The sequence below is a fragment of the Xenopus laevis genome, chromosome 1S (genome assembly GCF_017654675.1).
Source record: "Xenopus laevis strain J_2021 chromosome 1S, Xenopus_laevis_v10.1, whole genome shotgun sequence".
Lineage (NCBI taxonomy): Eukaryota > Metazoa > Chordata > Amphibia > Anura > Pipidae > Xenopus > Xenopus laevis.
The window spans coordinates 155,434,431-155,506,519 of record NC_054372.1 but is presented as its reverse complement, the minus strand read 5'-3'; the positions used below and the strand labels follow the sequence as shown (position 1 = coordinate 155,506,519).

General features: G+C 42.1%; 1 protein-coding gene across 1 annotated transcript; it reads left to right on the top strand.

Annotated features, from left to right (window-relative positions):
* The first annotated feature begins 46,930 nt into the window (after positions 1 to 46,930).
* isoc1.S (isochorismatase domain containing 1 S homeolog) lies at positions 46,931 to 59,999 on the top strand. Its single transcript, XM_041580410.1, has 5 exons — positions 46,931 to 47,561; positions 53,337 to 53,456; positions 53,545 to 53,748; positions 56,138 to 56,254; positions 59,213 to 59,999. The coding sequence occupies exons 1-5, from the start codon at positions 47,211 to 47,213 to the stop codon at positions 59,357 to 59,359; spliced, it is 939 nt and encodes a 312-aa protein (XP_041436344.1). The 5' UTR covers positions 46,931 to 47,210; the 3' UTR covers positions 59,360 to 59,999.
* Positions 60,000 to 72,089: the final 12,090 nt, after the last annotated feature.

Sequence of the window (72,089 nt, the reverse complement as noted above, 5' to 3'; positions counted from 1 at the left end):
GTAATTGTCTGTCACCCGAGTGGTGCCCACTGCTGAAATTCGCATTTAGGTGTTATCTGCCTTCTACACCAATATCCGGCGTAGGCCCGCTAAAGGCAACTAAGCGTGTTTTGACTCCTGCATTCTTACCTGACGTCACCAGACAGTGAAAATGCCTGCCGAGTCTGAACCAACGCTGCTTCCGCCTGACGCTCTACCTCATCTATAGCTTCCCACTCTGCACCGATCCACATAAACATTCACCTTTAGCCTGACTGCTACATGCGCCTTTCCTGCCAACAGGTAAGTGAGCTGTAGTTTGGAATGGCTTTTCGGTAGCCCCAGGAGCCCATTTACAGGCCCAGGTACCCATTTACAATTCAAAAATCGCGGCCCATGGGATTTGCCTGAACTCACAGATTGCCAGTCCAGGTCTGGGTAGGAGGCCAGATGGGGAACCCACCCAAAGCAGATACCTGGGTAGGTTAAAGGACAAGGAAAGTGAAACGAAAGAAGTAAGCTAGAAATGTTGTACGTTACGTTTTGGGCTTCTGTACCAGCGCAAGGCAACCAAAGCCCTTTAGCAGTAAAGATCTGTGTCTCCAAAGATACCTCAGTAGCTCCCCATCTTCTTTTAAGCTGATTCACTGCACATGCTCTGTGCTGCTTTCAGCTACACAGAAACCAGCGCAATTAGCATCAGAATTGATTAATCAGCCCTGCACCATCTCCTTGTATAACAGGCCAACCATACAGTTTCATTCAGCAAGACCAGCAGCCACCCACCATTTTTTTCAGCAAGACCCCCTGCATTCCTTCACAGGCGCTCGTGGGGTCCCCCCCCTGGGTCATGGCGGCAGCTCCCAACTGTGCCATTGTGACAGCTCATCCCATTTACCCATTACCTTTGATCCATGCGGCACTATCTTCCCAGGCGGCGGCTTGCACTGACCCATCCGGAGTGGTTTCTTTCCCCCCCCGGGCCATGGCGGCTGCTCCCATCTGGGCCTTTGCGACAGCTAATCCCTTTACCTATTACCTTTGATCCATGCGGCACTATCTTCCCAGGCGGTGGTTTGCACTGACCCATCCGGAGTGGTTTCTTTCACGAAGCAACTTCCACTGATCAACACGCCATCTGACTTATCGAACGAGCCATTCCAGTGATGACGGGTTTCTGTCGCAGGCGGGATTCGAACTCACGACCATCGGCACCCCAGACATGCGCCTTAACCACTTGGCCATACGGAAGGCCTCCTTTCCTAAGGTTTCTAGGGGAGTATTGATTCGGTCAGACAGAAGATTGCCTACCGGTGCCTCTTGTCAATTGCACAAAGGGACATTTGTTTAAAATAGCCATCTGGAGCAATACAAACCTGCACAGGTTCTGTGGCGCGACAGGTAAGGTGCCTGCACCATGGTCGCAGAGTCCAGAGTTCAAATCCCGGGTGGGACCTTAGAGTATATGCACAATCTGCCTTTTTCTTTAAGCTCCATTAATCAAAGGGACATTTGCTTGTAATAGTCATCCGGAGCCAAGTAGTCCTGCACAGACTCTGTGGCACGATAGTTAAGGTGCCTGCACCATGGACGCAGAGTCCAGAGTTCAAATCCCGGGTGGGACCTTAGAAGATATGCACACCCTGCCTTTTTCTTTAAGCTCCATTAATCAAAGGGACATTTGCTTGTAATAGTCATCCAGAGCTTGGCAGCCCTGCACAGACTCTTTGGCGCAATAGGTAAGGTGCCTGCCCCAAGGCCGCAGAGTCCAGAGTTCAAATCCTGGGTCGCACCTTAGAAGATATGCACACGCTGCCATTTTCCTTAAGCTTCATTAACCAAAGGGACATTTGGTTGTAATAGTCATCCAGAACCGAAATGCCCTGCACATTCTCTGTGGCGCGATAGGTTAGGTGCCTGCACCATAACTGTAGAGCCCAGAGTTCAAACCCCGGATGGGACCTTAGAGGATGTGCACAAGCTGCACTTTTCCTTGCAGGGCCATCTCCGCCCTTTTTTTTCAAGCTCCTTTAACCAGTCGCGGCTACTTTGAATTCAGGCAAAACTGGCAAGGGCGAAAAAGCTCTTGTCTGTCTTCTCTGTGGAGCACGTGTCCAATCGCACGTCTCCCGCCAAAAGAGCCCGAGATTGAGTCCCGGCTTGGGGTCGGTCTGTTGGCAGCCAGGGCATTTGCCACCGGATGCTTATTTTTTTTTGGCTACGTTAATGAGTAACCAATACTTTTGATTCGGTAAAGCGCCACAGCTGCCTTTGCTAATCGGCTTTCCAAATATTTTTTCACGTTTTGTACAGAACACTTTCTCAATGAACAATTACCAAGGTTAACCGCAGGCTAATGCTAGGCAAAAGTCAAAAAAGACCAGGTCAGGTGTGTTTGGGGGTGGTGGAGCTGAAACAATTTATGCCGTGAAATAAGGTAAAACCTGGAGCAGAAGAGAGAACACCCTCATATAACACAAAGCTTTTTGAAACACTCTTAATTTCCTACTCTCCATGCTTGCTGGCTTGGGTTCATGGCAAATGTAGTATTTTAACATCCATAGTGCTCTCAGGGAAAACCACTGCAATCAAAACCCCTGTAATTGTCTGTCACCCGAGTGGTGCCCACTGCTGAAATTCGCATTTAGGTGTTATCTGCCTTCTACACCAATATCCGGCGTAGGCCCGCTAAAGGCAACTAAGCGTGTTTTGACTCCTGCATTCTTACCTGACGTCACCAGACAGTGAAAATGCCTGCCGAGTCTGAACCAACGCTGCTTCCGCCTGACGCTCTACCTCATCTATAGCTTCCCACTCTGCACCGATCCACATAAACATTCACCTTTAGCCTGACTGCTACATGCGCCTTTCCTGCCAACAGGTAAGTGAGCTGTAGTTTGGAATGGCTTTTCGGTAGCCCCAGGAGCCCATTTACAGGCCCAGGTACCCATTTACAATTCAAAAATCGCGGCCCATGGGGATTTGCCTGAACTCACAGATTGCCAGTCCAGGTCTGGGTAGGAGGCCAGATGGGGAACCCACCCAAAGCAGATACCTGGGTAGGTTAAAGGACAAGGAAAGTGAAACGAAAGAAGTAAGCTAGAAATGTTGTACGTTACGTTTTGGGCTTCTGTACCAGCGCAAGGCAACCAAAGCCCTTTAGCAGTAAAGATCTGTGTCTCCAAAGATACCTCAGTAGCTCCCCATCTTCTTTTAAGCTGATTCACTGCACATGCTCTGTGCTGCTTTCAGCTACACAGAAACCAGCGCAATTAGCATCAGAATTGATTAATCAGCCCTGCACCATCTCCTTGTATAACAGGCCAACCATACAGTTTCATTCAGCAAGACCAGCAGCCACCCACCATTTTTTTCAGCAAGACCCCCTGCATTCCTTCACAGGCGCTCGTGGGGTCCCCCCCCCGGGTCATGGCGGCAGCTCCCAACTGTGCCATTGTGACAGCTCATCCCATTTACCCATTACCTTTGATCCATGCGGCACTATCTTCCCAGGCGGCGGCTTGCACTGACCCATCCGGAGTGGTTTCTTTCCCCCCCCGGGCCATGGCGGCTGCTCCCATCTGGGCCTTTGCGACAGCTAATCCCTTTACCTATTACCTTTGATCCATGCGGCACTATCTTCCCAGGCGGTGGTTTGCACTGACCCATCCGGAGTGGTTTCTTTCACGAAGCAACTTCCACTGATCAACACGCCATCTGACTTATCGAACGAGCCATTCCAGTGATGACGGGTTTCTGTCGCAGGCGGGATTCGAACTCACGACCATCGGCACCCCAGACATGCGCCTTAACCACTTGGCCATACGGAAGGCCTCCTTTCCTAAGGTTTCTAGGGGAGTATTGATTCGGTCAGACAGAAGATTGCCTACCGGTGCCTCTTGTCAATTGCACAAAGGGACATTTGTTTAAAATAGCCATCTGGAGCAATACAAACCTGCACAGGTTCTGTGGCGCGACAGGTAAGGTGCCTGCACCATGGTCGCAGAGTCCAGAGTTCAAATCCCGGGTGGGACCTTAGAGTATATGCACAATCTGCCTTTTTCTTTAAGCTCCATTAATCAAAGGGACATTTGCTTGTAATAGTCATCCGGAGCCAAGTAGTCCTGCACAGACTCTGTGGCACGATAGTTAAGGTGCCTGCACCATGGACGCAGAGTCCAGAGTTCAAATCCCGGGTGGGACCTTAGAAGATATGCACACCCTGCCTTTTTCTTTAAGCTCCATTAATCAAAGGGACATTTGCTTGTAATAGTCATCCAGAGCTTGGCAGCCCTGCACAGACTCTTTGGCGCAATAGGTAAGGTGCCTGCCCCAAGGCCGCAGAGTCCAGAGTTCAAATCCTGGGTCGCACCTTAGAAGATATGCACACGCTGCCATTTTCCTTAAGCTTCATTAACCAAAGGGACATTTGGTTGTAATAGTCATCCAGAACCGAAATGCCCTGCACATTCTCTGTGGCGCGATAGGTTAGGTGCCTGCACCATAACTGTAGAGCCCAGAGTTCAAACCCCGGATGGGACCTTAGAGGATGTGCACAAGCTGCACTTTTCCTTGCAGGGCCATCTCCGCCCTTTTTTTTCAAGCTCCTTTAACCAGTCGCGGCTACTTTGAATTCAGGCAAAACTGGCAAGGGCGAAAAAGCTCTTGTCTGTCTTCTCTGTGGAGCACGTGTCCAATCGCACGTCTCCCGCCAAAAGAGCCCGAGATTGAGTCCCGGCTTGGGGTCGGTCTGTTGGCAGCCAGGGCATTTGCCACCGGATGCTTATTTTTTTTGGCTACGTTAATGAGTAACCAATACTTTTGATTCGGTAAAGCGCCACAGCTGCCTTTGCTAATCGGCTTTCCAAATATTTTTTCACGTTTTGTACAGAACACTTTCTCAATGAACAATTACCAAGGTTAACCGCAGGCTAATGCTAGGCAAAAGTCAAAAAAGACCAGGTCAGGGGTGTTTGGGGGTGGTGGAGCTGAAACAATTTATGCCGTGAAATAAGGTAAAACCTGGAGCAGAAGAGAGAACACCCTCATATAACACAAAGCTTTTTGAAACACTCTTAATTTCCTACTCTCCATGCTTGCTGGCTTGGGTTCATGGCAAATGTAGTATTTTAACATCCACAGTGCTCTCAGGGAAAACCACTGCAATCAAAACCCCTGTAATTGTCTGTCACCCGAGTGGTGCCCACTGCTGAAATTCGCATTTAGGTGTTATCTGCCTTCTACACCAATATCCGGCGTAGGCCCGCTAAAGGCAACTAAGCGTGTTTTGACTCCTGCATTCTTACCTGACGTCACCAGACAGTGAAAATGCCTGCCGATTCTGAACCAACGCTGCTTCCGCCTGACGCTCTACCTCATCTATAGCTTCCCACTCTGCACCGATCCACATAAACATTCACCTTTAGCCTGACTGCTACATGCGCCTTTCCTGCCAACAGGTAAGTGAGCTGTAGTTTGGAATGGCTTTTCGGTAGCCCCAGGAGCCCATTTACAGGCCCAGGTACCCATTTACAATTCAAAAATTGCGGCCCATGGGGATTTGCCTGAACTCACAGATTGCCAGTCCAGGTCTGGGTAGGAGGCCAGATGGGGAACCCACCCAAAGCAGATACCTGGGTAGGTTAAAGGACAAGGAAAGTGAAACGAAAGAAGTAAGCTAGAAATGTTGTACGTTACGTTTTGGGCTTCTGTACCAGCGCAAGGCAACCAAAGCCCTTTAGCAGTAAAGATCTGTGTCTCCAAAGATACCTCAGTAGCTCCCCATCTTCTTTTAAGCTGATTCACTGCACATGCTCTGTGCTGCTTTCAGCTACACAGAAACCAGCGCAATTAGCATCAGAATTGATTAATCAGCCCTGCACCATCTCCTTGTATAACAGGCCAACCATACAGTTTCATTCAGCAAGACCAGCAGCCACCCACCATTTTTTTCAGCAAGACCCCCTGCATTCCTTCACAGGCGCTCGTGGGGTCCCCCCCCGGGTCATGGCGGCAGCTCCCAACTGTGCCATTGTGACAGCTCATCCCATTTACCCATTACCTTTGATCCATGCGGCACTATCTTCCCAGGCGGCGGCTTGCACTGACCCATCCGGAGTGGTTTCTTTCCCCCCCCGGGCCATGGCGGCTGCTCCCATCTGGGCCTTTGCGACAGCTAATCCCTTTACCTATTACCTTTGATCCATGCGGCACTATCTTCCCAGGCGGTGGTTTGCACTGACCCATCCGGAGTGGTTTCTTTCACGAAGCAACTTCCACTGATCAACACGCCATCTGACTTATCGAACGAGCCATTCCAGTGATGACGGGTTTCTGTCGCAGGCGGGATTCGAACTCACGACCATCGGCACCCCAGACATGCGCCTTAACCACTTGGCCATACGGAAGGCCTCCTTTCCTAAGGTTTCTAGGGGAGTATTGATTCGGTCAGACAGAAGATTGCCTACCGGTGCCTCTTGTCAATTGCACAAAGGGACATTTGTTTAAAATAGCCATCTGGAGCAATACAAACCTGCACAGGTTCTGTGGCGCGACAGGTAAGGTGCCTGCACCATGGTCGCAGAGTCCAGAGTTCAAATCCCGGGTGGGACCTTAGAGTATATGCACAAGCTGCCTTTTTCTTTAAGCTCCATTAATCAAAGGGACATTTGCTTGTAATAGTCATCCGGAGCCAAGTAGTCCTGCACAGACTCTGTGGCACGATAGTTAAGGTGCCTGCACCATGGACGCAGAGTCCAGAGTTCAAATCCCGGGTGGGACCTTAGAAGATATGCACACCCTGCCTTTTCTTTAAGCTCCATTAATCAAAGGGACATTTGCTTGTAATAGTCATCCAGAGCTTGGCAGCCCTGCACAGACTCTGTGGCGCAATAGGTAAGGTGCCTGCCCCATGGCCGCAGAGTCCAGAGTTCAAATCCTGGGTCGGACCTTAGAAGATATGCACACGCTGCCATTTTCCTTAAGCTTCATTAACCAAAGGGACATTTGGTTGTAATAGTCATCCAGAACCGAAATGCCCTGCACATTCTCTGTGGCGCGATAGGTTAGGTGCCTGCACCATAACTGTAGAGCCCAGAGTTCAAACCCCGGATGGGACCTTAGAGGATGTGCACAAGCTGCACTTTTCCTTGCAGGGCCATCTCCGCCCTTTTTTTTCAAGCTCCTTTAACCAGTCGCGGCTACTTTGAATTCAGGCAAAACTGGCAAGGGCGAAAAAAGCTCTTGTCTGTCTTCTCTGTGGAGCACGTGTCCAATCGCACGTCTCCCGCCAAAAGAGCCCGAGATTGAGTCCCGGCTTGGGGTCGGTCTGTTGGCAGCTAGGGCATTTGCCACCGGATGCTTTTTTTTTTTTGGCTACGTTAATGAGTAACCAATACTTTTGATTCGGTAAAGCGCCACAGCTGCCTTTGCTAATCGGCTTTCCAAATATTTTTTCACGTTTTGTACAGAACACTTTCTCAATGAACAATTACCAAGGTTAACCGCAGGCTAATGCTAGGCAAAAGTCAAAAAAGACCAGGTCAGGGGTGTTTGGGGGTGGTGGAGCTGAAACAATTTATGCCGTGAAATAAGGTAAAACCTGGAGCAGAAGAGAGAACACCCTCATATAACACAAAGCTTTTTGAAACACTCTTAATTTCCTACTCTCCATGCTTGCTGGCTTGGGTTCATGGCAAATGTAGTATTTTAACATCCACAGTGCTCTCAGGGAAAACCACTGCAATCAAAACCCCTGTAATTGTCTGTCACCCGAGTGGTGCCCACTGCTGAAATTCGCATTTGGGTGTTATCTGCCTTCTACACCAATATCCGGCATAGGCCCGCTAAAGGCAACTAAGCGTGTTTTGACTCCTGCATTCTTACCTGACGTCACCAGACAGTGAAAATGCCTGCCGAGTCTGAACCAACGCTGCTTCCGCCTGACGCTCTACCTCATCTATAGCTTCCCACTCTGCACCGATCCACATAAACATTCACCTTTAGCCTGACTGCTACATGCGCCTTTCCTGCCAACAGGTAAGTGAGCTGTAGTTTGGAATGGCTTTTCGGTAGCCCCAGGAGCCCATTTACAGGCCCAGGTACCCATTTACAATTCAAAAATTGCGGCCCATGGGGATTTGCCTGAACTCACAGATTGCCAGTCCAGGTCTGGGTAGGAGGCCAGATGGGGAACCCACCCAAAGCAGATACCTGGGTAGGTTAAAGGACAAGGAAAGTGAAACGAAAGAAGTAAGCTAGAAATGTTGTACGTTACGTTTTGGGCTTCTGTACCAGCGCAAGGCAACCAAAGCCCTTTAGCAGTAAAGATCTGTGTCTCCAAAGATACCTCAGTAGCTCCCCATCTTCTTTTAAGCTGATTCACTGCACATGCTCTGTGCTGCTTTCAGCTACACAGAAACCAGCGCAATTAGCATCAGAATTGATTAATCAGCCCTGCACCATCTCCTTGTATAACAGGCCAACCATACAGTTTCATTCAGCAAGACCAGCAGCCACCCACCATTTTTTTCAGCAAGACCCCTGCATTCCTTCACAGGCGCTCGTGGGGTCCCCCCCTGGGTCATGGCGGCAGCTCCCAACTGTGCCATTGTGACAGCTCATCCCATTTACCCATTACCTTTGATCCATGCGGCACTATCTTCCCAGGCGGCGGCTTGCACTGACCCATCCGGAGTGGTTTCTTTCCCCCCCCGGGCCATGGCGGCTGCTCCCATCTGGGCCTTTGCGACAGCTAATCCCTTTACCTATTACCTTTGATCCATGCGGCACTATCTTCCCAGGCGGTGGTTTGCACTGACCCATCCGGAGTGGTTTCTTTCACGAAGCAACTTCCACTGATCAACACGCCATCTGACTTATCGAACGAGCCATTCCAGTGATGACGGGTTTCTGTCGCAGGCGGGATTCGAACTCACGACCATCGGCACCCCAGACATGCGCCTTAACCACTTGGCCATACGGAAGGCCTCCTTTCCTAAGGTTTCTAGGGGAGTATTGATTCGGTCAGACAGAAGATTGCCTACCGGTGCCTCTTGTCAATTGCACAAAGGGACATTTGTTTAAAATAGCCATCTGGAGCAATACAAACCTGCACAGGTTCTGTGGCGCGACAGGTAAGGTGCCTGCACCATGGTCGCAGAGTCCAGAGTTCAAATCCCGGGTGGGACCTTAGAGTATATGCACAATCTGCCTTTTTCTTTAAGCTCCATTAATCAAAGGGACATTTGATTGTAATAGTCATCCGGAGCCAAGTAGTCCTGCACAGACTCTGTGGCACGATAGTTAAGGTGCCTGCACCATGGACGCAGAGTCCAGAGTTCAAATCCCGGGTGGGACCTTAGAAGATATGCACACCCTGCCTTTTTCTTTAAGCTCCATTAATCAAAGGGACATTTGCTTGTAATAGTCATCCAGAGCTTGGCAGCCCTGCACAGACTCTTTGGCGCAATAGGTAAGGTGCCTGCCCCAAGGCCGCAGAGTCCAGAGTTCAAATCCTGGGTCGCACCTTAGAAGATATGCACACGCTGCCATTTTCCTTAAGCTTCATTAACCAAAGGGACATTTGGTTGTAATAGTCATCCAGAACCGAAATGCCCTGCACATTCTCTGTGGCGCGATAGGTTAGGTGCCTGCACCATAACTGTAGAGCCCAGAGTTCAAACCCCGGATGGGACCTTAGAGGATGTGCACAAGCTGCACTTTTCCTTGCAGGGCCATCTCCGCCCTTTTTTTTCAAGCTCCTTTAACCAGTCGCGGCTACTTTGAATTCAGGCAAAACTGGCAAGGGCGAAAAAGCTCTTGTCTGTCTTCTCTGTGGAGCACGTGTCCAATCGCACGTCTCCCGCCAAAAGAGCCCGAGATTGAGTCCCGGCTTGGGGTCGGTCTGTTGGCAGCCAGGGCATTTGCCACCGGATGCTTATTTTTTTTTGGCTACGTTAATGAGTAACCAATACTTTTGATTCGGTAAAGCGCCACAGCTGCCTTTGCTAATCGGCTTTCCAAATATTTTTTCACGTTTTGTACAGAACACTTTCTCAATGAACAATTACCAAGGTTAACCGCAGGCTAATGCTAGGCAAAAGTCAAAAAAGACCAGGTCAGGGGTGTTTGGGGGTGGTGGAGCTGAAACAATTTATGCCGTGAAATAAGGTAAAACCTGGAGCAGAAGAGAGAACACCCTCATATAACACAAAGCTTTTTGAAACACTCTTAATTTCCTACTCTCCATGCTTGCTGGCTTGGGTTCATGGCAAATGTAGTATTTTAACATCCACAGTGCTCTCAGGGAAAACCACTGCAATCAAAACCCCTGTAATTGTCTGTCACCCGAGTGGTGCCCACTGCTGAAATTCGCATTTGGGTGTTATCTGCCTTCTACACCAATATCCGGCATAGGCCCGCTAAAGGCAACTAAGCGTGTTTTGACTCCTGCATTCTTACCTGACGTCACCAGACAGTGAAAATGCCTGCCGAGTCTGAACCAACGCTGCTTCCGCCTGACGCTCTACCTCATCTATAGCTTCCCACTCTGCACCGATCCACATAAACATTCACCTTTAGCCTGACTGCTACATGCGCCTTTCCTGCCAACAGGTAAGTGAGCTGTAGTTTGGAATGGCTTTTCGGTAGCCCCAGGAGCCCATTTACAGGCCCAGGTACCCATTTACAATTCAAAAATCGCGGCCCATGGGGATTTGCCTGAACTCACAGATTGCCAGTCCAGGTCTGGGTAGGAGGCCAGATGGGGAACCCACCCAAAGCAGATACATGGGTAGGTTAAAGGACAAGGAAAGTGAAACGAAAGAAGTAAGCTAGAAATGTTGTACGTTACGTTTTGGGCTTCTGTACCAGCGCAAGGCAACCAAAGCCCTTTAGCAGTAAAGATCTGTGTCTCCAAAGATACCTCAGTAGCTCCCCATCTTCTTTTAAGCTGATTCACTGCACATGCTCTGTGCTGCTTTCAGCTACACAGAAACCAGCGCAATTAGCATCAGAATTGATTAATCAGCCCTGCACCATCTCCTTGTATAACAGGCCAACATACCGTTTCATTCAGCAAGACCAGCAGCCACCCACCATTTTTTTCAGCAAGACCCCTTGCATTCCTTCACAGGCGCTCGTGGGGTCCCCCCCTGGGTCATGGCGGCAGCTCCCAACTGTGCCATTTGTGACAGCTCATCCCATTTACCCATTACCTTTGATCCATGCGGCACTATCTTCCCAGGCGGCGGCTTGCACTGACCCATCCGGAGTGGTTTCTTTCCCCCCCCGGGCCATGGAGGCTGCTCCCATCCGGGCCTTTGCGACAGCTAATCCCTTTACCTATTACCTTTGATCCATGCGGCACTATCTTCCCAGGCGGTGGTTTGCACTGACCTATCCGGAGTGGTTTCTTTCACGAAGCAACTTCCACTGATCAACACGCCATCTGACTTATCGAACGAGCCATTCCAGTGATGACGGGTTTCTGTCGCAGGCGGGATTCGAACTCACGACCATCGGCACCCCAGACATGCGCCTTAACCACTTGGCCATACGGAAGGCCTCCTTTCCTAAGGTTTCTAGGGGAGTATTGATTCGGTCAGACAGAAGATTGCCTACCGGTGCCTCTTGTCAATTGCACAAAGGGACATTTGTTTAAAATAGCCATCTGGAGCAATACAAACCTGCACAGGTTCTGTGGCGCGACAGGTAAGGTGCCTGCACCATGGTCGCAGAGTCCAGAGTTCAAATCCCGGGTGGGACCTTAGAGTATATGCACAATCTGCCTTTTTCTTTAAGCTCCATTAATCAAAGGGACATTTGATTGTAATAGTCATCCGGAGCCAAGTAGTCCTGCACAGACTCTGTGGCACGATAGTTAAGGTGCCTGGACGCAGAGTCCAGAGTTCAAATCCCTGGTGGGACCTTAGAAGATATGCACACCCTGCCTTTTTCTTTAAGCTCCATTAATCAAAGGGACATTTGCTTGTAATAGTCATCCATAGCTTGGCAGCCCTGCACAAAATCTGTGGCGCAATAGTTAAGGTGCCTGCCCCATGGCCGCAAAGTCCAGAGTTCAAATCCTGGGTCGGACCTTAGAAGATATGCACATGCTGCCATTTTCCTTAAGCTTCATTAACCAAAGGGACATTTCGTTGTAATAGTCATCCAAAACCGAAATGCCCTGCACATTCTCTGTGGCGCGATAGGTTAGGTGCCTGCACCATAGCTGTAGAGTCCAGAGTTCAAACCCCGGATGGGATCTTAGAGGATGTGCACAAGCTGCACTTTTCCTTGCAGGGCCATCTCCGCCCTTTTTTTCCAAGCTCCTTTAATTAGTCGCGGCTACTTTGAATTCAGGCAAAACTGGCAAGGGCGAAAAAGCTCTTGTCTGTCTTCTCTGTGGAGCACGTGTCCAATCGCACGTCTCCCGCCAAAAGAGCCCGAGATTGAGTCCCGGCTTGGGGTCAGTCTGTTGGCAGCCAGGGCATTTGCCACCGGATGCTTATTTTTTTTTGGCTACGTTAATGAGTAACCAATACTTTTGATTCGGTAAAGCGCCACAGCTGCCTTTGCTAATCGGCTTTCCAAATATTTTTTCACGTTTTGTACAGAACACTTTCTCAATGAACAATTACCAAGGTTAACCGCAGGCTCATGCTAGGCAAAAGTCAAAAAAAGTCCAGGTCCGGGGAGTTTGGGGTTGGTGGAGCTGAAACAATTTATGCTGTGAAATAAGGTAAAACCTGGAGCAGAAGAGAGAACACCCTCATATAACACAAAGCTTTTTGAAACACTCTTAATTTCCTACTCTCCATGCTTGCTGGCTTGGGTTCATGGCAAATGTAGTATTTTAACATCCACAGTGCTCTCAGGGAAAACCACTGCAATCAAAACCCCTGTAATTGTCTGTCACCCGAGTGGTGCCCACTGCTGAAATTCGCATTTGGGTGTTATCTGCCTTCTACACCAATATCCGGCATAGGCCCGCTAAAGGCAACTAAGCGTGTTTTGACTCCTGCATTCTTACCTGACGTCACCAGACAGTGAAAATGCCTGCCGATTCTGAACCAACGCTGCTTCCACCTGACGCTCTAGCTCATCTATAGCTTCCCACTCTGCACCGATCCACATAAACATTCACCTTTAGCCTGACTGCTACATGCGCCTTTCCTGCCAACAGGTAAGTGAGCTGTAGCTTGGAATGGCTTTTCGGTAGCCCCAGGAGCCCATTTACAGGCCCAGGTACCCATTTACAATTCAAAAATTGCGGCCCATGGGGATTTGCCTGAACTCACAGATTGCCAGTCCAGGTCTGGGTAGGAGGCCAGATGGGGAACCCACCCAAAGCAGATACCTGGGTAGGTTAAAGGACAAGGAAAGTGAAACAAAAGAAGTAAGCTAGAAATGTTGTACGTTACGTTTTGGGCTTCTGTACCAGCGCAAGGCAACCAAAGCCCTTTAGCAGTAAAGATCTGTGTCTCCAAAGATACCTCAGTAGCTCCCCATCTTCTTTTAAGCTGATTCACTGCACATGCTCTGTGCTGCTTTCAGCTACACAGAAACCAGCGCAATTAGCATCAGAATTGATTAATCAGCCCTGCACCATCTCCTTCAGCAAGACCAGCAGCCACCCACCATTTTTTTCAGCAAGACCCCCTGCATTCCTTTACAGGCGCTCGTGGAGTCCCGCTCCCCGGGTCATGGCGGCAGCTCCCAACTGTGCCATTGTGACAGCTCATCCCATTTACCCATTACCTTTGATCCATGCGGCACTATCTTCCCAGGCGGCGGCTTGCACTGACCCATCCGGAATGATTTCTTCCCCCCCCCCAGGGCCATGGCGGCTGCTCCCATCTGGGCCTTTGCGACAGCTAATCCCTTTAGCTATTACCTTTTATCCATGAGGAACTATCTTCCCAGGCGGCGGTTTGCACTGACCCATCCGGAGTGGTTTCTTTCACGAAGCAACTTCCATTGATCAACACGCCATCTGACTTATCGAACGAGCCATTCCAGTGATGACGGGTTTCTGTCGCAGGCGGGATTCGAACTCATGACCATCGGCACCCCAGACATGCGCCTTAACTACTTGGCCATACAGAAGGCCTCCTTTCCTAAGGTTTCTAGGGGAGTATTGATTCGGTCAGACAGAAGATTGCCTACCGGTGCCTCTTGTCAATTGCACAAAGGGACATTTGTTTAAAATAGCCATCTGGAGCAATACAAGCCTGCACAGGTTCTGTGGCGCGACAGGTAAGGTGCCTGCACCATGGTTGCAGAGTCCAGAGTTCAAATCCCGGGTGGGACCTTAGAGTATATGCACAAGCTGCCTTTTTCTTTAAGCTCCATTAATCAAAGGGACATTTGCTTGTAATAGTCATCCGGAGCCAAGTAGTCCTGCACAGACTCTGTGGCACGATAGTTAAGGTGCCTGCACCATGGACGCAGAGTCCAGAGTTCAAATCCCGGGTGGGACCTTAGAAGATATGCACACACTGCCTTTTTCTTTAAGCTCCATTAATCAAAGGGACATTTGCTTGTAATAGTCATCCAGAGCATGGCAGACCTGCACAGACTCTGTGGTGCAATAGGTAAGGTGCCTGCCCCATGGCCGCAGAGTCCAGAGTTCAAATCCTGGGTCGGACCTTAGAAGATATGCACACGCTGCCATTTTCCTTAAGCTTCATTAACCAAAGGGACATTTGGTTGTAATAGTCATCCAGAACCGAAATGCCCTGCACATTCTCTGTGGCGCGATAGGTTAGGTGCCTGCACCATAACTGTAGAGCCCAGAGTTCAAACCCCGGATGGGACCTTAGAGGATGTGCACAAGCTGCACTTTTCCTTGCAGGGCCATCTCCGCCCTTTTTTTTCAAGCTCCTTTAACCAGTCGCGGCTACTTTGAATTCAGGCAAAACTGGCAAGGAGCGAAAAAGCTCTTGTCTGTCTTCTCTGTGGAGCACGTGTCCAATCGCACGTCTCCCGCCAAAAGAGCCCGAGATTGAGTCCCGGCTTGGGGTCGGTCTGTTGGCAGCCAGGGCATTTGCCACCGGATGCTTTTTGTTTTTTTTTGGCTACGTTAATGAGTAACCAATACTTTTGATTCGGTAAAGCGCCACAGCTGCCTTTGCTAATCGGCTTTCCAAATATTTTTTCACGTTTTGTACAGAACACTTTCTCAATGAACAATTACCAAGGTTAACCGCAGGCTAATGCTAGGCAAAAGTCAAAAAAGACCAGGTCAGGGGTGTTTGGGGGTGGTGGAGCTGAAACAATTTATGCCGTGAAATAAGGTAAAACCTGGAGCAGAAGAGAGAACACCCTCATATAACACAAAGCTTTTTGAAACACTCTTAATTTCCTACTCTCCATGCTTGCTGGCTTTTGTTCATGGCAAATGTAGTATTTTAACATCCACAGTGCTCTCAGGGAAAACCACTGCAATCAAAACCCCTGTAATTGTCTGTCACCCGAGTGGTGCCCACTGCTGAAATTCGCATTTGGGTGTTATCTGCCTTCTACACCAATATCCGGCATAGGCCCGCTAAAGGCAACTAAGCGTGTTTTGACTCCTGCATTCTTACCTGACGTCACCAGACAGTGAAAATGCCTGCCGAGTCTGAACCAACGCTGCTTCCGCCTGACGCTCTACCTCATCTATAGCTTCCCACTCTGCACCGATCCACATAAACATTCACCTTTAGCCTGACTGCTACATGCGCCTTTCCTGCCAACAGGTAAGTGAGCTGTAGTTTGGAATGGCTTTTCGGTAGCCCCAGGAGCCCATTTACAGGCCCAGGTACCCATTTACAATTCAAAAATTGCGGCCCATGGGGATTTGCCTGAACTCACAGATTGCCAGTCCAGGTCTGGGTAGGAGGCCAGATGGGGAACCCACCCAAAGCAGATACCTGGGTAGGTTAAAGGACAAGGAAAGTGAAACGAAAGAAGTAAGCTAGAAATGTTGTACGTTACGTTTTGGGCTTCTGTACCAGCGCAAGGCAACCAAAGCCCTTTAGCAGTAAAGATCTGTGTCTCCAAAGATACCTCAGTAGCTCCCCATCTTCTTTTAAGCTGATTCACTGCACATGCTCTGTGCTGCTTTCAGCTACACAGAAACCAGCGCAATTAGCATCAGAATTGATTAATCAGCCCTGCACCATCTCCTTGTATAACAGGCCAACATACCGTTTCATTCAGCAAGACCAGCAGCCACCCACCATTTTTTTCAGCAAGACCCCTTGCATTCCTTCACAGGCGCTCGTGGGGTCCCCCCCTGGGTCATGGCGGCAGCTCCCAACTGTGCCATTTGTGACAGCTCATCCCATTTACCCATTACCTTTGATCCATGCGGCACTATCTTCCCAGGCGGCGGCTTGCACTGACCCATCCGGAGTGGTTTCTTTCCCCCCCCGGGCCATGGAGGCTGCTCCCATCCGGGCCTTTGCGACAGCTAATCCCTTTACCTATTACCTTTGATCCATGCGGCACTATCTTCCCAGGCGGTGGTTTGCACTGACCTATCCGGAGTGGTTTCTTTCACGAAGCAACTTCCACTGATCAACACGCCATCTGACTTATCGAACGAGCCATTCCAGTGATGACGGGTTTCTGTCGCAGGCGGGATTCGAACTCACGACCATCGGCACCCCAGACATGCGCCTTAACCACTTGGCCATACGGAAGGCCTCCTTTCCTAAGGTTTCTAGGGGAGTATTGATTCGGTCAGACAGAAGATTGCCTACCGGTGCCTCTTGTCAATTGCACAAAGGGACATTTGTTTAAAATAGCCATCTGGAGCAATACAAACCTGCACAGGTTCTGTGGCGCGACAGGTAAGGTGCCTGCACCATGGTCGCAGAGTCCAGAGTTCAAATCCCGGGTGGGACCTTAGAGTATATGCACAATCTGCCTTTTTCTTTAAGCTCCATTAATCAAAGGGACATTTGATTGTAATAGTCATCCGGAGCCAAGTAGTCCTGCACAGACTCTGTGGCACGATAGTTAAGGTGCCCTGGACGCAGAGTCCAGAGTTCAAATCCCTGGTGGGACCTTAGAAGATATGCACACCCTGCCTTTTTCTTTAAGCTCCATTAATCAAAGGGACATTTGCTTGTAATAGTCATCCATAGCTTGGCAGCCCTGCACAAAATCTGTGGCGCAATAGTTAAGGTGCCTGCCCCATGGCCGCAAAGTCCAGAGTTCAAATCCTGGGTCGGACCTTAGAAGATATGCACATGCTGCCATTTTCCTTAAGCTTCATTAACCAAAGGGACATTTCGTTGTAATAGTCATCCAAAACCGAAATGCCCTGCACATTCTCTGTGGCGCGATAGGTTAGGTGCCTGCACCATAGCTGTAGAGTCCAGAGTTCAAACCCCGGATGGGATCTTAGAGGATGTGCACAAGCAGCACTTTTCCTTGCAGGGCCATCTCCGCCCTTTTTTTTCCAAGCTCCTTTAATTAGTCGCGGCTACTTTGAATTCAGGCAAAACTGGCAAGGGCGAAAAAGCTCTTGTCTGTCTTCTCTGTGGAGCACGTGTCCAATCGCACGTCTCCCGCCAAAAGAGCCCGAGATTGAGTCCCGGCTTGGGGTCAGTCTGTTGGCAGCCAGGGCATTTGCCACCGGATGCTTATTTTTTTTTGGCTACGTTAATGAGTAACCAATACTTTTGATTCGGTAAAGCGCCACAGCTGCCTTTGCTAATCGGCTTTCCAAATATTTTTTCACGTTTTGTACAGAACACTTTCTCAATGAACAATTACCAAGGTTAACCGCAGGCTCATGCTAGGCAAAAGTCAAAAAAAGTCCAGGTCCGGGGAGTTTGGGGTTGGTGGAGCTGAAACAATTTATGCTGTGAAATAAGGTAAAACCTGGAGCAGAAGAGAGAACACCCTCATATAACACAAAGCTTTTTGAAACACTCTTAATTTCCTACTCTCCATGCTTGCTGGCTTGGGTTCATGGCAAATGTAGTATTTTAACATCCACAGTGCTCTCAGGGAAAACCACTGCAATCAAAACCCCTGTAATTGTCTGTCACCCGAGTGGTGCCCACTGCTGAAATTCGCATTTGGGTGTTATCTGCCTTCTACACCAATATCCGGCATAGGCCCGCTAAAGGCAACTAAGCGTGTTTTGACTCCTGCATTCTTACCTGACGTCACCAGACAGTGAAAATGCCTGCCGATTCTGAACCAACGCTGCTTCCACCTGACGCTCTAGCTCATCTATAGCTTCCCACTCTGCACCGATCCACATAAACATTCACCTTTAGCCTGACTGCTACATGCGCCTTTCCTGCCAACAGGTAAGTGAGCTGTAGCTTGGAATGGCTTTTCGGTAGCCCCAGGAGCCCATTTACAGGCCCAGGTACCCATTTACAATTCAAAAATTGCATCAAAAAATTAGCATCAGAATTGATTAATCAGCCCTGCACCATCTCCTTGTATAACAGGCCAACCATACAGTTTCATTCAGCAAGACCAGCAGCCACCCACCATTTTGTTCAGCAAGACCCCCTGCATTCCTTCACAGGCGCTCGTGGGGTCCCCCCCCGGGCCATGGTGGCTGCTCCCAACTGTGCCATTGTGACAGCTAATCCCTTTACCTATTACCTTTGATCCATGCGGCACTATCTTCTCAGGCGGCGGTTTGCACTGACCCATCCGGAGTGGTTTCTTTCACGAAGCAACTTCCATTGATCAACACGCCATCTGACTTATCGAACGAGCCATTCCAGTGATGACGGGTTTCTGTCGCAGGCGGGATTCGAACTCATGACCATCGGCACCCCAGACATGCGCCTTAACCACTTGGCCATCAGAAGGCCTCCTTTCCTAAGGTTTCTAGGGGAGTATTGATTCGGTCAGACAGAAGATTGCCTACCGGTGCCTCTTGTCAATTGCACAAAGGGACATTTGTTTAAAATAGCCATCTGGAGCAATACAAGCCTGCACAGGTTCTGTGGCGCGACAGGTAAGGTGCCTGCACCATGGTTGCAGAGTCCAGAGTTCAAATCCCGGGTGGGACCTTAGAGTATATGCACAAGCTGCCTTTTTCTTTAAGCTCCATTAATCAAAGGGACATTTGCTTGTAATAGTCATCCGGAGCCAAGTAGTCCTGCACAGACTCTGTGGCACGATAGTTAAGGTGCCTGCACCATGGACGCAGAGTCCAGAGTTCAAATCCCGGGTGGGACCTTAGAAGATATGCACACACTGCCTTTTTCTTTAAGCTCCATTAATCAAAGGGACATTTGCTTGTAATAGTCATCCAGAGCATGGCAGACCTGCACAGAGTCTGTGGCGCAATAGGTAAGGTGCCTGCCCCATGGCCGCAGAGTCCAGAGTTCAAATCCTGGGTCGGACCTTAGAAGATATGCACACGCTGCCATTTTCCTTAAGCTTCATTAACCAAAGGGACATTTGGTTGTAATAGTCATCCAGAACCAAAATGCCCTGCACATTCTCTGTGGCGCGATAGGTTAGGTGCCTGCACCATAGCTGTAGAGTCCAGAGTTCAAACTCCGGATGGGACCTTAGAGCATGTGCACAAGCTGCACTTTTCCTTGCAGGGCCATCTCCGCACTTCTTTTTTCAAGCTCATTTAACCAGTCGCGGCTAATACCGTGAAATAAGGTAAAACCTGGAGCAGAAGAGAGAACAACCTCATATAACACAAAGCTTTTTGAAACACTCTTAATTTCCTACTCTCCATGCTTGCTGGCTTGGGTTCATGGCAAATGTAGTATTTAAACATCCACAGTGCTCTCAGGGAAAACCACTGCAATCAAAACCCCTGTAATTGTCTGTCACCCGAGTGGTGCCCACTGCTGAAATTCGCATTTGGGTGTTATCTGCCTTCTACACCAATATCCGGCGTAGGCCCGCTAAAGGCAACTAAGCGTGTTTTGACTCCTGTATTCTTACCTGACATCACCAGAAAGTGAAAATGCCTGCCGATTTTGAAGCAACGCTGCTTCCGCCTGACGCTCTACCTCATCTATAGCTTCCCACTCTGCACTGATCCACATAAACATTCACCTTTAGCCTGACTGCTACATGCGCCTTTCCTGCCAACAGGTAAGTGAGCTGTAGTTTGGAATGGCTTTTCGGTAGCCCCAGGAGCCCATTTACAGGCCCAGGTACCCATTTACAATTCAAAAATTGCGGCCCATGGGGATTTGCCTGAACTCACAGATTGCCAGTCCAGGTCTGGGTAGGAGGCCAGATGGGAACCCACCCAAAGCAGATACCTGGGTATGTTAAAGGACAAGGAAAGTGAAACGAAAGAAGTAAGCTAGAAATGTTGTACGTTACGTTTTGGGCTTCTGTACCAGCGCAAGGCAACCAAAGCCCTTTAGCAGTAAAGATCTGTGTCTCCAAAGATACCTCAGTAGCTCCCCATCTTCTTTTAAGCTGATTCACTGCACATGCTCTGTGCTGCTTTCAGCTACACAGAAACCAGCGCAATTAGCATCAGAATTGATTAATCAGCCCTGCACCATCTCCTTGTATAACAGGCCAACCATACAGTTTCATTCAGCAAGACCAGCAGCCACCCACCATTTTGTTCAGCAAGACCCCCTGCATTCCTTCACAGGCGCTCGTGGGGTCCCCCCCGGGCCATGGTGGCTGCTCCCAACTGTGCCATTGTGACAGCTAATCCCTTTACCTATTACCTTTGATCCATGCGGCACTATCTTCTCAGGCGGCGGTTTGCACTGACCCATCCGGAGTGGTTTCTTTCACGAAGCAACTTCCACTGATCAACACGCCATCTGACTTATCGAACGAGCCATTCCAGTGATGACGGGTTTCTGTCGCAGGCGGGATTCGAACTCACGACCATCAGCACCCCAGACATGTGCCTTAACCACTTGGCCATACGGAAGGCCTCCTTTCCTAAGCCTTCTAGGGGAGTATTGATTCTGTCAGACAGAAGATTGCCTACCGGTGCCTCTTGTCAATTGCACAAAGGGACATTTGTTTAAAATAGCCATCTGGAACACATCCTACACTGGTTCTGTGGCGCGACAGGTAAGGTGCCTGCACCATGGTTGCAGAGTCCAGAGTTCAAATCCCGGGTGGGACCTTAGAGTATATGCACAAGCTGCCTTTTTCTTTAAGCTGCATTAATCAAAGGGACATTTGCTTGTAATAGTCATCCGGAGCCAAGTAGTCCTGCACAGACTCTGTGGCAAGATAGTTAAGGTGCCTGCACCATGGACGCAGAGTCCAGAGTTCAAATCCCGGGTGGGACCTTAGAAGATATGCACACACTGCCTTTTTCTTTAAGCTCAATTAATCAAAGGGACATTTGCTTGTAATAGTCATACAGAGCTTGGCAGCTCTGCACAGACTCTGTGGCGCAATAGGTAAGGTGCCTGCCCCATGGCCGCAGAGTCCAGAGTTCAAATCCTGGGTCGGACCTTAGAAGATATGCACATGCTGCCATTTTCCTTAAGCTTCATTAACCAAAGGGACATTTGGTTGTAATAGTCATCCAGAACCCAAATGCCTGCACATTCTCTGTGGCGCGATAGGTTAGGTGCCTGCACCATATCTGTAGAGTCCAGAGTTCAAACCCCGGATGGGACCTTAGAGGATGTGCACAAGCTGCACTTTTCCTTGCAGGGCCATCTCCGCCCTTTTTTTTCAAGCTCCTTTAACCAGTCGCGGCTACTTTGAATTCAGGCAAAACTGGCAAGGGCGAAAAGGCTCTTGTCTGTCTTCTCTGTGGAGCACGTGTCCAATCGCACGTCTCCCGCCAAAAGAGCCCGAGATTGAGTCCCGGCTTGGGGTCGGTCTGTTGGCAGCCAGGGCATTTGCCACCGGATGCTTATTTTTTTTGGCTACGTTAATGAGTAACCAATACTTTTGATTCGGTAAAGCGCCACAGCTGCCTTTGCTAATCGGCTTTCCAAATCCCCATGGGGATTTGCCTGAACTCACAGATTGCCAGTCCATGTCTGGGTAGGAGGCCAGATGGGGAACCCACCCAAAGCAGATACCTGGGTGGGTTAAAGGACAAGGAAAGTGAAACGAAAGAAGTAAGCTAGAAATGTTGTACGTTACGTTTTGGGCTTCTGTACCAGCGCAAGGCAACCACAGCCCTTTAGCAGTAAAGATTTGTGTCTCCAAAGATACCTCAGTAGCTCCCCATCTTCTTTTAGGGTAAGGCCACACTAAGCGATAGCGCGGCGATTTGACTCGCCGCGACTATTCGCCGCGACTTTTAATCCTCAATCGCTGGCGAAACTTTGGCGCTGGCGTCTATGGGAAATCGCACAAAATCGCCAGCGTAAAAACACACGCGGCGATCTTTTTTCTATTGTCGCTCGAAATCGCCTAGCGAGGCGATTTCGAGCGACAATAGAAAAAAGATCGCCGCGTGTGTTTTTACGCAGCGATTCCCCATAGACGCCAGCGCCAAAGTTTCGCCAGCGATTGAGGAGTAAAAGTCGCGGCGAATAGTCGCGGCGAGTCAAATCGCCGCGCTATCGCTTAGTGTGGCCTTACCCTTAAGCTGATTCACTGCACATGCGCTGTGCTGCTTTCAGCTACTGAGCGTAGGGACCGACTCAAAATATACAGTACACATAGAATATAAATGTCACAGTATAAGCTGATTAGTAATTAATATGGATAATTACTACATGGCAGCACAGAACCCAGCATCAGAATTGATTAATCAGCCTTGTATCATCTGCTTGTATAACAGGCCAACCATACAGTTTCATTCAGCAAGCCCAGCAGCCACCCACCAGTTTTTTTTCAGCAAGACCCCCTGCATTACTTCACAGGCACTGGCCATGGCGGCAGCTCCCACCTGGGCCATTGCAACAGCTCATCCCTTTACCAAATACCTTTGATCCATGCAGCACTATCTTCCCAGGCGGCTTTTTGCACTGACCCATCTTACCTTATTTGGGGGATTTATCAAGCACAGAATTAATTTGAGAAACAAATACAAGTTTTTTCCAGCAACTTCTAGAAAATGTAAAGACAGTCATCCCATTGGATATTGTGGTTAAGTCACCTCCTAGCAGCAAAAAAATGTAATCTGTATATAATAGTTACAGTTCTTCTGGGATTACACTCTCTCTGGGCACTTTTGGGGACATATTAATCAAAGGGTAAAGTCTGTGGAATCTGGTTCTCTTTTCCCCAACTTTCGTAACATCCAACAAGTATTTATTATAGTTGACATTCCACTATCACCCAGTTTCCCCAGGCTCGGTGCTTTGGGGATATAATAGATTCTGCCCTGTCCTTGACTCCTCATATCCAGTCACTTGTTAAATCATGTCACTCTCACCTAAGGAACATATCCAAAATATGATCATTTATCATTAAATTTAAATTTAACCATCAGGTTTTATTCACTGTACACACCAGATGCTTTTCATTGAGTCACACATTACACACATCAGCATTTCCTTCTTCCAACACAGCACATACTTTTCATAGAACCACTTTTCCTTGGGTAGGCACACCTTTTTCTGTTTGTTAAAGATTTTGGATCCCACCTAAGCACTTAGTGGTCCGGTATATGCTCCACTTGTATCCCTCCACTCTCCAATAGTGGTCTGATACCTTCAGGGTTATACCCCTCCACTCTTCCATGAATATGTGAGTCAGTGGGGGTCATTTATAAACTTCGCGCAGGGCAGATTGGTTCGCAAAGTGAATATATTTGCCCTGCGCATGGTTATATTTATAAAGCTGAATAAGAGGGTGCATACAGAATTGCGAATTTTTTATTCACAATGCGAATGTCTAAAGGGGCTTTATAAATATGTCACAATTCGCAAATTGCAAATCTTTATGCGCACACTCTGCGACTCAATTACGCCACAACTTTGCTGGCGGATAAAATATTTGCAAAACAGTTTTGCAAACTGGGTATTTAAGTTACTCTCAACGCTATTTTCGCGCACAACAACCTCGAACATTGGGTGCGCTTGCGCAAACTCCTGTCTCATTTGCGAAAATTTATTCACATTGCGAATTCGCATAAACCGGAAAGACGGGCAGAGCAGTGCAATATATTTGCGCTCAGCAAAAAACATGCACAATACAACCATTTGCGAAAAATATGCGCTGCGCGAACTTTATAAATGACCCCCAATGTCTTTTCGGGAATTGGAAGTGATTGCAGCAATCCCTGAGGTAGTGATCAGGAAGTTTTGGAACGATTACAAACCGAGCATGAATCAATATAATTGGCAACATCATGCCTCAAAGTTGGCCACCTGAGCGTGCAAGACAGGAGGGAATAGGTTTCAGTGCATCTGGATGTCCAACTTGGAGTCGTGAGTCTCCACCATAACAGCCTCACGAAGGTCTCTTGGCACAAACCAGAGGCACATTGGAAGGAGCCTTATCCTGGGCTGTTGACAGGGAGGAAAATAAATCTGGACTCAGGGCTGCTACAATCACTTCCTTACCTATAATAGTGTTTGATTGAGATTCCTCTCTGGGACTGGAGACAAAGCTTCTAGATAGGACTTTTTTCTTTTGTGTTCCCCAGGCTTGTAAGTTATAACAAAATTAAAGCAATTGCAAGTAACACATAAGTTCTGCAGAATCCCTTTGTATACAGCAAAGCTTATCTGTTGTCTGCTGTGTATCCTGTGCCTTTTTTCTTTTTTTCAGCTTTGAATGGCTACACTGCAGCTTGTTTATATAAACTATTGTAGAGTTTCTGAAGCAAACACACCATTTTTACCAGCGCGGGGCAACAGTACATTATATTTTATTAATTTAAAAGACTTTTGTTTTTTTGGAGTTACTGTGTCTTTATCGCATAATGCCCAATCATGACACTGCATTTGCTGGCCTGGTGTTAAAGAGCAGTTGTTGCATACTAGACCTTGCTCCTTTAAACCCAAGCAGGGTAACAGCTCCTTCACACGGGCACAGCATGTGAAGGCATTTTTTTTGCAATTACGCAGTTTAAAAGTTTGACCTGTGGTGATTCCTATTCAATACCATGAAAAGTATTTTCAGCAATTAGTCACACACAGGAAGTATGATTTTAAGCGTGGCTTTGTTGACAAAGCAGGTTAGTGGAGGATGTCAGTGACTCCATTGTGGTGGTTAGTGACACTCAAGGTAATAAGGTGAGACCCATACATCTGATGGCTCCTTTCTAGGGCTACCAAAAATCTGTCCCTGATGAATTGAAGAACAGCTAAGGGTGATGGCACACAGAGATTTTTTTTCCGTGGTTAAATCTTCGCTACCAAGGGACTTGCCATAGGATAACAGGAAGATCACTGCAAGTAAAACCTATTACTTATGAAAAGCTGTCTTAACCACTGGAAAATATTTCAGTGGGCAACAAATATCCCCATAGTAGGCCATTGCCCAAATAGTAAATCCCTGGGAGCTTTCTCTGATGACATTTGCAGGGATGGAAACGCTATTGATAAGGTAGCCTTTATTGTAGTCACATATATACTATATCTAATATATGCCTGTATACCACTTTAAGCTAAGTCTCTTTCTTGAATAATATTCTATGATATTCTAGGTCAGTATGACATCATCAGGCTATTAGCAAACATCCCCTAGTTAATTATACCTCAATCAAGGACTAAACCCATGAGACAGAACTAGGTAAACGGTCATGTCATACTTGTTATTTCTAAACCTAAATACTCTTCTCTAATTGGTTATGGTTCAAAACCACCCTAACCCACCTTAAAGCATAATCATTAACTAATTCTGTATGTACTCCACCTATAAATAAACGGTCTGTCCACCAATATGGTAGAACAGAACAAATAAGACTCCTGGTCTGCGTCTGTTCTCTTGCATGCAATCATCCTGCAGCTGACATCCCTTCTTGTACTTATGGATGACCCCAACAGATGGCACCACCAGATTTGGGACTGGACGTGATCCAAGAGACCACCACAAGTGACTGTGACCCTAGCAATGAAAACTCCAAAGCCGGCAGGTGAGCCCCTTTATGCTTGCCCAAAAAGAGATTTCCTTGAAAGGTGTTAAAATGTCACACGAGTGGTCTTGAACATCACAAGCTCCCGACCACGGACCTCAGCTGCAGGAATTAAGTATACGTATACCTAAATGTGTTTGTTTTGCTTTATATTTCATGCTATGATCATAGAGTGTTAAGCATTGAATTATATTTTACTGTACAGTTTATATACCGTATATACCCGTGTATAAGCCGAGTTTTTCAGCATCCAAAATGTGCTGAAAAAGTCTACCTCGGCTTATACTCGGGTCAGCGGTACCCGACCCGAGTCGCTGAGATTGCAGTCACTTTTAATCATTCCTATACCAACAGTACACTTGGGGAGAGACTGCAATATCCCACAATGCCCTCTGTTGGTTATATGAAAGAATAACAGTGACTGCAATATCACACAGCGCCATCTGTTGGTTGTATGAAAGAATAACAGTGACTGCAATATCACACAGCGCCATCTGTTGGTTGTATGAAAGAATAACAGTGACTGCAATATCACACAGCGCCATCTGTTGGTTGTATAAAAGAATAACAGTGACTGCAATATCACAGCGCCCTCTGTTGGTTATATGAAAGATTAATAGTGACTGCAATATCACACAGCGCCATCTGTTGTTTGTATGAAAGAATAACAGTGACTGCAATATCACACAGCGCCATCTGTTGGTTGTATGAAAGAATAACAGTGACTGCAATATCACAGCGCCATCTATTGGTTATATGGAAGAATAACAGTGACTGCAATATCACACAGTGCCCTCTGTTGGTTATATGAAAGATTAACAGTGACTGCAATATCACACAGCGCCCTCTGTTGGTTATATGAAAGAATAACAGTGACTGCAATATCACACAGCGCCCTCTGTTGGTTATACGAAAGATTAACAGTGATGGCAATATCAAACAGCACCCTCTGCACATGGTAGTGGGACAGTGGGACAATGCACACAGTAATCCGTTTGGCAATTCTCTGTCACCATCAACTTTGCAAAGAAGTCCGGTTGATCGCTGGGGGGGTCGCTTTGGCAGAATATGCGCTGCTGGGAGACAGGGCTGTAGTTGTGTCTAGGCTTATACTAGAGTCAATAAGTTTTCCCAGTTTTCGTAGGTAAAATTAGGTACCTCGGCTTATACTCGGGTCGGCTTATACTCGAGTATATACGGTAAGTAATTAAGTCGCTGTGTAAGATTTAATGGTGCCAGGAGGTACAAGCTAGAATGTGTTACAACTGAAAATATATTGTGCCTTAAAAGTTACCACTGTATTCTATATTTAAGTGATTCTCTGTCTCTCTGTTTTTCTAAATCACTCATATCTCTCTCTCTCTCTCTTGCCCGTACCATATTTACATAGTGTTATCTCGTATTGATTAGACGTGTTTACTCTGAACTTTGGTTTTAAGATAGGCTGCTTTTCTGAATCAAAGTTTGTGTGCATGAACTGGTATTTACTGCTCCTGAAATATAATCACAAGTATAAGATAAAGTTTAACAAACAAATAAACAGTGATCGTTAAGAAAACTGTAAGTTTCCACCTTACACTACACTATCTTAATAGAGAGTTACTAGCCCTCTGACTACTTTTTCAATCTTTAATCAGTGGTAACAGTATATGCGTAAGATAAGATTGTTTGGGGAACGTGAAGCAGTGAAAGCACATAGCACAGATTTAGAGAAGGAGTTACTTAAGGAAATACGACCCAGTGTTCTGATTACCGTTCCAAAAGGGAACAACGTCCAGAAGGGTCATAGGGGGATCGTTAGGAAATTGGTCGGCCGGCCTCGTTTAGATGGGCAATAGGTTGCCTCATCGGGGACACCCCATTCCGGAGGTGGTGTCTGATCCCCCTGGCCATACAGCATTAGAATGGATGGAGCAGAATCATGGGAATTGGGTTACGGTGCCCTTTAAGGACATCTATAAAAGAACAGGATTACCCGAGACAGGCAGATTAGATACGGACCTTTGGGAGACTCTAATCAGCACCCATGATCAGTGGCTCAAGAAAAAGGGTTTAGAAAGTCAGGCAAAAAAAAACATGGTTAACAGAAAGTAGGAAAAAGCCAAAAAGGATTGTAGAATGTTTTTTGTTTTTTATAATGGCACATATAGGAAGATTCCTGCCTCCTGGCCACATGGCAACATATTAGATAATCAAGATAATCCTGATAATGAAGTTGCTTTAACTATTTTGTTCTCTATGTTAAAAGGTGACAAACAACCCAAAACTGGAGAGGAAATTCGAACTGACCAGTTAAGGGATGAAATTAAAAAGTGTATAGATGAGTATAAAGACTTGAATAGGCATCTAAACAGAATGTGATGAAGCAAATACAGAAGTTAAGAACCTAATGCATAATAACAATGTGGGGCTGGGTGGTAAACACATAAAAATTAAACAAATTAAACTAATATCTGTAAGAGTGGGTGGGCAATTAGAACTTGTAACATCTTTGTTGGTTTCTGATACTGTGCCTGTAAATCTTTTGGGGGCAGACATACTGTCACAAATAAATGCATGTATAGAATTTACTGGAAATGGAGTGCACCCCACAAGCTCCCTAGGTGACAATGTTGTTGCTGCCATTTTTTGTTAATGACAGTTTCCAAGCAGACAATTGAAGATATTGAAGATGAACTAAAAGAGGTGACTGAGTCCCTATGGGCAAAAGGCAATTATGATGTAGGGACATTGAATGTTCCTCCTGTGCACATAAAAATAAAAGAAGGAGCAATATTACCAAAATTACCTCAATACCCTCTCAGTGCACAGCAAATTGAAGGAATAAGAGCACAAATTGAGGAATATGAAAAAGTTGGGGTGCTCGTAAAAAATTAGGTAAACAGTTAATTGTAAATTGGTCCCTTATTCTATAATAAAAATCTTAAATTGTGTACAAAGTAAACATTTTTTAGTAGCAAGACTAACAAAGTATGAAGTAGCTTTACTAACACCATCAAATCTAATGATCAAAAGATGTAATGTCCTCAACCCTGCCAAACTAATACCTGAAAAAGGGGGGATGAAATGTTGACATACTGTACATGACTGTTTTGAAATGAAGCAAAGTGAGGTTACAAGGGTTTGCTAATGTTAAAGATGAACCTGTGTTAAATCCTGATTGTGAAATGTTTTTTTGATGGATCTCGCTACTGTACTGATAATGGTAAATGTTATAACATTTGTCTGATGTTTTAGTTCAGCAGAGTCTACCTCCACACACGTCAGCTCAAGAAGCTGAGCTACAAGCACTCATCATTCATGCACACTAGCGGAAGGTCAAAGGGTGAACATCTTTTCTGATAGCAGGTACTGTATTGGTATTTGTCTCGACTATCTTCCGATTTGGAGGGCCAGAAATTTTATGACGTCATCAGGTAAACCAATTAAGAATGCAAATTTAGTAAAACAGCTATTGTTAGCATTACAGCTTCCAACTGAGGTAGCCATTTTTTAAAGTACAAGCACACACAAAGCTTCAAACTCCAGAAGCTACAAGGAAATGCAAAAGCTGACGAGAGAGCCAAGTCAACTGCCCTCTTGCCTATAATGACAGTAAGTTACATCCAGAAAGACCACAAAGGGCCGTTGGACATGGATATCCTGGCTACAATACAGGACCAGGCACCACAGACGGAAAAAGGAATGTGGTCAAAACTGGGAGCTTCCAAGGATGACAAAGGTCTCTGGAGAAATGGCCTATTATACTGTCTACCGAAAGCACTGTATGCTATGATGGCACACCTAACTCACAGACTTGCGCACTCAGGTAAGATTGCAATGGCTGCTTTAGTACAGAAAAGTTGGATAGTACCTGGGTTTCCAGCATTTGCTACGAAATGTGTTTTTTTCTTGTGTTACCTGTTTATGTCATAATCCTGGTCAGATAGTCAAATTTCCGAGACGGCACTTTGCTAAACCAGAATAACCCTTCCAGTGATTACAAATAGACTACAGCCAACTGCCTAAAGTAGGTACATAGGAATATGTACTAGTATGTATTGACATGTTCTCAGGATGGCCTGAGGTGTTGCCAGTTGCTAAGGCTACAACAAAAGCAACTGCTAAGAAACTTTAATTGAAGTAATCTGTAGGTATTCTTTGCCAACCTACATTGAAAGTAACAGGGGTACACATTTTACAGGGCAAATAATGTCTGAAATGCTGTCTGCTCTAAAAAATTAACCCTCAGAGTAGTGGGAAGGTTGAAAGCCTAAATGGTGTTCTATAAAATAAAATTTCATAGATTCTGAAGAAACATTAAAGTCTTGGGTCAACTGCCTTCCATTGCTTTGTTCTCAATATGCACCAATCCAAGAGGCCCTTACAAACTGTCACCCTATGGAAGTCAAGGATGGGATTGTATTTCCCTCAACAGCTACAAGAAACAACTGATTATGTAGCTGTTGTACAGAAATATATAAATGAAATACACAAATATGTTTTTGATTCGTTTCCAGATCCAAATGTCAATACTGGTTCACACTATCTTAAACCAGGTGACTGGGTAGTGATTAAAAAGCATGTGAGGAAAAGCTTGGACCCAAGGTTTGAAGGTCCTTTCTAAGTGGAATCAGTAACATCAAGATCAGTAAAATGACATGACAAAGATATATAGATACATTTTCCAAGTGTACCCGACATGCATGTATCTGTATTTTGAGTACTACTGGTTTTTGGTTTAGTTCATATGTCCTTTAGCAAAAGTAATTTTTATGAACAACCTAATCCTTACATAATACAAAAAAACAAAGAATAACTAAGGAAGCAAATAGAACTAATTGTTGGGTGTATGGCATTAGGCCAAATGATTCAAAGGGACTACCCATGGTAGCTTTCCCAATTTCTGCTGATGAATTAGTTTAACAATAACAATTATTATTTATATACGGCTTGGAAAATAGCACTATTGAAGCATTAAATAAGTTTAAATGACACATGGAAAATAATGATTGGTCTAAGTGTGTTTTTACAGTCAACCAAAGATGAAGCTAATGAATTTAGCATCAAGCAGAGGATGGTATTTGTAAAACAACTTTTAATTTGACAGATACTAACTTTAAGAAAAGTATAGAGTGTTGGAACCTATTCTATTCTATAATAGAATTAGCTATTTATGGATTAATTACATAGAAATCTACCTACTACTTTATATGTGTTACATGGCCTTATGTTTGGTTAACAGAGAATAGCTATGGTACCTGTACTATTGCTACTTTAGCTCCTGCCATAGCAATTGTAGATTAGGATGCTGTAACAGCAAATATATATATATATATTTTTTATTTATTTATTTATTATTTTATATCACGCCACAATCCTTTTAAGAGAACTGTTTACCAAAGTAAAGTTGAATAATTTTTGGGGAATTGTAAATAAGATTAAAGAGTTACAATATGAAACAAGGGCAAGTAGGCATAAGGGGTGGAACCCTTATTAATATATTTAGTTCTATTGGAAGTTTACATAAGCAAGGGAGTGTTTTGTTGTTCATGGTTTTCATTATATTGCTATCATTTTATGCCCTTTGTAAACTTACTGTGTTTATAATTTCTCAAAGTACAAAACCTAATGATAAACATATCTACCGTGTCAAGATTCAAGATCCTGACTCTGAAATTCTGTATGTACTAAAAGTAGTTTCTAACATTATAATTTGTTTACTTCTATAGATAAACAACTGAGCATGTGGAAGATTTTGGCAATCGTTTTTCTTGCATCATGTTTGTATGATTATGATGATTTCAAATGAACACTCTTTATTGATAATTCGAAATCTGTGATAGATGGGAACCATTCCTATTTCACAGTTCCCTTTAATTACGGATTTCTTTTCCATACCTCTTTCCAAAGCACTTTAAAGAAAGTGTTTGCTGACACCGACTATATCGTGGAGATGGAGATGCACATATCCTAAGTTCCTGTCACTAGGATTCATCACTTCTAAGAAATATACTTGGGACAATACATTTGCAGATGCCTTTACTATGAATAAGTTGGAACCATATTTTCTAAACATTAATAGAACATAGATAAAGAGACTTATGTTTATTGACTGCAATATTTCTGAAAACATGGCATGTAATCTTTTGGGTGTTGGTAGAATTAGATATGTAATACTTCATGTTACATCTTTTCAACTGAAGTAGTTTGTGTAGTTAGGCAAATAACAAGATTGGGATGGATTAGGAATTCTCCAGCATGTAGTTATGTTAATTCTGCTGGTCAAGACTGAGTTCTTGGTTTTGAAGACAGGCCTAGCCCCTCTTCAGAGCATAGTAGTCTCAATACGGTTATTTGCATTTAGGTGATTAAGGTTTTAGTTCAGTATTAGTTTTGGTCATGGGTGTGACCAAAAGGTATTTAGGTATTTAGTTTAACATATCAATTCCTTCTAATAGTAGACACTATTCCAATAAACATGATTCAGGTATTTGGTTTAACATATCAATTCCTTCTAATAGTAGACACTATTCCACTAACATTTTATTTAAATAATCTTGGTAACAAATAATAATAAGTTTTACTAACATCTCTTCCTCAATAAATACCGGTGGTTGTTATAGATACCAGTGAGTTATATATCGATTTAACCAAATACATCTGAAATGTGACCGTCGCTTAGCAACGATATACACATATCTTCCCCAATGTAACTCTCGCGAGATCTCATCGCGAGATCTCATTTCCAAGTATTGCGAGATCTCATCGTGAGATCCCATTTCCAAGTATCGCGAGATCTCATCGTGAGATCCCATTTCCAAGTATCGCGAGACCTCATCGCGAGATCTCATTTTCAAGTATCGCGAGATTTTGTATTCAGGAAGTGATAAAGATACCACACCAAACGAGTCACTTTTAGATTTTGCCTTGACAAAGCCAGCAGGCGAAACACGTGTTGGCACACTGGGAAGCGCTTTTTGTGAAGTCTCCTGGGCGCTTTCCTTATTTTTACTATTGCAAAATAATTTCCTATTGATTTTAAACCTTTGCGACCGCATTGATTCTTCTTTTATAATCTTACCTGTTATCCAATGGCACTGTGGGATTTGTAGTTTTATAGGGAAGATTAGCTCTCCGAATTATAAGATAGCAAGGTAAAATTGAGACTACAGTCCCCAGTGACCTACTTTCTCCTCCGTGTGGGGTCCCAGACTTAGAAAAATACAGGCAGCTAGAACTTGGGACTTCTCCACCTCTAACAATTTTCCTATTCCTCCTTTCTCTTTCAATGCTGGTCTCCTTTGAATAATTTTATGCAAACGTTTTTTAACACCCTATAACTTTAACGAGGGTGTATGGATTAATTATTACTCACCAATTTTCATGCAGTCTTCAAAGATTACCTTAATTGATTTGCAGCAATTTTAATGAATTTAGTAAAGTTTACTTTTTAACAGTTAATCAGTTATTTACAATCTTCTATAATGAATGGATTTTAATGTGTGATATATAATAATGAATTAACTTTAATCTCACCTGGGTCAATTTAATCCTGGTTATTTAAGTTAACTTCTTAATTTCATTTGAAGCACTAGCACTTTATAGCACAATATTAATTAATCCTGTTACATGATTTTTAATTGCTAATGAATTATTAGCACCTAGCACATAGCACTTTATTGGGTAACCCAGCAATGGCTGCCCAATAATTGAAGCAACACTGGGTTAGTAACCATTAACGAAACTGTTAATAAACTCTGACACTGCTGCACTAATACTTGAATTTTCTTTAATTGGTGGCCAATTGAATAGAGAGGGGTTTTACTTCTTTTCATTTCTATAACAAAAGGGGGGAATGATAAGGTAGCCTTTATTGTAGTCACACATATACTATATCTAATATATGCCTGTATACCACTTTAAGATAAGTTTCTTTCTTGAATAATATTCTATGATATTCTAGGTCAGTATGACATGAGTGGAAAGTCCCCAAACTTTCATCAGGCTATTAGCAAACATCCCCTAGTTAATTATACCTCAATCAAGGACTAAACCCATGAGACAGAACTAGGTGAACAGTCATGTCATACTTGTTATTTCTAAACCTAAATACTCTTCTCTAATTGGTTATGGTGGGAAACCACCCTAACCCACCTTAAAGCATAATCATTAACTAATTCTGTATGTACTCCACCTATAAATAAACGGTCTGTCCACCAATATGGTAGAACAGAACAAATAAGACTCCTGGTCTGCGTCTGTTCTCTTGCATGCAATCATCCTGCAGCTGACATCCCTTCTTGTACTTATGGATGACCCCAACACTATGTAATTCAATTTGGCTTTCCTAAAATGAGAAGGCCACCTTTAAAGCTACAGTCTACTTTACAAACAAATATTATGTAAATATATTAGAAAGTGTTCCATGAGCAACATAAAGACTCAAGGCCATAGACTGGGTCATTCTTATACAGGTCAAGGAACGCTCTGGAACATCTAATAACAACAACTTTAACAATTATTTACAAAGATATATATATAAATATACTCCAAGCGTCTAAGGGTAGCGCAGGACTACAAGGAAGGCACAGTGTTCCGGTGGCAGCAGGGAGGTGTGTCCAAACCATGCAGACGGAGACCAGAGTGGCGCACGCAGAGATCCCCCAGATGCCGAACAGATAGAGGAAGGTCCGATAGCGAGGGAAAGTTGAGCGTATCTGGAACAGCGGAGCCGGCTGTTCCTTTTTTAGACAGAGGCAACCGGATCGCAAAGGACCAAGGAAGGCCACCCTGGCTACAACCCGATCCAGAGGGAGACAGAACAGGGAGAAGACGTCAACTTGATCTTCAACCTGTCGTCTTATCGATTGACAGCCTTGGAGGAATCACTGCTGAAAAAGGGATAGAGCTTCGTACCAGCGGTGAGTGTGAACCCCTTTAATCACATTGTAGACAATTACAAATTTTCATGGCAATTAAGACTCAAAGAACAATTTAACAAGAGATAAGAGTGAATAGTGGGCAATCAGAAATGGCACAAGGCGACAGTCTAACAAGGGATGAAGTGCCAGCTGTGTGTAAGTTTAAAGCAAAGAGCACATATGATCCCATCAGCTATAATCCCTCCATTAAAACTTGTAATCGAATGTTAAACACGGATATGATAAAGTGGCACGGGGTAAGACACAGATGGCATGGAAATCTATCTCGGTGGAAAGGGAAGCTATACGATCCCTTAAACAAAATAGAGAGATAATTATAAAAAGTGCCGACAAGGGTGGAGGTGTTGTAATTATAAATATTACAGAAATGAGCTCCTCACCCAATTAAATGATGCACTAAATTATAGCACATTACTCGTGGACCCCACCAACAGGTTTCAAAAGGAATTACGGGATATATTGAACGTTGCACTGTTTAATGGTTGGATTACTGAAAATATGTTCTATTATTTTTTACCTGACTGCCCGGTTAAACCTGTAATCTATACTCTCCCTAAGATCCACAAAAATCTATCCCAACCACCGATCATTTCATCAAATGGATCTTTAACCCTTTCCCTGCCAGCCGTTTTGTCCTAGATGCGAACATCTACTGCCAAGCAGTTTTTAGATATTTTGCACTCTTTCACTTTTAGGGTCTTTCCTGGGCGGTCTTTTAGTTTACCCAGGAAAACAATATATTGTTTTTCAGGACAACCTGAACTTTCAAAATATGCAAGAATTTTGCTGTAATTCTACTTCTGTAAAAAAATATAGGCTTCTAAGATGCAGCAATACCAAATATATTTAGTTTTATGGAGATTTCTCACTTGTATAGATCAAAATCTACAAGCAGTACACTACCAAATTTCCAAAGCAGCACTCTCCAAACGGCATACTTCTGATTTCAAGGCCAAACATTCCACTAACAGTAGGTTTACCCTAGAAAACTACCCATTATTAGAACAGATTCTGGTGAATCAAAAATGGGTAAATATATTGTTGTACTCCAAACAACCAAGTTGTAATTGTTTCCTAAAGTTATAATGTTTTATAGAAATTGGTGATTTTTTTGAAAAATAACCTCAAAGCTTCCAATCTACAGCATCATATCTCTCACACATCATTAGGTATCAATGTAAAACACCCAAATATGAAAGCCTGGGGTCCACTGAACAGTTTGATGTCCAATATGTATAGGTTTACCTAGGCATGTGGTGTATAGGGGCCCTAAAATGTAGACACCTCATTTGAGCTATCAGTTCTGTAATTCCAGATACTGCAAAATCAACACATTTATATAGTTTGGGGGGGGACACAGTTAGAAAAAAGTACGTTCACCCCAGAAAACCATATATTTTCGGAAAGTACACATTCCCACGAATCTAAATTGGGTATGCATGTCTTTGTACTCCAAAGTAACAAGCCGCAAACCATTCCTAAATTTGGTGATTTTGGTGACTTTTTCAAAAATCACCTCAAAACATACGTTTAGGTATCAAGAGAAATCACTCCAAATATGAAAGCCTAGGGTCCTCTGAACAGTTTGATGCCCAATATGTATAGGTGTACCCAAGCACATGGCATATAGGGGCCCCAAAAGGAAGACTCCCATATGGTCTGTCATTTCAGGTACTGCAAAATCAACACATTTACATAGTTTTGGGGGGGGGGATGCAAAAGTAGAAAAAAGTAAGTTCCCTGGGGAAAACATATATTTTCGGAAAGTACACATTCCCACGAATCTAAATTGGGTATGCATGTCTTTGTACTCCAAAGTACCAAGCGTAAATCATTCCTAAATTTGGTGATTTTGATGAAATTTCCAAAAATCACCTCAAAATTTCTACCCTGCAGCATCGTATTACCCACATACTTTTAGGTATCAAGAGAAATCACCCCAAATATGAAAGCCTAGGGTCCTCTGAACAGTTTGATGCCCAATATGTATAGGTGTACCCAAGCACGTGGCATATAGGGGCCCCAAAAGGAAGACTCCCATATTGTGTGTCATTTCTGGTACTGCAAAATCAACACATTTACATCGTTTTGGGGGGCGCAAAGGTAGAAAAAAGTAAGTTCACCCCAGAAAACCATATATTTTTGGAAATTGCACATTCCCGCAAATCCAAATTGGGTATGCATGTCTTTGTACTCCAAAGTACCAAGTCGCAAGCCTTTCTTAAATGTGGCAATAAAAGCAACGGTTTTTACATTCTCTGAAAATTGCCTAAAAATATTGCAATTGGCCGCATTTATCTCACCCAACTTCTTACATACAATTGTAAAACACCATAAATACTGATGCCAAGGGTCTACTGAACAGTTTGATGCCCAATATGCATTGATATCCCAAGGCAGCTGGCATGTGCAGACCCCAAATGAAAATAGTGCATTTGAGTTTTCTCCGCTGCCGATTCGCCTTCTGTAAGCATAGACTTTGACTTCATATTATGTGCCTCAAGACCCTCCTAACAGCAAAGACCATATGTTTTTGGAAAGTACACATTCTGACGAATCCAACAAAGATGAAGACGTCTTTCTACACCAAACTACCAAACTGCAAAGCTTTTCTAAACATAGAGATTTTTACATTTCTGAAAATTGCCTAAAAATGTTGCAGTTTGCATAAAACATTGCAACACAATATTTTATGTACAAAGAAAAATCACCCTAAATATGGACGTCAGAGGTCTACTGAATAGTTTGATGCCCAATATGCATAGATTTACCAAAGTATGTGGTGTGTACGGGCCCCAAATGAAAAACGTGCATATGAATTTTCAAGCTAGCCAACTAAGCTGCTGAAAAGACGCCCAGAAATCCCACATATTTTTGGAAAGCATATATTCTGACGGATCAAACTAAGTAAAATATATCTTTCTATACCAAAGCACCAAACAGCAAAACTTTACTAAAGATAAATAAGGAACAATAATGCAGGGATAAAATTGCAATAAAACCACAAAAATTGTGCAAATCAATGAAATAACAAAATGCTCCAACAGCCATTAGTGGCAAAAATTATCCATTATCCAATAGTTACGCTGCTGAAATAAACAGTTTTTAGGGGTAAAAAAAAACACAAATTGGTGAAATGAAAAAGTAAAAAAAATAAAATGTACATTTCCAAGAATTGTGTGACAGTGTATAAGTGTATATATAAGTGTATATAGGTGTGTATATAAGTGTATAAGTGTGTATATAAGCGTATATAAGTGTATAAGTGTGTATATACAGTAAGTGTATAAGTGTGTATATAAGTGCATATTTTTACTAAAATATGTGTGTATGAGTCTATAAATGTAGGTAAGTGTATTTAAGTGTGCAAAATAAAGGCCACTTACCATTTCTGGGTGATCTGATGGCTGGAGGAGTTCTTAGAGAAGCTGTCTGCAGAGTCACGGCAAGCAGGAAGTGTGTGGACGTCGCTGGAACACGAGGTAAGGAGGAGGAAGCAGTGCAGCAAGGCAGACATGCGATCTGATATGTCTGCCTCTTTTAGGTCGGCCCTGCGACAATCCTGTCACAGGACCGACATGACAGCCCCCCAGCCTCATTGCCCAGAGGGCTGTCAATGCTGCTAAAGCTCTGCAGAGGCAGCTAAAGCCACTGATGCAGAGTATAGCATGTTAAACTGCAAGCATGTACAAGGTACGTGCTTGGCAGTTAAAGCCCTTGCCTGCCAGAACATATGGTGTACGTGCGTTGGCAGGCAAAGGGTTAAATGAAGGGATAGCTGAATATGTTGACTTTTTACTCCAACCTTGCATTCAGCATATTTGCAGTTACCTGAAGGACACAAATGACTTTTTGAAAATGACAGAAAGCATCAATTTTCAATATCTGAGATGACCTTTGTCACCATGGATGTGCAGAGCCTGTACACTTGTATCCCTCATAAAGAAGGTATAGAAGCTGTGCGTGAACTAATAATGGGAAATGATTTATACAGGGGACCACCTGCGGAATTCACTTTGTCTCTGCTTAATTTCATTCTATATAAAAATGACTTCAAGTTTGAGGATCAATATTATATACAATTTACAAGAAACAGGATATATCACAACAACTGGTTGCGAAACACTGGGCTGAGGCAAAACACAGCTCAGCATCTTTCAGGTATATGCCAATTGATCAAGTTCAGATTGGACCACGAGGGGGGGTTCATGCACAAACCCTATTGAAAAGAGAGGCTTACTGGATCCATGAAATAAATACTGTTGCTCCAAAGGGTTTAAATGGCCAATTTGTGCTAAATTGCTTTTTAAACTAGGAAGCTTTCCACACAGCAATATACAGTTAAGGCAGTAAATGAAAAAGCAAAAGGCTTGTGTTAATAAATGGAGAAACAAGGCTAAACATTGATTTGTTGTTCAAATTGTTTTAAACGAATGTTTTTTTATTACAATGTTTCTTTTTTTCCAATAATTGACACTAAGAGAAAGCACTGTCATTCCTGTAACTAAATAGATACTTTGTATGAACTTCACAGATTTCACGGCGGAGGATGTTACTATATGGACCATTCATGTTTTTGCTGCATAACGGTGACACCCAGTGGTGAGATAAGAGATTTTTCTCTTTGATGTATTTTTCAATGGCTAATTAGTGATGTGAACTTTAAACCTTTGATGAAATCATACTTGGCGCCAAAATGTCAAAAGGAGGTGGGGGTATAAATACACTGTTAACACTGCATGTATGTATCCTTGAAAAAGGCCCTAAGGAGGTGGGGGTATAAATACACTGTTAACACTGCATGTATGTATCCTTGAAAAAGGCCCTAAGGAGGGCCGAATGTTGGAACACAGATTTATGCAAATAAATATTATTTGATTCACTTGAACAAGGGAACAGTGCATACCCTTTGGAGTTTAGGTCCCTATCACATTCATTGTGGTCAGTTTAGTCAGAAGCCAATCAACCTGCCTGTATGTTTTTGGAGGAAACAGAATACCCGGATCCTGGACTTATTGCAGGAAGTGCCCCAGCAGGAATTGAATTCAGAACCAACGCTGCAAGTCCCAGAGCCAAAAAGATACATTTACACACATATACCTCCCAACATTTTGGAAATAAGAGATAGACCAATCCCTAATTTCGATGTTCATTTTACAAAATCTGCCAGGTTATGAAAGTTTGAATACATTTCTGTGGTTTTATGTGTTATTACAGTTTTTCTAATGAAGGTGAATTGCCCTTTAAGTTGCAAGTCGGTTTCCCCAAGAGACCTGCTAATCTTAAAGGAGAAGGAAAGCTGCCAAAGCAATTCTCTAGAAGCTTTCTGTTTGTTTAGGATATCAGCTGCCATATTTGCTTGGTGTGACTTCACTTCCTGCCTGAGTCTCTCCCTGCTCACTCATAGCTTTAGGCTCTGATTATAGCAGGTAGGGGAGGAGGGAAGGGGGAAAGGGAGTGTCACTATTGGCACCCAAAATCCAGAACCAATGCTAGGCTCCCTGGTCTCGGCTCTTGCTTCCACCTTTAACAGTCGCATTTCACCTCGAGAGAAGCTCTCGGCTAATTGGATGCCGCCAGGTCTTATAAAGAGAGGAGCCAAGCTAAGGGTTCTGGACAAGCAGAGGGGCATGATCGTTAGCAAAGTCTTTTTGGCAGAAGATCACAGTACAGGGAGCGGACAGAAAGCGTAGTCAAAACCAGGCCGGGCCGGTGCAGGCAGAATACAAGCGGAGTCAAACAGGCAAGGGTCAAACCATGATATCAATCAAGAAGAGTCAGACAGGCACGGGTTGGAATACAGATTTCAGAATAGTCGATTACCAGGCACGTTCAGGATCACAGGAACTCAGTTTAGTCAGGCAGGCAGGGGCCAAAACAGGAATCAGATACAAGACAAATGCAGGAACACACCCAGGAACACACGAAGATGAACCAAATAATGGGCAATGAACACAATACTCAAGTTCTTTTAAATGCAGTTTGAATTTGGCGCCATAACGTCACGCGCCAGCATCACTGCGCCTTTAAGAAGAGGACGTACGCGCCGCGTGCGCCCATAGGAACCAGCGCTAGCAGCAGAACAGGGCAGCGCAGCGGGCATCCCCGGAGACCCCTTGGAACCCCTAGACCACCAGGGTGAGTGGTTGTTACATTACCCCCCCCTCGAGGAGTGGCCACCGGATTTTCAGGAAATTTAAGATGAAATTGTTTCCTGAGATGATCAGCCCTTACATCACAAACAGGAACCCAAGAATTTTCTTCAGGGCTGTAACCCTTCCATTTTTACTAGATATTGCAATTTACTTTGCAAATTCAGGCTGACCTTCTACCAACACTGGGGGAGGAAAGGACTGTTGATGGCCCTGTGAGGCTGGTTTCAAAAGAGATACATGAAATGAGTTGGATATTTTAAAATTATCAGGTAGTTTGAGACGGACAGAGGAGGGATTGTTTATTTCCATAACAGGATATGGTCCAATAAATCTGGAACCCAATTTGAGTGAAGTAACTTTCAGTTTAATATTCCTTGTGGACAACCATACAGAGTCTCCTACCTGATAATTAGGTACCTCCCTGCGAGACCTATCAGCCGCTTTCTTTTGAGCGGCTGTAGCTGCAGAAAGAGATTCATGTACCCCAGACCAGATTTTGGAAAACTGTTTAACAGAAGAATTAACAGATGGTACAGAAGATAAGGAACCAGAAAAAGAAAAAGCTTTTGGATGTAAACCATTAACAATGAAAAACGGAGATTGGCCAGTGGAAGCATGAGTTGCATTATTATAAGCGAATTCTGCCCAAGGTAATAGCTCAGCCCATGAGGATTGGTTATCAGAAACATAACATCTAAGGAACTGCTTAAGAGACTGATTAACCCTCTCAGTCCAAAGACAAATATAGGGACTGCACACTCAAATTTAAAAAGGCAAAATTTTATTACATTTACAAAAACACACTTACATTTTCAGCTATGGCCCAATATTGGTCCATGGCCCAGTATTGGCCCCTATGCATTTTCGACCACTAACGTGGTCTTCATCAGGGGCAAAATTCATAAATTATTGCAAAAAAGATAAAAGGCCTTTTATCTTTTTTGCAATAATTTATGACTATTGAATTAAAATTGGGTCTGCGCCTTCTAAAAATCTAATTTGTTGTATAACCCTCTCAGTCCGACCATTAGTTTGGGGATGATAAGCGGTAGAAAATGATATCTCAATCCCAACCAAAGAGCAGAATGCTCGCCAAAATTTAGAAACAAATTGTACCCCCCTGTCAGAAACAATATTGACTGGAAAACCATGCAATTTGAAAGTATTCAAAATAAATAACTCAGCCAAGGTTTTAGCAGATTGGAGATGTGGAAGGGGAAAAAAATGACTCATTTTGCTGAATCTATCTACCACTACCCAAATTACTGTCTTCCCTTGAGAAGAAGGGAGATCAACTATACAATCCATAGATAGATGGGACCAGGGTATATCAGGAATAGGCAATAGGCATTAGCAATCCCTGTGACAAGTTTCTGGAGGATTTCGACCTTTGACAGACAGGACAAGAATTAACGAAAATTTTAACATCATGTTTAAGTGAAGGCCACCACACTTTATGAGACAATAACAAAGAAGTTTTAGAGATACCAGGATGTCCCACCAATTTAGAATTGTGAGCTTTACTAAGAACCTGTTCCTGTAAATCCTCCCAGGAGGCATATCTGCAGGGGCATGATTTTGTGCCTGAGATAAAAGTGTGGCGAGATCTGACCCCAAAACCGCCACAATCAACTCACTGGGTATGATGGAAACACACTCAAAAGGTTCAGACACATTTGACTCAAAACTTCTACAGAGTGCATCAGCCTTAGTATTTTTGGAGCCAGGCCTGTAAGAAAGAGTAAAATTAAACTGAGTAAAAAATAGAGCCCATCTAGCCTTCCTAGGATTCAATCGCTTAGCAGACTCGATATAACAGTTTCTTGTGGTCAGTACCGATATAGTATGTTTAGCCCCCTCCAACAGGTGTCGCCATGTCTCAAAGGCCCATTTAATAGCTAACAATTCTCTATTACCAATGTCGTAGTTGGCTTCAGCATGGATGCACTTTGTTGGTTATTGGGTGCCTTTGAGAAAGGACTGCCCCTGCTCAAACTTCTGAGGCATCAACCTCTACAATAAAAGGTAACGTTGTATTGGGGTGATGAAGAATGGGGGCAGATACAAATTCCTTTATCAGGAATACAAAAGCTTGGATAGCTTCGGGATTCCACATACTAGGATCAGCACCCTTTTTGGTCAGATACGTAATTAGAGACACCACCAAAGAAAATTTTTTAAAAAATTGACAATAATAATTTGCAAAACCTAAAAACGTTTGGGTCACACGTAAAGAAAAAGGCTGAGCCCAGTCAAATACGGCCTTAACCTTCCCGGGATCCATCTCTAATACCTTGCCAGAAATGTTAAACCCCAAAAATTGGACAGAAGAAACTTCAAAAGTACATTTTTCTAGTTTTGCAGACAAATTATTCTTTCTTAACCTGAGCAACACCTCCCGAACATGTTGCTGATGGTGACCTAGGTTAGAAAAAAAAATTTGAATATCGTCAAGATAGACTACTACTTATAACCCAAATAAGTCCCAGAAAATGTTGTTGACAAATTCTTGAAACACTGCGGGAGCATTACATAGGCCAAATGGCATGACCAAATATTCGTAGTGGCCATCTCTGGTGTTAAAGGCCGTTTTCCACTAATCCCCTTCCCTGATACAATGAGGTTATATGCACCCCTAAGATCAAGTTTAGTATAGATGGTAGCATTCCTAACCTGATCGAACAACTCAGAAATCAGTGGAAGGGGATAGCGATTTTTGATAGTAATTTTATTAAAACCTCTGAAGTCAATACATGGGCGAAGACCACCATCCTTCTTGCCCACAAAAAAGAACCCAGCACCTGCAGGGGAATTAGAGGGCCTAATAAAACCTCTTTGATTTTCTTTGATATAATCTTTCATTGCCTGGGCTTCGGGCAAAGAAAGAGGATAAGTTCTCCCCCTAGGGGGAGAAGGCACAGGAATGAGGTAAATTGGGCAGTCATAACGCCTATGTGAGGGTAGTGTTTCAGCGGCTTTTTTTGAAAATACTTCAGAAAACCCTCTAAGGATGTGACTGCCACCATTTGAGGAACATTTAAACAAGAACCTTTACATTTGAGACCCTACTGAAGAATTTTCCCAGTTACCCAGTCTATATGGGGGTTGTATACCTGTAACCATGGTAACCCTAAAATTAGAGGAGAAGAAGAACCTTCGATAACATGAAAGAATAACTCCTCAGAATGCCAGTTGTTAGTGCACATAGTCAATGCCACAGATCTTTTGGTTACCAAACCAGACCCCAAAGGGCTTTTGTGAATGGCTAAGATTCTCATGGGAGGAATAATTGGTGTTAGAGGAATATTATACCTGCAGCATCCAAAAAAATCCCCGCCGCCCCAGAATCCACAAAAGCAGAATCCTTAACAGAGCCGTTAAGGAAAATTGGGGAGAGGAAACTTCTCGACCCAAATGGAGCTCCCCTTATCCATTTAGGCATTGAAGTTTCCCGGCCTCTTAGGACACTGGTTAAGAAAATTACCCTTTTCCCCACAATAAATACACAGACCCTGAGAGCAGAAGGAGCAGAAGTACCCTTTTCAGCCCTTCTCTCCCTTTGTCTTCTATCAACCTGGATGTCTAGACACATTAAATCATCCAGAGTAGCAGATAGAGGGTAATTAACTAGACTGTCCTTGACAGCTTCTGAAAGCCCTAACCGAAATTGGCTTCAAAGGGCCATGTCATTCCAACCAGTATCTAAAGACCACCGGAGGAACTCCTTTACTGCCCTTTTCCCCTGCCGTAACTTACGAACCGCGGTATTGGCGAATGAAGCACAATCCAGGTCATCGTAAAGCATGGCCATACAATTAAAGAATGTTTCAAGAGAGAAACGGGCAGGATCAGAGGGGGGTAACCTTAGCGCCCATATTTGTGGGTCACCTTGTAATAAGGTCATTACAAACCTCACTTTTACTTCCCCAGTAGCAAACGAGTGGGGAAAGAAACTTAGATATAATTTACATGCCTCCTGGAAGACATACAATTTAGTCCTATCCCTACTAAATTTTTTGGGGAAAGAGATTTTGGGTTCTTGGGGTTTATTACCTAACTCTGCAGATGGACCCTCTCGGGCGGCAACAGGAAGTTGAACTGGGGGATTCGGAAACCTGTTGCGCAGCGTCCAGACTGTGAGATAGGTTATGCAGACCTTGAACTAGGTAGTCCTGTTTCCACTCTTGATCCTCCAAGCGCTGCAGAAGAGTGGTGAGGAGCGCTTCAGAAGTGGGAGGAGCAGCGGCAGCGTGACCTTTAGCGTCCATCTTGGGCCCATTATACTCACGATTGGCACCCAAAATCCAGAACCAATGCTAGGCTCCCTGGTCTCGGCTCTTGCTTCTGCCTTTAACAGCCGCCTTTCACCTCAAGAGGAGCCCTCGGCTAATTGGATGCCGCCAGGTCTTATAAAGAGAGGAGTCAAGCTAAGGGTTCTGGAAATGCAGAGGGGCACGATCGTTTGCAAAGTCTTTTGGGCAGAAGACCACAGTACAGGGAGCAGACAGAAAGCGTGGTCAAAACCAGGCCGGGTCGGTGCAGGCAGGATACAAGCGGAGTCAAACAGGCTGGGTCAAAACCAGGATATCAATCAAGAAGAGTCAGACCTTTAAAACCAGTTTGAATTTGGTGCCACGCGCGCTGACGTCACGCTCCAGCGTCACTGCGCCTTTAAAAAAAGGACTTACGCGCATGCCCATAGGAACCGGCACTAGCAGCCGAACAGGTGTCCCCGACGACCCCTTGGAACCCTTAGACCATCAGGGTGAGTAGTCGTTACAGGGAGGGCGAAGAGGGAGTAAGGAGCAAACTGAGCATGCTCAAGCCCTAGCTGAAAACAGGAAGTCTGTTACAGAAGCCCATGTGTACACAATAGAAGGAAAGAAATGCTGCGGTTTTTTTGACAGATGACTCAAAGCAACATTACTTTGAGGGTTTAGTGGTGTATTGATATAGACCTTTCTGATAAAGCTTACTTAGTTTTAACCTTTCGGTCTCCTTTAAATACTTACAATTGCTTATTTTCTTATCTTAAAAATCAAAAGTATCTAAGTGCCACCTGTCACATATTCAGGGCTCTCTTCCAAAAGCCAATTAAGTTTCAGAAAAGTTGTATCTTTTTCTGGCTGTTCAATGCAGGAGATCAAAGAGAAAGTCAGAACATTTCAGTAACAAACCCGGATTGCAGGTTGAGCTGTCAAAATCGGGACTGTCCGGCAAAAAAACAGGACAGTTGGGAGGTATGCACACACACACACACACACACTGTGATGAATATGTTTTTTTTTTTTTAAAAAGTATGTTTTAGTAGTTTACAAATAATATTCTAACATAAGTAGCAGTTGGTCTTTTCTTGTCTTGAATTATTTATATTTTTGTTCTGCACAGCTCAGATTTGCTGTTTAACCCATTGTTATTCCCTTCACTGCTGGGGCTCTTTCATTATTTACCAGCCCACGTTTTACCAGACAACTTGCAACCTGGCATCTGTCAGTCAGGTCCCTATGAGGCAGAGGTTTAGAGTTCATGATATGCAGCAGGTTAGTGGTTAATCTGTTATGTGGTTTCTAATGTCCTCAAGCAGCATTAATGTTGGGGGGGGGGGGGTACTGCTTACAGTCTGAGATCATTCTGAATTTCAGGTTGGAGGAATGCATTGTAGGAATGGAAATAATCACAAAAAAAATGTTTTTTATAAAACATTTACTTATATTAAAAGCTTAATTTAAGGTTATTCTATATAATGTATTTACAGACAAATATTGAAACTTTACAGGTTTATAGAGATACATTCAAAATGAAGTTCACTGCATCAGGCAGTGAAAAGGTCAAATTGTCTCCTCTCATCCCTTGATCCCACATATGAGAAAACAATGGCAGAGGCAGCAAACCAATGGCAGCAGGCTTCTCACTTATTAATCATACGCTTTCTTCCTTATCCAATCTGCAGCAGGAGGGAGTGAGGAGGAGGAGGAGGAGGAGGAAGGGAGAATGAGAGAAGGTGGCTTGGGGAAGGGCTGTCACCTAGTTTGCCACACTCTCTCCACCTCTCGCTCGGGTGATAGTAGGTGGAGCAGCATTCACTCTCTAAAAGGGAGATTGTAAAAAAAGAGAAACATAGAAACACCCAAACACCCATTTTTTCTTTCTTTTGTTTAATAGCACTTGGTGAATATGGCAGAGAATCCAGTGTGCACTGCTCAGATGAACGTCCGTTCTGGCAGTCAGAGCAACAGCTGCATCAGTATTCTGGGAGGCAGTGGCAATAGCATCAACAACAGCAGCAATATTGTCCCAGTACTTTTCTGCTTCTCAGTATTTGCCCGGCCATCCTCTGTACCACAGGGCTCAGGCTATGAGGTTCTGATAAAGAAGTTCCTCAGTCTGTATGGAGATCAGATAGACATGCATCGCAAGTTCGTTGTGCAGCTCTTTGCTGAAAAATGGGGCCAGTATATTGACCTGCCCAAGGGATTTATAATCAGCAAAAGCTGCAAGATCAGACTGGTGCCCCTGCAAATCCAGGTCAGTGGCCATCCTTGAATTGTTAGGTCATCCAAAAGGTTAGGATATGTCAATGTCTAGCTTTGGTTTGGGTTAAGCTCTGCTCAAATGTTACATTGGTGAACCTTCCAATAATGCATTGGCTTGATACCTACTTCAGTGGACAAGGCTGGGATACATAATCAATCACAAAGTTCCAGGATTTTAAACTAGAACATGTAAATAAAGATCATTTATATACATTTACTTTACTACTATTGGGGCTTTTATTGGTAGTAGTTGTGTTTATATTGCTAAAAGGTTTTTTTTAATAAATGTGTAGATTTTATAACTTTGTAAAGAATGGTGCATTGCTATGGCTATTGCATACAATGGGACACACACACACACGTGTATATATATATATATATATATATATATATATGTATATATATATATATACTGTATATATATATATATACTATATATATATGTGTGTGTGTGTCTATGTATACAGGTATGGGACCTGCTATCCAGAAAGCTCGAGACCTGGGGCTTTCTGGATAACGGATATTTCCGTATTTGGATCTTCATACCTTAAGTCTACTAGAAAATCATGTAAACATTAAATAATACCAATAGGTTGGTTTTGCTTCCAATAAGGATTAATCATATCGTAGTTTGGATCATGTACAATGTACTTATTTATTATTATTATAGAGAAAAGGGAAATCATTTTTAAAAATGTAGATTATTTGGATACATTCTGGATAACGGGTTTCCTGTGTGTGTGTGTGTGTATACACACACACACACACACACACACACAGGAAACCCATTTTATATATATATATATTTATATATATAAATATATATTATATATATATATACTATATATTTATATATAGTAATGTAGCTTTGCCCTCCTGATGGATAGCTCTATCTATCAAAATAACATATTCCCTAACAGGTGTACATCTAAGACTAGCAGATTTAAGGAAGTATTGGTGTATGGGCCTCGGTTAGGTAAGTGAGCTTGTACAAATCTGTCCGTCTTAATACAAACCTTCCTGCACATAGGTTAATGGTACCACTTGCCTGCATCCACATAAACTTTTGCTCCATAATGGACTGAATTGTGCCAAGTTAAAATTACATGTACACAGTTTTCCTGCCCTATTTGTTACTTTTTTTTCCAAGACCAGACATTTTGTTTTCATTTTGAGTCAGTGCTTATATAGGTATGGGACCTGGTATGCAGAATGCTCAGGACCTGGGGCTTTCTGGATAATGGATCTTCCCATAATTTGGATCTTCATACCATAAGTCACAGAACATCATGTAAACATTTAATAAACCCAATAGGCTGATTTTGCTTCCAATAAGGATTAATTATATCTTAGTTTGGATCACGTACAAGGTACTGTTTTATTATTATAGAAAAAAAGGGAATCATTTTTAAAAATGTGGGTTATTTCATTATAATGGCGTCTATGGGACAGGACCTTTTTCTGATAATATTTCTGGATAACAGGTTTCTGGATAATGGATCCTCTACCTATAGCATTTTAATCTTAAAATGTCTGATAATATTTCTGGATAACAGGTTTCTGGATAATGGATCCTCTACCTATAGCATTTTAATCTTAAAATGTCTGATAATATTTCTAGAACATGGGTTTCAGTAACGGATGCTATTAAAACTGGTACCCCAGAAAAAGCAGCATTTCAGTTGATTCAGGGGCTCCACACAGCCAAATACCTACATGCAAATGTAGTATAAGTCATATTCTTTTACCATTTCATGTATATCACTAAAACAACAGATGATGTTACATCGGTTGCAATGCTTTTTCCTTTTGACCTATATAATTTACAGAATTGTATCCAAGATCATTAGACAGCAGCTGGTTTAGACAGCACTAGGAACATGCTGGGAGGAAAGCTCAAAGGAATACCATGACACATCTGCTGCTACTTACTGTATCCTCTGGAGAAGCTAATTGTTAAGCCCTTTATCGATACTATACAACTGAGTAGTGAATATATAGCTTATATTGGTCTCTATCATCATTATTGCATATTTAGTTCCAGAAAACTGTAGAGCTTCAGCACGCCATACACTAGATATCCACCTAGTATGTGATTTGCTGCAGATGTTATGCTTGACTCAAATAAAAATTAGAGGCATCTTACAAAAATGACGGTTGTACTGTATAGGATTTGCTTTAATAAATTATGATGGCTATGAAGATTCAGTTTCATATGCTGACAAGAACTTTTGTATTGTCAACCAAATGCCTTTATCATTCTTACAACAGTAAAGTGTCAGGCACTAGCAATAAATATCTCCTTCAAGTGCTTCAGGGATTAATTACCCAGAATAAAGGAGTTTGTCTTAAATTTGAGATGAAGCCATAGATCTTTTCAGATGATTTTTCAGTTTTTCATTGTGCTTTTTTTTTTTTTGTGGCTACCTTTCTTTAAGCTTTCCAGTTATGCAATGGGCATATGGTTATTAAGGTCACTGAACAAATTAAGATGAGGTATTTCACTGCTAAAGTTGTCCAGAGCAAGAATAAAATATCTTCTTTATTCAACATGCTAAAAAGGTCACTGACTCTATTGGCTCATAAGCCGTTTTGACATTGTCGTGCTTTCCCTGGAAAAATACCAAAATGCTAAAGTACATTTGTGTATGTATTTGAATGTGTGTACATCTGGGGACAAATTTATTAAAGTGTGAATTTAGAGCTCACTACAGAAAAAATTGTTTGCTTGGGTTAAGATACATTCAAACTGGACTTCTGCAGAATGAGAATAGGTAGTTGGTACTGATGAATTCAGTGACATATTTGGATCATCACAGAGAGCTTTTGTAGATCATTTTGTTTAAGGGCACGGACGATTCTGGAGCAATCCGACGCACTGCGCAAAAACGCAGGCATCACATCGAATGCGATGGAAATAAGGTAATGCTATTGTCGGATCGTGTCGCATTGTTGATGCGACGTGACACGACTGTCGGATGCAGACAGTCATGTCACATCGCATCAATGCTGCGACACGATCCGACAATAGAATTACTTACCTTATTTCCGACGTGACCCCTGCATTTTTTGCGCAGCACGTCGAATCGCGCTGGAATCGTCCGTTGAGTCCTGCCCTTAAAGTAATAGTTAAACATGAAATAGGAAGCATTATGTTTTTGGGTGAATCTGGAATTTATGAAAAAGGTGAACTTTAAAGGAGAAGGAAACCCTGTAGAAAAAAACTCCATACCCCGCACCCCACGTAGACCCCCTCCCTCCTCTCCCCAGGTTAACTGCCCCCCGGAGAATTGCCTCATACTTTATACTTACCCCTCGGAGCAGATTCTGGCAGTGGACTTCATGGCATTCATCTTCCAGGTCCTCGGTAAGCTGACTGGGAGATCGGTATGACGGCGCTTGCGCAGTTGGATCGATTTGTTTTCGACAACTGGCCATGCATCGAAATTGATGGAGATTGCTGGTCTCCCAGTCAGCTTACCGAGGACCAGGAAGATGGATGCCGTGAACTCCACTGCCAGAAGCTGCGATGAGGGGTAAGTATAAGGTATGAGGCATTTCCCCAGTGGGGGGGCAGTTAGCCTAGGGGGAGGAGGGAGGGGGATATACGTGGTGTGGCGGGTACAGGGTTTTTTTCTACAGGGTTTCCTTCTCCTTTAACTTTCACCCACTGATCAATACGCTTATAAATTAGTGCCCCATAACAAATCAAAAAGTTAAAGAATGGCAACAAACAAAACAAATCACAAACACGACATAAGTAAAATAAACAGAAACATGAAATTCTTGATCTCTTCAAGAAAACTACTACCCTTTGCAGTAAGCACAGCAGAATAAACTCTGGTCTTTCTAGTAAAAGTTAGTATTCTGATCCTGTCCAGTCACTTTATGCAGGTACTCTACTTTAGAGCCAGCAAAACACACCCCAAACCATAATGCTACATCTTCCATGTTTAACTGTTAAGCAAAAGATCTACAAAAGCTCTCTGTATTGGTCCAAATATTTCAACTTGAATTCATCAGTACAAATTACCTTTTTTCTTTCCTCAGAAGTCCAATTTTTGTGTTTCTTCACCCAAGCAAGCCTCTCGACCCTGTTTATGACCCTTCAATCCTTGCTCTGTTGAATTGGCCACGTTTTCTTATGTTTGTTCTCATTCACCCGTGACCTGATACCTGGTAGAAGACTGACCGTTGCCGTTTGATAGTATAAGCCATATAAAATGTAGTCAGTTGCTATATATATTTATAAAACTGTTTTAAATAAAATAAATGTCACTAACATTTCTCAGTTGACATATACATATTCCTAAATTTCATTTTAAACTTTAAGGGTACATGGTAGGTTGGTTAGCTTCAGAAAAGAAGTAAATTCATATACGTGTGTATATAAAAGCATTTATGTTTGTGAATTTCCCCCTTAATGCAGGTGGTTGATTCTGGCAAATACACGATACATGATGGACAGTTGCCATTTTTCATTCCACATTATAAAACATTGTAGCACAATTTAAAACAACGGATTCGATGGAAAAGTGAAACTACAATTGATCTTCTTTTAGCTATTCTTTCATTAAGTTGTAACAATAAAAACTTTCACATGAGGGTTTAGTTCCTCATTTCATTAGATGAAAAGAGACATATACATGTCTATTTATAGAAGTAGGCCATTTTTTTGATATGAGGTCCAGTAATATAGCCCCTTTAAGCCTTGCCTATAACAGATATTTGCTTTAATTCTATTTAGTAGACTGATCAAAACCAACAGATGATTGGGTTCTATAGGTAAATGCACTGGTAAAATGTAGCCCCTGTGTTAGTATATCAGTGTACATTTTAAGTGAGCTTCCACTTTTAATTATGTTTAGTCAAAAGCATACCTCCGGAGATGAAGAAATGCAAATACCAGCTTGTATACAATCAAGGGAAAGACGGTTTAAGCACAGAGATGGTTATTACAGATGTTCCTTTTAATCCTTTCCATAAGGCAAGCAGCAGTTTAACTCCTACTATCAAAATGCAGACTAGTATTAACATCAGAAGACTATTAGAGGCTTATTTATTAAATAATGACATGCACCACTGATTCCCTTCTTTCTGTTTTTTTTTTTTTTTGTTCATTTATATGTGTTTTTTTTCTTTTATTTTTTTGAGTGGCCAGCGTAAAAAAAGTATAAATCAAAATCTGTTGAGCTCTGGCATTTTAAGTGAAAGCCCCTAGGAATCCACCTGACAGACAGGTTTCCTGGGAAACTAAAGGAGATAGCTGTGCTCCAAATTCAAGAGCTGTTACATAAGTTGAAAGATGAAATACTGTAAAACACAGGACTTTCTGGCAACATGTGAGTATTGCTCTGTAATCTTGAAAACCAGGGGAAGTATCAATAACCCCCAGCGACACTGTGTTTTGGGTTGTAAAACTGCTGGGATAACAAGGAACTCTCCAACCAACCCCATCTTGTGCTTGGAAGAGAGGGGTATAGTCCTGAAAGACTACCCTCCTACGTTTGCTGGATTTGTCAGAAACCAACAACTGAGACTTTTTAATTGTTATTATCCTTTGTGCCCATTTTAGGGGGATGGTATTGGGAAGGGTATTGTGCACCTTTACATTTATAAAGTAACTCAAGTCTCAAGGCAGACTTACAACTAGACTTTTCTTGTAGACATTTACTTTATAAAGCATGGTATTCAGGATTTGTATTTTATCAGTGATTTTTTTCTAGAATTTATTTGTATTATCACTTTATATTTTACACTTATTTAGCTCACCACCCTTGGGAACCTTATACCAGCAAGTACGGTGTTTTTCTGCTGTGACATGCAGGAGCGGTTTCGACCCGCAATTAAATATTTTGGAGACATAATCAGTGTAGGAGAAAGACTGGTAAGTTTGAGTACATGTGGCAAAGTTTATTCCAAAAGAAATGGGAGTTAATTAATGTTCTTGGTTTAATTAAACTTTTTACTTTTAGCTCCAAGGTGCACGGATTCTAGGAATACCAGTTATTGTCACAGAACAGTATCCCAAAGGTCTTGGAGGTACCGTCCAGGAACTTGACCTTACTGGAGTAAAGCTTGTCCTCCCAAAAACCAAGTTCTCTATGGTTTTACCTGAAGTAGAGGCAGCATTAGCAGAACTCCCTGGAGTACGCAGTGTGGTGCTTTTCGGAGTAGAAGTATGTATGCCTATTTTTTTTAAATATTGTGCCTTTGATATACATCACAGTTTGTTAGACACCTAAACTATAAATATTGTGACATGCAAGATCAAAATAATAATGTTATCATTTCAGGATTCTCAATATTATAATTGGAGTGGAGAATCAAATCCAGACAGGCACTGTTGGTACAGGACTCCATACATGTGTGCTCATAACCTAGCAAAGTAGATACCTCCTTGAGTGGTAGATAATTTGATTATCAGCACAAGGTATCAGCATTCCATTATGCAGGGGGGTTATTGTGCTTTGGTAATCTAATTGTCTGCATCACAAGAACCAAACATGGAGTAGCTTCAGTTTTTATTTTTGTCCTCTATAGCTCAATAACTAACAAAAAACATAGATATTTTTGTAATTCAGTTTACAATTTTTAAAAATTATTATCAGTCAAAGCCCTGTTTATTGAATTGATGTTGAACAAGGGAGAATACTGGGCCTTTCAGAAATACTGCTGGATAATGAATGATGCATAGATTACAGATGGTTCAGCCAAAAAGGTACCTGAATGCACAATAGGAGCAAACTGCAGAGAGCAGCAAATAAGGAAAGCAACGTAGCAAGGTTAATACCAACCTTATGGGGGCAGCTTGTCCTACATGTCATATGAAAGTAATGAACAAAGGGCCAACTCAAGATGAAAGTTTTAAACCTGTAAGGCTATTTTTTTACAATAGAAAATATATGGGCCTGTTATCCAATGTGTGAGAACTATGGGGTTCTGGATTTTTTTTTTTAGCCCTTGTCATGATTATTGCTGCACGTGACTGAAGGTGTGGCTATCGGGTCAGTAACTCTTTCACAAGCCTGGCGCACAGGTTAGACTAACAACCACCGTTTCCATGCAGCAGGTTATGGCTCACCGTTACACACTCTTGGGCTATATATTAAATATTATAAAAGGTATAACAGTGCATTTATACAAAAATATGATACAAAAAGAGACATATGGTATAAATATAACAAAAAATGTATAAGATAAAATGGAGAAAAAAACAGCAACCCTATACATAGCTCCAAATATAGAATATATGACGTTTTCTGAGTAGAAACTGGACCAAACATATAATAACCATAACTCCTTACAGGAATACTGTAGATAAATTATATAATATGAAGTAGCCATATTTCTTCATGCTGGGTCCACAGAATCAAAAATCAATACTGTGTGACCTGCTCCTGCCCATATATTCCCATCTGATAAACCAAGAGCCAAACCTAGTCATTTTTGGACTCTTTTGGAAGCTAATGTGGCATTGAATCCATAACCATTTTCTTATAGGGTTGGTACAAATGGTATAATGTGATCTTCAATTCACCTGTGAGGGGCCTCGCTGTGAACTATAAGTTCCACCGCTTTGGGCTTTCACCCCTCTTTGTGGAATGGCTCTTATCAGCTTGGGGCAAGCCATCACAGGCTGTGACCCTTTAAACATGGCTGATTCCAGACCATAGTGAAGAGAGGCCTGTTACTTATCTGATTTTGGCGAGGACATGTTTTTTCATGATACCTTAGCCCATTTTTATCAGCGATACTGACACGTCCCTATAAAAATCATAGGAACGTGTCAGTATCAAGTAAATGCTGCACCCGTAATTGTTCCCCGCAAACCTGTGTGCAGCAAACTGTCTGACACCACTAACAGATCTTCCGCATTGCTTCAGTGAGGCTGGGTTGGTGGCGGAGTGATCCTTCCAGAGGCTGAATTCCTGTTTTCATTCTTAATCAGCCTATGGAAGGATTGCGCTGTCCCCAGCCCAGCATTACTGAAACGGTTCAGAAGATCATTTAGCAGTTTTGGAGGTCGGGTGAATGCAGGTTTGCGGAGGCTGCTTTGTGGGGGGCTTTAAGGGGAACGATTACGTGTGCAGCACACAGTGTCAGACTGGGATGCCAGGGGCCCACCAGAAAGCCCAAGACCACGGGCCCACTTTACAAACTATTATTCCTCCTCTCCTTACTCAACCTCTTTTTTTCTCCTAGGGTTTTATATCTACTAACTATATTCTTCCATTATTATGCAGTATATTAATATTTTTCCCATAAAGAAATAGGGCATGACCTTGAAATAGACTAAAGGGTTAGAAGCAGGAGGGCCCACTGACACGTGGGCCAGTCCGACACTGGCAGCACATACTTGATACTGACACGTTCCTATGATTTTAATAGGAACATGTCAGTATCGCTTTAACTCTTATAAGCTTGTATCATGACAGCCATCGAATGATTTGTCAGTTAACATACAGTAAAATTAAAAGTTTTCTCTCAATACAGAGGAACAGTGAATCAAGAAGAAATGAAGATCTGTTTAATGTATTTGATTTCGCATAACTATGCTTCTTTCAGACACATGTATGTATCCAGCAAACAGCACTGGATTTGATTGGTCGAGGGGTAGAAGTCCACATTGTGGCAGATGCAACTTCTTCAAGAAGTATGATGGATAGAATGTTTGCTTTGGAGGTGAGATCAAAACTTAATTGCAGAAAAGTAAATGGTCAGTGTTAAAAAGACCAACAGATGAACCACTCACTAGGCCTATGCACTGTTATTGACTAACTAAGTTTGCATTTGCTCAGTCTCCTGGTGTCTGGTTCACACACTGTACTGTTTATCTGTTCCTTTTATTTTATAAATAGCACATTCTGATGTCAGAACCTTGCATTTATAAATATATCATAAACAGGATGGTGCACTGGAGAATGTCCACAATGCAAATTGTATTGTAAATACAATATGTAATAAATGACAATGGCAGTTTATCATTCAAATATTTGCCCTGACACTCTTTGAGTGTAAAGTTAGTAAGATTTAGCTAAAACTATCATTTGTAGTTGCACCAGAAGATACATTTATTTAGAATTCATCAATACCTAATATGTAAAATTGAGAGGCACCAGAGAGCCCCATTGGGATAATGGGTAACCTTTGGAAAATGTCAGCCCATGTACTGAAACATGTTGTGCTGATCACCTCTCTAAACTGAAGATCTGAGCAACACTCCTCCCACTAGAGACTTTGAAACCATTGAGTACACTAATTGCTTGCTTTTTACAGTGCTCATTAGTGAAAATATTGACTCCTCATATTTAATGCTCAGAAAATACACTTTAATGACTTCATGGACAAATATTTCATAGACACAAACGATCAGCAGAAACCAAGCTTAATTTTTAATATGTAAATTAGGATTTGGATTGCGTTCAATATTAGACTTATATTTATACTGTATGGTAAAGATTGTAAGCTTGGAGCACAGACTATTGTGCATGATGACCAGTGTAACAGTTACTGAATTTACCAACTAAATACTTGAAGTACTTTTTTTATAGCTATAACTTTAAACCAGCATATGTATATGTTTTTTAGCCTGCTTGTAAGGATTTGAATGTTTCTGAGTACCCAGCTAAGATAGATGGTGCCCTGCTTTGTTACATTTGTATTTATGGATAACATGTAAGCAAAACTGTGTCTGTTATTTTTTTATCTGGAGAACAGTTTGACTTAATTTAGTGTCCTTTATTTCAAAAAGCTGTCATTTACTTCCTTAAAGGGATACTGTCATGGGGAAAAAAATCAAAAGGAATCAGTTAATAGTGCTGCTCCAGCAGAATTCTGCACTGAAATCCATTTCTCAAAAGAGAAAACAGATTTTTTTATATTCAATTTTGAAATCTGACATGGGGCTAGACATATTGTCAATTTCCCAGCTGCCCCAAGTCATGTGACTTGTGCTCTGATAAACTTCAATCAGTTTTTACTGCTGTACTGCAAATTGGAGTGATATCACCCCCTCTCTTTCAGTGCAGAAGACTGCTGGAGTAACACTATTAACTGGTGTGTTTTGAAAAAAACATGTTTTCCGATGACAGGATCCCTTTAACAGAGTCAAAGAATACAGAGGGGTATTATTTTGCAGTGCTGTTTTGCTGGCACCAGCTGACTTTTAGTTGGTCTTTGCGTTTTAAAAACCTTTAAAACCATATTATATATGTCTGCATTTAAGAACTGCCTGCCATTGAACGCCATATAGTCTGTTGTAGCTTAGATGCAAAAAGGTCAAATGTGTGCAGACTTACTTAAGCATTGAATAACTGGAGTAGATTGCAATTAGACCTGTTGTTCTATGCCCCCGGCAAATGCCTGAGCTAAGCCATTAAATGATTGTGGCATGAAGGCAAATTGAATTCTTTCATAGAATGAATGACATTGTGCTGACATTTAAAGCACATAAAATAACAGGACTGCAGGCAAATAATACACACTGGGATACTATAACAAAAGAACTACAAGATCACCCCTGAGTCACATTATACAGTAGTACAACTTTATAGACCATCATGGCTGAGAGCATACAGCAACTTGAATGTATGAAATAATCTTTTATAGATGGGCACAAATATATTCCATGAGTGTGGTGCACTCCAGTAAATCATTGCTTCTTGAAATCATGAAGTGCAGGAGTGCATCTGTTACTGGGATTTTTATATATACAAGGGACAGTTGTGCTCACCACAAATTTTCAAGATCATTAGGCGGGGGTGCAATGAGGCTGTGACCACAAAATACATACTGTATATATACATAATAAATAGAAACAAATACAAGATGTCCTCTGCACTCAACCCATTATCAATATATTTAAGACATTGAGACGTTTTGTGCAAACAGGTACTTAAAATGCCTTTCCCTTTAAAAAACAGGGATTGTTTGTCCATATATTGCAATATATTTAAGCTCGCCAACTACTATACGTATATATATATATATATATATATATAAATAGTGTCTTGATGGGTTCATGGTGCAAAGGAGCCCTGTTCTTATTATGTGCCAATGGAGCAGTGCCCTTGAATTTCTTGGTGGGTTCATGATGCAAAAGAGCCCTGTCCTTACTGCCTGCCAATTGAATGAAGCAGTGACCATTTGTAAATGCCCCTTGTATATTTCTGCAAAGCTGTATGAAGATCCAATATGTTTGTATGCAAAGATACAAGGAGGCAATATTCTGTAATTCAGGGATCCCAACCTTTTGAACCCGTGAGCAACATTCAGAAGTAAAAGGAGTTAGGGAGCAATGTTCTTGGGGTGCCAAATAAGTGCTGCAATTGGCCATTTTTAGCCTCTATGTGGATTGTCAACCTACATTGAGACTCTGTTTGGCAATGCACCTGGTTTTTATACAATCAAAACTTGCCTCCAAGCCTGGAATTCAAAAATAAGCTCCTGATTTGAGGCCACTGGGAGCAACATCCAAGGGGTTGGAGAGCAACATGTTGCTCACAAGCTACTGGTTGGGGATCACTGCTGTAATTCAATTAAAAATAAGATTTTGAATTTTGTTTATAATTGTTGATTATACAAGTGGGTTGTCTGATTTATTTTTTCTAACAATTAATGGCAATTCTTGTCTCCTTCTAGCGCCTAGCACTTAATGGAATTATAATTACAACAAGCGAAGCAATACTCCTACAGTTGGTTGCTGGTAAGGACCATCCAAACTTCAAGGAAATCCAAAATCTTGTCAAAGCAAGTGCTCCAGAGTCAGGGCTTCTTTCTAAGGTGTAAGGGAAATAATGAATGGTAAATAACTTTGTGCTCTTAGCTCAGATGCAAAATTATATCAAATCATGGGTATGTCATTGTGGTAAAAGGTCCTGTTTTCCTTCTGTACAATGTTGGCATTGTAGGTAGCTGCTTTCATAGTAGGTGCAGGGTTAGGCCTAACATGAGAAAGAAGCAAAGATAACATTAATACTAAATATACATTTGCAATAAACATGTCTATATGCAAGCACAACATGGTGTGACATTAGTTGACGATCTATCATGTGAAGTCTAATGACTTCTGTTTTGTAAATACGTTCAAGTTGTATGTAACATTCAGTAAAATACAAAGTTCTTTTGAAGCCTAACAGCCTTTAATTATACTCTTCATAGGCCACAAAATGATCTAGTCAGACTGCCAGCTTTTCAGCAGCAGTTAAATGTTTGGACATCCCCAAATCCCAGATGACCTTAAGCCACCATTCAAATGTGGTACAAGACACAGCATTTATTCTTTCAAATTTCAAAAGAAAAATTGCGAGGAAGAGCTGTAGTCACATTGGCCAGTGTCCCTGTATGATTCTTGCCTTCATATACATATAATGTAATTAAATAAAGATCAGTATTTGGTGCACCTATGCAGTGTTGGACTGGGACACCAGGGGCCCACCCAAACACCTAAGACAAGGGGCTCACCCAAAAACCTTAGACCAGGGGTACACCCAAAAACCTTGGACCAAGGGCCCACCAAAAAAACCTTAGACCAAGGGCCCACCAAAAAACCTTAGACCAGGGGCCCACTCTCAGTACTCTCCTCAATCATTCTCTATTCTCCAAGTCTCTTTTCTTAACATACTATAATCTATTATTCAATCTGTTTAGCCTCTTTGTTCTCATAGAAATAGGGAATGGCCATGAACTAGGCCAAATGTTTAGCAGCATGAGGGCCCACTGACACCTGGGCCCACCGGGAGTTTTCCTGGTATCCCAGTGGTCCAGTCCGACATTGCATCTATGTAAAAATATGTAGACATCTGATTGTATACCAGTTTTACATGAAATGGTGCCTAGCAGATTGGCTCACCCTGCCCCCCCCCCGTGAATATGGACCTTGTCGAGGCTTCAGTTGCCTTTTCAGAAGCCATTCAACAATGCTTATGCCTGTTGAACACAAGAAGATTTTCAGGGATAACCACCCTCCTGCTGGATTCAGTTAGTTTAAAAGGGAAATACCTAAAAGTGCCAGCACTGGCCCCTCTTACACAAAACAAGTCCTGGAGTTTTTTCAGGCAGTAACAGCATGCTACAGTATGGATGTCGATTTCATGAATGTGACCGTTAACTCAGTGGAAGGCAGCATGCTGGGAAAATGGCTGACAAAAAGCCTGAAATTTGATCTGAGCATTATTAGTTCTAGATTGTGGTCGGTCGCAGCCAGTGCAATATTTCCATTTATGTGCCACAATAAGCCACTTGAATGATGACATTTTCAGTGCTTTTGTAGGACTTTGTTACACAGGATGTTTTGCCATAATCTTAATACAGTAACTTCAGATAGTGCCTGCAGATGTTATGTCTCAGTAGGAATAGATATGAAGAATTTCATAGGTCTTTTGTAAAATATTTCATCTATTTCTAGTCATTGAACTTTGTATGTTTCGATTGTTGCCCAGTCTTTGCTAACAATGTGACTTTCTTTTTCACGTGTATCATATTTATTTTAAAATAATATATATCTTAATAAAAGCTTTGTACTTGTAATTCCTTTGCTACAGTATTTATTTACATGCCCTAAACAAGCATTGTAATCTGCTCTTTTTGTTTTGCTAGTGAAAGAAAGAAGGAACAAATTAAGAGCGCCGCAGTGTAAATGTTAAAACACTTGGCATAGCCTGTCTGTAGTTTTGCTGGGAAAAGTATATGGGGATGGGGTGTTTTTTGTATAGTGACACTGAATCAATGTAAAAAAAATATATACAATTGTTGAATTATAATAGTTCCAGGGAACAGGTACTTAACCCATATGTTCAAGAAGACCATGATGTACACATTTAACATCCCGGTGATAGTTATAACAAAATCTCTGATAATATTGGTTATACTATAAAATCAGAGTTTCCCCACCAACCAGTTACAATGTTGTTTCAGTTTTCTCAAAAGAGATATAATATTCACTGGATACATTACTTGCAGAGACCATCTGAAAAGCAAGAACCACTTAAGTGTGATAAAAGGTACATGCAGAACAGTATCTGTATAACTTCACAATCCAAGTATAGAAACCAGAAATGCAGACTTAAAGGGCATGTAAAGTCTAAAATAGAATAAGGCTAGAAATGCTGTATTTTGTATACTAAATATAAACATGAACTTACTGCACCAGAAGCCTAATCAAACAAATAATTTATGCTTTCAAATTTGGCTACAGGGGGTCACCATCTTGTAACTTTGTTAAACATCTTTGCAAGACTAAGACTGTGCACATGCTCAGTGTGGTCTGGGCTGCTTAGGGGTCATCATAAACAAAGCTGCTTGAGTTCTGCATGCCTGGTAAGTAAGGCGGGGGCTCCCCCTGCTGTTCATAAGTATGATTGTTTCCCTGTTCAGCAGTTAGGGACCGTCTGACAATTCCTATCCACAGCAGTAAATGAAGGGAGAATTTCACTGCATACAGTCAGGTTTCTTGGTACACATTTTTTAATTAAAGTATATTGGAGATAGGTTTCTTTTTCATTAAAGAAAGTAAAAATGGGATTTAATTTTTTTTGCTTTACATGCCCTTTAACTCTTTCAGTACAGACAACTAGTGAGCACTGTCCAGACCATGCCGCTGCTATGACTTGGAGACATATGCATATACAAGCTATGGGAATTCACACAATTGGTAGCTTGAGCAAAAACTTTACAAAGTAAAAATCCAGGGTAACTTTAAACCTTAGTTTTATTCACAACTGAGTTTTTAAGAGATTTGTAACTTGTAAAAGTGCATAACAAATTAACAACAACTCATAGAACAGCTTGGTTCACTGGCAGACAGGCCACATAGCTCAAAAAGTTGATTGGAGAGGGTAAAACATATAAAGAATTGCAGAAAATAATAGGCTGCTCAACTAAAATGATCTTTAAAAGGCAACCAAAACCTGAAAGATGTGTAAAAAATGGGAAACTGCAAGTTGAATGAATAAGAGAATAGCCAAAATGGCAAAGACCCCATCAGCCAATGATCAGCCAGTGATCAGCCAGTGATCAACTCCAGGAAGATGATACTGTTAAAATTAGAAGATGCCTATGTGAAGCCAAGCTGTTGGCAATAAACCCCCAAATAAAATCTCATTGTTGAAAAAAAACACGTGTGCTGAAGAGGTTACAATTTGCCAAAGAACAAATAATTTTCCAAAGACTAGCCTAAAGAAAAATAATACAACATTTTGTGGACTGATGAAAGCAAGATTGTTCTTTTTTGGTCTAGGGGCCACAGACAGTTTGTCAGACGACCCCCAAACACTGGCAAAACTTTGCCAGCGTTCAGCTGCTGAGATGCAACTTCGCTTTTTAGTAAATTAGCATAGTGGTAGCGAATTTGTGCCTGACGAAATGGTGCGAAGTGTGGCAAAGCCTTCCCAGGTGAAAATTCGTCCTTTAGTTAATATGCCCCTTTTAGTTCCAAACTTATGAATGTGTCTCAAGTGCAAAAACTGCAGCAAGTGGCATGTAAAAGTGCAATAAAAATTGACTGCAATAAAATGCAGTTCTAAAAACACACAAGCATTGCTCAAACCTGCATCTCACACATGTAAAAGCCACCCATTTACAGATGTCCTTGACATCCCTGGGAACAGGATATAGCAGCAGTTGGCAGCTGTGGGTTAATGATAGCTCTGTATATAGGGCAAGTTGGGGCACAGGATAGGGGATTCCAAAGTTTGTTTTTTCTTGGTTCTTAGGCAACAAAAGCTGTGTAATGCTACAAAACCACTTGGTGGAACATTTCAATTGACGGCAGGTCAATAACATGATTGGGTATAAGAAAGAGCAGATTCCAAAGAACTCTCAGAAGTAAAGATGGGGGGCACCACTCTGGGAAACACTTTGCAGGCAAATATTGCAATCAGGGTGCTTCGCCAATGAGACTGTCGCCTCGGGCAGCAGCGCCCCACTAGGTACCAGGGGCGGCAAAAATGCCGCTCCTGGTACTTTATGAGCCGAATTTCCGATTTTAAAACCGGAAATTTGGCTCTTCTACCACAGAGAGTGCAGTTAGGCTCTCTGTGCTAGTGCACTGGCCCTCTCTGCTGCCCTGGTGGACCCCCTCCAGACCCCCTCAGGCGCAAAAAGTTAAGTGCACAGGGAGGGGGGGTGGCAGCAACTGCTGCTGTGTCGGGCGGCGGAGGGGCCAGGATCGCCCTTGATTGCAATGATTTAAAAATAACATTACTCAAGGTAAAATTGCAAAGAATTATTGAATGTCATCATATACAGTAACTATATACATACATTAAAATATGCGGAGAATCCAGAAATATTTCTGTACACAAGGAACAGCATGCGCTCAGGAATACTTCCCCAAAACATTGTGAAGACAGTTTGTCCCCGCCGCAGCCACAAATGCAACTTACAACTCTACTGTGCAAAGAAGAGATCTATAAACACTGCTACCTTCTCTGGACATAAGCTCGTTTAGGATGGACTCAGGTGAAGTTAAACTGTCCTGTGGTCTGGCAAATCAGAATTTTTAAACTCTTTTTGGAAATCGTGGATGTTGCATCATCTGTGTTAATGAAGAGAAGGTCCATCTGGCTGGTTATCAGCTCACAATTCAATAGACAGCATCCGTCATGATATGTGGGTACATTAGTGTACATGGGCATGGGGAGCCTGTACATCTGGGAATAGACCATTAATGCTGAACAGTATAGGTTTTGGAGCAACTGATAAGCAGAAATGTCATTGCTGTGTGTGACAGGATACATGTTAATGTTTTAATCCACCAAATGCAGGAAAAAGTTGAATCAATCTGTGTGAGGGGCTTCCAAATTTTAAAGGGAAAGTAAACCCACTTGTTACTCACCACACGGAACTCTTTGTAAATATTAAACAGGAGGTTTTTATTTTCAGGAACACCAGAACATCAAGCACACTGTACACACTCCAGTAAATACTTCAGATACATTCAGTTACATATATTCCAACAAAATCAGTTTCTTTACTGTCACACCTCCCTTAGGATCTTGCATCCCACCTAACCGCCTAGTGGTCCGATATATACTCCACCCGTATCTCCCCACTGTCCAATAGTGGCCCGATACCTTCAGGGTGATACCCCTCCACTCTTCCAGGTTAGGACCTTTTCCATCCAAGTCTGGCCTATAGCCCCGGTGTCCTTCCTTCTTGGTCCTAGATTACCACTGATTCCCTCACTTACGGAGTGCCCGTAGGAGACTAACTACACTTTTCTCCTTGATGGGGCCACAACTGCCCTTCCTCAATATCCTGACTATCTCGTGCACCTTGTGCTCGCTCACTTTGATCTTTTCTATTCTAACTTCCCCTATCTACTGTTGTAGGTCTTCACTCAACAGCCAGGTGATGTTGCTTCGGCCACGCCTCCCATCAGGACTGCTTATCTTGGGCTAGGCACCTCATTTTATAGCCCTTTTGTGTCCTACAGTGGCCTCTGGTGGCCGGGGAAGAAATTACACTTAAACCAAACTAAAACTCTACTTTACGCTTTACACAAATTACACCCAACAATTTTAAACACACATACATTTTACATACATACACATTTTTGTCACTCACTTTTATCACTTTACACCCCCTTACAAAGAAATATAAACCTGGTATTATACTTTAGAGATTGTTAATCTGTAAAATGATTGTAACAATTTGAATTTATTTCCTGCTGACCTTATTTTAACTTTGCATTTTTGTGAGGTACTCCTCCTTATGCCTTATTAGTTTATGCCTGTTTTTAATTGGGCAGAATTCATTATAGCTTCAAGCTTCAAGGGTATACTGGTATGTGATCCATTATCCGGAAGCCTCTTATCCATAAAGTGCCAAATTACAGGAAGGCCATCTCCCATAGACTCCATTTAATTAAATAATTAAAATAATTAATTAACATTTTTAAAATAATTTCCTTTTTTCTTGTAGTAATAATAAAACAGTACCTTGTATTTGATCCCAACTAAGATTTAATTAATCCTTATTGGGAGCAAAACAAGCCTTTTGGTTTTAATTAAAGGGGAACTATTGTGAAAATGAAAATTAAATATAAGCTTCCTCATACTGAAGTAAGACACTTTCTAAATACAATCAATTAAAACATCTGCATTGTTTCTGAAATAATCAAGTTTATCTTCACTATTCCTCTCTCAGCATCTGTTTTGCTTCATTCTCTCTTCATGCAGCAGTTGGGTGTCAGATGAATGATCCAATATATCTTATAGTCGGGCTCCTTTCCTAGCAGATGTATTAGAGCTCACTCAAATAACTGATTCCAGTACAAACAAAATCTAACAAAATAACTACATTTTCAAATGTAGAGAGACATGATGTCGGTGATTTTAATAGAGTGGGCTCTAATACAAACAATGATTGAGGATGTTTGAGTAAAGCAGAGCTCACCCTTGGCCGTGCAGCATCTCCCTGTGGATCGCAGCTCTCGCGGGACCCAGCCACTTCCGTCCGGTATGCATGTAATAGAATTGAACCCGCTATCCGGTGCTGATCCAAATATCAAAGAGAATCGCTGTTTGAAAATGCGGCTTTTATTCAAAAACACAGTGAGATGTACATGGCAGTGGGTATGTGCAGAAACGAACGTGTTTCGTGCCCTTATGGCACTGGGCTCTAATACATCTTCTAGGCAAAAGGAGCCCCCTATAAGATATAAGATATTGGATCATTCATCTGACTCCCAACTCCTGAATGAAGACAGAATGAGGAGAAACAGATGCTGAGAGAGGAATAGTGAAGATAAACTTGATTATTTCAGAAAAGGTACAGAATTTAGTGTATTTAAAGTTTCTTATTTCAGTATGCTTAAGCCAATATTACAGGCATGGAGATCCAAATTACCTTGCCCCCTGATGTTACAGTCCTGTCCATAACCACTACTACCCCACACCTAAAAATCATAAGTCCCTTATCTTGACTCCATCTGCCCCACCCCTGTGACGTATCAGTAAGACACAAGGTGGCAACTCCACACCCTGGGCTACTAAAATGCACTGAAGGAACTGCACTGGGAATCACACCATGTGCTGTTGTGATAAACACAACTTTAAAAATAAACCTGTCAGTATGTAACAGAAGAGACAACAGTAAGAGGTAACAAACCAGAGGCATATTTAATCCCTGGAACTCAATACCCTTAGTTTAAGGCTAGCGACACTCTTAGGGGCCGATTCACTAACTTCGAGTGAAGGATTCGAAGTAAAAAAACGTCGAATTTCGAAGTGTTTTTTGGGCTACTTCGACCATCGAATGGGCTACTTCGACCTTTGACTTCGAATCGAAGGATTCGAACTAAAAATCGTTCGACTATTCGACCATTCGATAATCGAAGTACTGTCTCTTTAAAAAAAACTTCGACCCCCTAGTTCGCCATCTAAAAGTTACCGAACTCAATGTTAGCCTATGGGGAAGGTCCCCATAGGCTTTCCTAAGTTTTTTTGATCGAAGGATATTCCTTCGATCGTTGGATTAAAATCCTTCATTCGAAGGATTTAATCGTTCAATCGAAGGAATAATCCTTCGATCGTTCCATCGTACTATCTACGCTAAATCCTTCGACTTCGATATTCGAAGTCGAAGGATTTTAATTCCCAGTCGAATATCGAGGGTTAAATAACCCTCGATATTCGACCCTTAGTGAATCGGCCCCCTAAGTATGTTCTACTCATGCAGAGAAAAGGCCCATTCACTGACTCCGCTCAGCAAACACAGCAGTAGTTGATTTCTGAGCAAAATGCAGATCAGCCTATTTTCCCCTTTGTTTCTATGCAGATGGGGGAATTGCCTAGTGTTCCACAGGCCTAAAAGGTTTCATTATCATTTTATGTTGCAGATTGAGACTTATGTCTAGGGATGGACGAATTTGACCCGTTTCGTTTCGCCAAAAATTCGCCGCCGGTGAAATGTCGCCGACGTCCATTAAAGTCTATGGGCGTCAAAAAAATATTGTCACTCGGCGAAATTGTTTTGACGCACGTCTTTTATTTAATTTATGGGTTTTAGGAATGAATGAAAAAATTTAATAAAAGTAATAGAGGGAAAACATTTTGCATAAATAAGAACAAAAATGTGCATTTCACAATGTATTCTTCTTCATTACATGGTTATTACATTGCAAATATTACTATCCATACTGCATTTTTTTAGAACTATTTTCCGTGCAAATATAATAATCTGTGTGAGGTTTATCCTTAGGCTATCCTTAGGTTTATCCTCTGTGCTACCTAACTGAATGTTTGCTCTGTGTTATCTAACTGACTTTCCTGATTTTGGATCCACTTTAAGGTGGCCATACACAAGCTGATAAAAACTGCTGACAGACAAAGTCAGCAGCTTATGGGCCAGTGTATGGGGCCCCCTGGTGGGCTTCCCTGATCAAAAATCAGCCAGATGATGACAGGGCAGGCTTAAAATACCTTTCGGATTGAGGACCGCATTGGTTTGTTGACGTGGTCTTGATCCCACTGCCAATAGTATTCCTAGCCTTGTGATCCAATTGTTCTTCCAGTAGCCTTTTAAAAGGTAATGCTGATTGGTTGCTACTGGCAACTGCATTTGTGCAGTTTAGAACATACTCTGTGTCAGTAAATGACAATGAACAGCGTCTGTCTGGCACTGGCCCTATATAATGAACAGAAAACAATAATTATGGAGAACATATTGGTGGCAAACAGAAGTAAAGACACAGATGGAGTGCATGGTAACTCAACAATAGAGGCACCAGAGGGCACTCTCTGTAAAACAAAATATAATCATGTAGAGCTGTTGTACAGCATATGTACACTGTTGAGTATTCTTTTGTACTTCAGAAGTAACATTATTTCTATAATACAAAATTCAGTATTACACAATGCTGCAGGGATTCTGGGAACTGCATTTTCACAACACCTGTTCGGTTGGGTAAACATCTGTGCAGTAAATCAGCAAGATTGTTTTAAAGTAATAAATAGAAACTAAAGCTAGTGTTATGAGAGTGTGCTGCTACATGAATATTTATTCCAAAATTTTAGATTGTAGTGAGCATCTCTAACGCTATAATGTTTGGGTAACTTGTTTCTACTGTTACAAGCTTACCATATCCCTCCCTATTAAGTTCAGGGAATGTTAAAGTATGTTGAAGCTTATCAGCCACTATCCCTGTTGAAACTGTTACACAGTTAACAGTATACACACCCCACTTTATATATAATACTGTGCAGCCCCTCCACAATACATCCACAGCAATTAGTAGTAAGGCATGTGCAATACCACAGAGCATCTCCAACTCATGTATAGCAAATTGTGTGTGTATAAAAGCAATGGACTTAGGTCTAGGCCATTCATACAATGGGGCAGTCATGGGGTGATATACATACAAAAATTCAAAGTTTAGGTTTCAACTAAACAATATAATTGGTTTTAAATTACATAACTAAATTTAAAATATAAAAACTGCAATAGTAGTCAAATAATGTAAGTTCATCTCATCATTTCTTAACTGTCGATAACACTTGTTCAAATAGAGAAACAAATAGAGAATAAGTAAATCTACATCATCACCTAATAGAGAATAAGCAAATGTGGCACTTGAATCTATGGGCCTGAAGTCAAGGTCTGATCAAATGGGTTTCATATTAAATATGGAGAGTGTGAGAGGGGCAGATTTATCAAAACTCAAATCGAGTTTAATTGAATTTTAATTGTTTTTGATTCAAATTTTCGGGTAGATTAAATTTGAGTATAAAAAAATTTGATTTTATTTTGAATTTATGGCGGTTTATGGGAGTTTTAGAAAGAGTATAGAAGAGTATAGAAGTATTAGGCATAAAAGCATTACAGTATGGTAGTGTATAATTATAAGAATATTAAGGGAATGGAAGTATGATAGTATAGGAATGCAGGAGAATATGTTATGGGAGTATGGTAGCATGCAAATATATAACATTCTGCTTGTATGGAGGGTACAAAAGTAAAGAAGCATAATAGTATAGGGGTATGAGTGTACAGGGGCATACACATGGGAACATAAGAGTATGAAAGTATAATAATATTGGAGTACGAGAGTATAAGAATACAGAAGTATAGGACTATGGAAGCACGTTTATAGGAGCACAGGGGTATGAGAGTAAACTGTAAAACAATACATAATATGTGAGAATGGGAGTATAAGAGTATGGGCATATATAAGAGAATATGAGTATGGGGGTGTAACAACATAAGAATATGGGAGTATAAGAGCACAGGAGTATAAGAGTATGGGGGCTTGGAAGTAAAAGAGTATGGGAGGGTAAAAGCATTAAAGAGTATGGGAGTATAAGAACAAGGGAGTATGGAATATATTAGAAGGAGACTGTAAGAGTATGGGGTCTGATAGCATGGGAGTATAAGAGTAGGTGTAGACAACATTTGTGGGTATGCCATCATTCCACTTTCTTTGAGCTTTTGAAGAACTAGAAGCCACTTTATAAATAGCAAGCATTAAAGATACCCATTCACTGACTCCGCTCAGCAAACACACCAGTAGTTGATTTCTGAGCAAAAGTGCAGATCAGCCTATTTTCCCCTTTGTTTCTATGCAGATGGGGGAATTGCCTAGTATTCCACAGGCCTAAAAGGTTTCATTGTCATTTGATGTTGCAGATTGAGTCTTATGTCAAGTCTAGAGGGGTTCATTTATGGGTTTTAGGAATGAATAAAGAAATGTAAAAAAAGTCATATAGGTAAAACAGTTTGCATAAATAAGAACAAACATGTGCATTTCGCAATGTATTCTTCTTCATTACATGGTTATAACATTGCAAATATTACTATCCATACTGCATTTGTTAAGAACTATTTTTGGTGCAAATATAATAATCTGTGTGAGGTTTATCCTTAGGCTATCCTTAGGTTTATCCTCTGTGCTACCTAACTGTATGTTTGCTCTGTGTTATCTAACTGACTTTCCTGATTTTGGATACACTTTAAGGTGGCCATACACAAGCTGATAAAAACTGCTGACAGACAAAGTCAGCAGCTTATGGGCCAGTGTATGGGGCCCCCTGGTGGGCTTTCCTGATCAGGGAAGCCCATCAGGGGGCCTTAATAAAAGCCACTTTATAAATAGCAAGCATTAAAGATAGGCTTAAGCCAAAATAGCTGAAAATCTCTCCCCATCTAGAATGCAAAAGCTGTGGTGCTCATTAGCATGGCTCCTTGGAAACTAAATCTGTCTGTAGCATTAATTAAAAAAACTGTTGCAGGTTAATGTATGTGACCATAGGGAAAATAAAGATTTATAAAGTTACCATTTTAATCTGCCTATATTATTTAATAGTGGCATTTTTTATACTGAAAATCTGTTTTACTACAAATATTTTAAATGCTTTTTTTTCATTTGGCAAAAGGCAAATCATAGAATGAAACCAATTATTTTGTTTCCAGTTCAGATAATTTTAGAATTTCACAGGGAATTAAGCAGCCACAACACAGTGATAATGTCATGCGGTGTTTACAAACAAAATTATATACACAGCTACAGATATCTGGAAATGGGACAAGCAGCCATTTAATTATTTAACAGCATCCCCAGATAATGTTTTGGTTGGGAATACATATAGTACATCACTGATGGATCCTAAAAAACACATGACTCAATGAGGACACAGCAGAAACACAAACTTTATGAATTTTCATTTTTAAAATTATTTTTCAAATTCCACACTAAAATTCATTAAGAGATTGAATTGGGCTTCCTAGGGAATTGGTTTGGATTTACTTTTTAGGGTAAATTTAAGAGACATTCGCAAAATACACAATTATTAAAGATATGCGTGAATTTTGATTATTGCATAGATGACGAAATTATGCAGATCTCCCCCTTAATAAACTATTGCTTTGATAAAGTACAGCAAATTCAAATAATTAATATGCTTAGAATTTGCAATACCTTACTACTAGATAATAATTTAAATATTAAATTAATCAATAGGCTGATTTTGCTTCCAATAAGGATTAAATATATCTTAGTTGGGATCAAGTACAAGGTACTGTTTTATTATTGCAGAGAAAACAGAAATTTTTAAAAATTTGGATTATTTGAATAAAATTGGGTCTATATGGGAGACAGCCTTTCCGTAATTCAGAACCTGTACTAACATGAAAACATGTAATGCTATATATAGTGATTGGCGAATCTGTCCTGTTATGCTTCGCCGGAAAATTAGTGAATTTCCAGCGAAATTCGCAAAACGACAAAAAATTTTGTTGGCCACGTTAATTCTGATGCTCGCATCAATTGGACACCAGTGTTAAAGTCAAAGGGCATCCGAATAATGTTGATGCGCAACGGTTTTGACGCAAGCGACTTTTATGACGCACGTCCAAAACTGCGAAAAGTGGAAATTTGCAGCGAATCCACACCTGCCGAATTTATTCGCTCATCTCTAGCTATAAACAGTGAGAACAGAGAACAAGAAGTCTATTTATCAAAATTCAAAAATGTGTAGTTTTAGAGGTTTATCTTCAACCACAAGTCACATTTTAAAAAAGC

Bases quoted from the DNA above. Each gene is read 5' to 3' on its own strand.
- isoc1.S (XM_041580410.1), top strand. From the start codon at position 47,211: ATGGCAGAGAATCCAGTGTGCACTGCTCAGATGAACGTCCGTTCTGGC. The intron at 53,749-56,137 runs GTATGTATGCCT...TGCTTCTTTCAG, and splicing joins TGGTGCTTTTCGGAGTAGAA to ACACATGTATGTATCCAGCA. The intron at 56,255-59,212 runs GTGAGATCAAAA...GTCTCCTTCTAG, and splicing joins ATAGAATGTTTGCTTTGGAG to CGCCTAGCACTTAATGGAAT.